We start from the raw sequence: 70,314 nt of genomic DNA, 5'->3' as shown, positions 1-70,314 counted from the left end.
ATAACCCACTCTCCTGTGCTCATTGATCGCTCTATATACGGAGCAGCATTTATAATTATAATGACATCCCCACGTCATTGAGCACTCCTTGGGCGCTTATCATACGAAACGTTTTAAATATGTTATCTCATTTATTTCTCCCCACAGGCAGTACACTGCCAATGACAAGGTTGGGACATGGAGAGTTTAGCGGACGTGTCTGGGGTCACACAGGCTAAGCTGGGACCAGAGCCCAGGTCTGCCCAGGTCTAACTGTGCAACTAACGCAGACTAAAGTCATAAGAATCTCACTCCAGGGCGGGAAGTGAGCTGTGCTCAACAAACCCTTTTGGTGGCATTGTAAGTACTGAGTTAGAATCCCCGCTGGGTGTTTTTAGGCACAGATGCAGGGGCTGCGTCAGCCCCGTGTCCCTGTGGGGGCTGACACTTGGGGCCAGAGTCAGCCAGGTCAGGGAGCAGCCCCCTGACTGTGCAGCACACTGAGTGCTGTCTTTCCTTCTTCTTTGTCTTTTTTGCTTCTTTGCTTTTACTATAAAAGTAACACAGGCTTATTATACGAAATGCAGGCATCACGGGAAAATACCATGTGAAGGTGAGTGTAGCGGTCAGGGTCCCGGCCGAAAACAGATGGCATGGTCAACTTAGGGTCACTTCAGAAGAGTTTAATAAGGAGACTCCTTACAAAGGTGTGACAGGACACAGTGTCACCTCCTCCCCTACGCGCCCCCCCCCCCCGCCGCGCTCCAAGAGAAGGGAGGGGGAGCAGTCACTAGATGCACTAGATGTATCCCTGGACAGAACTCCAACTGCAGAAATGGGGGTGACCTGGTGGGAAGGTTCCAGGGAATAAATATCCTGACCTCGCCTCTCCCACCGTCCTCATCTCCTGCTGGTGATGCAGGTGGCCGTGCTGGTCATGTGGGACCCCAGGGCAGAGATCAGGTGCAAGAGAGTGGGATTGGGTCTGGGGGGGCGGTGGTGACAGAAGATATTCCACACAATCCCCCTGAACCCCCTCCCATAAAGTAACCTCCTTTGGTGGCAATGTCTCTAGACATAAACTTAGGGATTGAGTCTCCGGGACACTCACTAAAGCCAGATTGTTCCTTTGGACCGAAGCCCCTGCAGCTGGCTGCCCTCGGTTCTGTGGGGAACTGAGTAGAATGCAATGTTCTGGATACACTTGGGGGGTCCCATTAATGGAAGGAGAGCAATGGAGACATTAATGAGGGGTAAGAGGAGGCAGGAACACGGAGGCTGGGTCCACAGCCTGGAAGTGGAATGGACAGGAGGCTGGTTCCATCAAGGCTCCAGCACTGGTTCCAGAACTCCACCTTTGGATGCCCCTCCTGCCCCTCCCAGGTTGCTCCTTGCTCTCTTTGCCCATGCACTGAGAACTCTCTGGGCAGCCAGGTGAGGCAACAGGCAAAGGCAGGTGTGATCAGGTGTGGAGGCCGAGAGCTATGGGAAACGCTTCAAGAATTTGAGTTTGAGTTGGCTTTTATTTATTTATTTTTTTTTTTAATTTTTTTTTTTCAACGTTTATTTATTTTTGGGACAGAGAGAGACAGAGCATGAACGGGGGAGGGGCAGAGAGAGAGGGAGACACAGAATCGGAAACAGGCTCCAGGCTCTGAGCCATCAGCCCAGAGCCTGACGCGGGGCTCGAACTCACGGACCGCGAGATCGTGACCTGGCTGAAGTCGGACGCTTAACCGACTGCGCCACCCAGGCGCCCGAGTTTGAGTTGGCTTTTAAACCGTCCCTCTGGCTTTGCTGATGCATTGGATGGGAGTGGGAGTGGGTGGGTGGGGTTGCTGCTGAGGAATCGCTGGTGTTTCTGGGTTTGGGGGTGACGCCTCGTGGCTTATTGAGCTAGGAAAACTGGGAGGGGAATTACCTGACCAGGGTAAGGTAGATGTGAGAATCAAGACTTCAGTTTTGTCTCTGCCAGCTTTGAGATGCCTTTGACATGCATGCAAGTAATTGAATGAGTTTGCAGCTTAGCTGAGAAATCAGGATAGAGGGTGTGCGTGCATATGGGATTCTCAGCATCTTGTTTTTTTCTTTTCTTTTCTTTTCTTTTCTTATTGAGGAAGAGAGAGTGTGAGTGGGCGAAAGGGGCAGAGAGAGAGAGAGAGAGAGAGAATCTCAAGCAGGCTCCCGCTCATTGTGCAGCCTGGCTTGGGGCTCAAGTCCATGACCCTGGGATCATGACCTGAGCCCAAAACAAGAGTCAGATGCTTAACCGACTGAGCCACCCAGGTGCCCCTCTTAGCATCTTGATGTCAGCATTGGGATCTCAGTACTGCCCAACCCTGAGGATTTTAGTGCCTGGGGCTTGGGTAGATTCACCTTCTGCCTCATCAAGTGGAATCATTCCTTATATATGTATCTATCATCTATCTATCTATCTTATTCTCAAAGTCCCAAGGCAGGTGGAATGGGAAGCCTGGGAGGGGAAAACACACCAGATGGGTCCAGGATGCCTTGCTTGTGGGCATTTGGAGTCAGTGCTCACTGCCTGGCCCCAGGAAGGGCAGTCTGACCAGGGCCCCTCACCAGGGCCTCTCAGGCCAGCCTCGAGAAAAGCACAGGGTCAACCCCACCCAGCCCCACAAAGCCTTTTATTATACATGGTGAAGAAAAAAAAAAATGAAAAATAACAACAACAAAAAATGCTTCAAGGAGCCAGTGAGTCCAAAATCGAGAGAGGTTTCCTTTGGTGGTACAGCCCCTACCTCAAATTCGGCCACAAAGGCTTTTGCTAGTCACTGGAGTTCAGGGGCACGGAGGGGCTTTTTTTAGGGCCTCACAGCTAGTGACAGAAATGGGGCCAAATTTTACATGTCCTCTGGTGCCCAAATTCATGACCCTCCCTCCCCTTCTTGCCCATCCTGTTTGGTTTTGTGGAGGGCTAGTTAGAAGTGAAGGTGTCCCAGGGACTTCCCTCCTTGGGGACAAAAACAGAGTTCAAGGAGAAGAGGCACTGGAGGGGAGCCGGGCTCTGGAAGCCTTAAAGCGTGCACGGCATGGCTTGGCATGGGCCGTGAACCAGGAGGGGCACTGCACCCCATCCAAAAAGATACTGGGCAGACACTTGAATGAGAAATCAAGACGATAACTCCCCCGGGCTTCCCATCACCTGGATGATGTTGCCTTCACTCTCAGACGTGCTGAGACCAATGAATAAAAGACACGGCACACAAAACTCAGTTCCACCTAAGGGAGAATTTCACAACAACCCAATCTGGAAGAAATCTCCTGGACTCCCCTGGGAGACAGGGAGCTCCCTGCCCTGGAGGCGAAGGGTGCGTGTGGAGGGGGAGAACGAGAGGCAGGGTTAACACTCCAGAGGAGGAGTGTCTTTCAATCTTGAAATCTCACGGTTCTCTTGCCCAACCACCCCCAGGACAGTACGTGGTCACTGCCTGCATATCATCTGGTACTTTTAACGTTTAAGGCTGAATGCCCCAAGCTCCAGAGCACTGGCTGTCCTTCACCTTGTGGTCCTGGACCCACAGCATCATGTCCCCTGGGACCTGTTAGAGACGCACCTGCTGAATCTGAAGCTCTGGGGGTACAGTCAAGAAATCTGTGTCCTAAGAAGCTTTGGGGGCAATTCTCTTAATCTCTTCAATTTGAGAACCACTGGTCCAGAGCAGTGATCTCCCAGCATGAGATTACCTACAGAATGAAAAATGGCTGCTGCGTCCGTCTCATCTCCAAGGCTGGTTTCTCTGGTCACAGCCTGGGATGTGCAGCTAGGGCTGAGGGCCCCTGGCCCAGGATGTCCCCCAGGAGTCCTCTGCTGCCTCTACGCTTGCTTTTCATGTCTGCTTCTCTGTTTCTTTTGCTAAATCCCCTTCTCGGATTTGCCTTCTCTTTTCTTTCATATAATCGCTGAAAACGTGCTAAGGCAATGATTTCCTTTCCAAACATTTATGGGGAAGGAAGTGCTAAACAAGACAGATACTTGTGAGCAAGTCCCGTGGGGGTTTTGCACAAGCGTGCTAAAAACGCTGTATTCCATTTCTCCTCACGCTTCAGTCTGTAGTCCTGGGGAGTTACAGTGTTCTCTATTAAACTTGCTAAACTAAACGGTTTCATTTTTTAATACAATGAGTACTATGCCTTATGTCATATATTAACATATACTGCCAATGTAACCCACATGAAAGTGTTTAGAGAAATATGAGCTTGCCACCCTATTCATGCTAATTGGACCAATGAAAACTCCTCAGGGCGTGTGGGTAACAGTCACCGAAACGGGGCACTAACATAAACAGCTAACATGTGACACTTTTGCTGTCTTCCCTCTTGGTATAGTGAGTTAGGTTTTGGCCGAAGAGAAGGTAAGCAAACTTAAAACGGGCTGCACGATGGGCAAAGGCTTTCAGAGGCTGTCGAATGGCCAGCTGCTCTCAGGGGGTGTCCTAGCAGGGACGGCTGAGAGGGAGCGGGAGCCTCACGGGGGGTGCAGAAGTCTGTGGGTTGTGAAGTAACTGGGTGGAAAAAAGTAGTTATGAGAGAAGCATCCCCGCGGGGTGGGGGTGGGGGGGGTGGGGAGGTTCCAGCTGAAGGCTAGGTGGCATCGTGGGGTGGAAAGAAGGTCTGGGAAGAGGCCTTGGACAAAGGAAAGAGGCCCCAGGCCCCTGGGGGAGGCAGGAAGGAGCCCATGTGATGGAGGGTGGGGAGGGGACTCAGGGGGGGAGAGGGGTGCCCTGGGAAGTTCTTGGAGGGTTTCAAATAAAAAAGGGGTGCGATGCGTGCAGAACATTTTTATTTAGTGCCTACAGAAACCTCACTGTTTACCGGGCACAGGAGCGGAACCCCCAAAGCAAGGTGAGACTGATGTTTTGCTCCAGAATCTAACACGTTGCTCTCTTTGAGGTACTTTCCAATCTTCTGTGAGGACAACAGGGGGTTGACTCTAAAATCCTAAATAATTGAAGGCCATTATCAAGGCCCTTCGCACACGGTTGACATTTACTTGTGTGATATTATTTTACGCATTCTGTTTCCCATTCATTTCTTTTGTTTGCTTGTTTGTTTGTTACTTCCAGACTCTCATGAAAACTGCGTCGCTTTTCTCCCCATGGATGACCTCCACTCGCTGTGTCCAGAGGGTCAGTTAGTCTCTGTGTTTCCATTTCTGGGTTCTGGGAAATGCAAGGGTCCATGAACCTGCCCTCACTGCACTAAGCGTGGGGGGCACACCCAAAGAGTCACAAATCGAGGCTGACGCCGTTCCCAATGGCTGGCAACGGCCTCCTGGCTAATCGAGTGTTTGCTTTGGGCCAAGTCCCTAAGGTGAGATTTCTCATCAATGTCTTTCGTTCCCGCCATAATTCCACGCCCAAACCCGCTGAAGGTGCCTTTTTCGGTCTTGTTTTGCTTTACATTGATGCTGAAGGGCGTGAACATGTGAACAAAACCTATGAGGAAGGTGCCTTGTGGTGCTGGGAACCTCACAAATATTCCACTTTGATCTGATTTCTGTAAAACAGCCCACGGTGTGTGGGGGGAGAAGAGGAAATGGAAATCATTTCCAAGCCATGCGGGACATTTCTGGACATCCTTCTAAACACCCTCTGGCGGGGGGGGGGGGGGGGTGGCAGGTTGAGGGGTGGGTGCGCAGGGACCCTAGCGGATGGGCGCTTGTCCGCCTTATTTTACTTGGAAACCTTATTTATTTATTAATTTATTTTTGGATAGGAGGCCATCTGGCTGCTCTGAGAAGGGGTCCCTCTTCGCCGCACTGGCATTGCCGGTGCCGGGGCCCCCCTGGCAGGACAGCTGGTGGAACGGATTTGCTGAAGCTGGAGGAATTGGGAAGGGAGGACGATTGGGGATCTGAACTCCCAAGGACACATACGTTCAGGGCTGTGGAGGCCTGTGGTTTGTGAGCCATCAGCAAAATCAGGACATGGTGAGATCCAGACGGAAGGTTTTCAGTTCACAGGTAAAGGAGCAACACTGATTTTCGAACCGCGTCCTTGGCCACAGACGTATAATCAGATGTGACCTGCGAGGCAAAACTTCGCAGGGACGGGCAGCTGAAAGGAGCCCCTCGGTCCAGCCCAGAGACACGGCTGTCTCAGCCCTCCTGAAGCTGCGGGTCTAGAGGCTGGAGCACGTGCCAATTTTGCATCCCCAGGCACTTGTTTCAATATTGTGTTCAACAGGTAGTTAAAATTCCTTGCATTGAGTTACTGGTGGCCCCAGGATGGAGACTTAGAAGTTTAGATTTCCATGAAATTGGGCAGAGCTGGGGGCCCTTGCTGATAGAGCCATGGTCAAGGGGAATAGGGCCCCAAACCCCTGGATGAGTGGGGCGTTTTGTGGGAGGACTGAGCTCGGACCTAGGAGGACGCTGAAGGTGGCAAGGGAATGGAGGCAGCAGGCTGAGCCCAGGGTGGGTGGACTATGGGTCTGTGTGTCCGAAGGCCAAGACCAGACCCCTAAGCACCTGAACTCGGAATGACTCCTGAGCTCTGACTTCATGACAATGTCCTACGTTTGGGTGCTTCAAGCAGTTCCGGCCACCCGGGGCAGGAGCGCCATGGGAGATGGGCCTGGGGGAAAGCTGAAGCCAGGAATGGAGAGGAGATCCTTGATCCCAGCCTGGCCTCCAGCAAAGAAGCATCCTCCGCACAGACAGCTGAAGGGACGGACATCCCCGGGAGCAACAGCCACCTCACCAAGACGCGGGTCTGATTGCAAATGGAGAGCTTGGGCGGCAGCCCTGAGAAAGGAGGGGAAGTCCTGCGCGCTTGCGCGCTTTGACCGCAAAGCCCAAGTCAGTGCTGTCCTCCCTGGCCACCCAGCTGACCTAGCCGCAAAGTCCCGGTTGCTAGCCTTCAAACCCAAGAAGCCAGGCAGATGGAGAGGATGGGATCTGTGCCCCTGTGATATTGGTCCTGGGGGGCCCTAAGAAGTCACTCGCTTTCTCCCGAGTAGGTCGGGTTGAATGATGTCATGGATCTGGAGCGGCCAGCCCTGAGTCTGGCACTTGGGGAGCATTACCTGGCACCATCTTCGTGGTTGTTATTCCCGTCACTTTCTATCAGCCTCTGGCACTCTCCTTGAGGCCGGCTGGTCAGGGCCAAGTCTAACTCTCTTTCCGCAACTCAGGAATGCTCTTTTTACACCCGCCCCTGGCTGCTCCTGACGGAGGCCTGTCAGCCAGCACTGTCACAGCCAAGGGTCACTTCTGCATGCCTTGTGTGCCGGACCCCAGGCTGGGTCACGTCACCTGGCTACCCCGGGGCAGCCCCCGGCCCCTCCCCTGGGGAGGTGACTCCCTCCCCTGACACCTCCTGTCTACCCCTCTGTAGTAAGTCTGAGACCCACAGGAAGGAAGGAGAAGCAGTAGGAGGGAGGGTTCAGTAAAAAATGTAGAGACTCAAGTGTTGTCTGCTTTTATATATGTACCTCACCCCATTCAGTGTGTTCATGCCTGGCACACGGAGGGATGCAAAGGATGCCAGGCTGGTGAGGCCACCCTTCCCTGCCCTCAGGCAGCAGCCCCGCCCACCTCCGGGACAGTCCAGAGCTGTCCCTTCTCCCTGCGCAGTGACGTCCCCCCATCTCCTGTGTGGTCTGCGATGGGGGCGGGGGCACGGACTGTTGGCCCAGTGATCCTTCTTCTCCTGGGCTGGCCTCCCTGTCTCATGCTTGGCCTCCAGAGAGGATGAGGCCCCCCCGGGCCAGGCTGGGGATTCGCATGCCCCAGAAAGCAGCTTCAGGTTCAGGCGAAGAGGGGACGGCTGGGCGGGAGGTGGGGACATGGACCCAAGGCTGGTGCAGGCTTTCCTGGAGGGACAGGAGGAGACAGAGAAGGAAGAGGGCTGGGAGGAGCAGGACACATTCCCATTCTGGCACGAGCCTAGCAAGCGGACTCCACACGCTTATTCCTTATTAGATACGGGTGGCTATAGAATTTATCCTTCAAACTAGTTCATTCGGAGAGGGAAAGGACACTTTGGTCATTTTGCTGGGACGACAAGCACCCTCTGGGGCTGTCCAGGCACATCCGGCTGCATGGTCACTCCACTCCTTAAGGACTTTGAAAGGGCATCTGAAGAGTATCACAGATACGCCTGATTGTCCAAGGAATGACCCGCTCAGGCTCCTCTCTTTGAGAATTTTGGGGTTCAAGTCCTTCATTCCTAGGACTCCAGGCTCCAGGCCCTTGCTCCTTGTGGCCCGGGTGCAGACCCAGCATACAGGTCCACAGGGGCCAGGCCTGAGGAGGTCAGCAGGGGCCTCGTGAGCCCCGCCACATTGGAACCGGGCTCTCTCACGAGGCCACTTGAGAACATGGGCCTTGGCAGCTACAGGGAAAGTGCCTTGTGGGTGAAATCTTGCTTTGTTGTTCTAGAAAAGCACAGAGCGAGGATGCCTTTCCTGGGATGGGTCATACCCAGCCATTTCCAGAGGGCACACAGAATGAGCTTTGGGGTCAGGCACACCTGTGCCTGGACGCCAGGGCTGCAGCCCAGCACGTACAGGTAGACGGCAGGTGCTCCCCTGCCCCGTGGGGGCCTCCCTGCCCTTGTCCGCGTCTGGGGACGGCGACATCTTTGTAACGCGTATCAGTCAGGTGCTTTACTTGGGAAGGACTACCTTCCGTATCCACTTAGAAGCACAGAGCGGGAGGCTCAGTACAGGGTGGCGATTATGGTCATGGGGCTTTGGTTCTGAAATACCATCATTTACCTGGAAAGCCTAAAGCTAAGGAAGAAAAAAATGCCGTTAGGTGTATACACGGTGGTTGTAAAATATACGCTGATTTTAGAAACATTCACACTTTCAAAAAACGTTTATTGAATCAAAGAAATCTGGTGTCCTCTTCCAAATTCTTTCCTACCACTCAGGGAGGCAAGGCCACATTCTTTATTGAGTTTTATGTACACAAGGGCAGTGCGCTTCTTTGAGCATAACCCACAGAAAAATTAGATTTGACGTTATAAAACACACACATGTACACGCATACATGTGTGCAAATTTTTCTAGTAGGTACGACCTATGCTGATGTTTTCCATACTATTCTCTTTTTTTTTTTTTTTTTTTTTTTTTGCTATTTGATGCTATTCCACTCTTTAAAAAATCGCTGCTTCTGACAGTCTATGCCGATTTCGCAGCCTGAGATGACCAAGCTTTTCCTGTCATTTAAACCCCAGACGTACCCTTGGGCCTTACAGAGCAGACCCCAACCTGAGCCCAGCAACCCCTGCCCACCACCTCTCCCCGGGGGGGCTCTGCAAACTGTAAGAAGGGGTTGTCAGGGACCCTGGAGCCAAACAGCCGAGGATCGGATCCAGCCTCTCGTGTCCCAGCTTTGAGATGTGGTGATTCCATGGCTGCTTTGGACTTCTGTCTCTGTGTCCATCACACGGGAGAGGGCTGTTGTCTTTTGATCGTGGGGAGCACTGAAGAAGAAGGTATCTGAAAAGCACCTCTGTGGGCTCCAGAAATGTCAGCTGGATGGAAAGCACCTGACCAAGGTGTTTGTTTGTCTTCACTGGGAACTCTGTCCTACCTACTTGAGGAGGAGCGCAGTGAATGCATTAGCCTCCAGTTCCCCTTGGCCGCCTGGGCACGGGGGCAGGCCCACAGGGAGGAAGAACTGGAAAGAGCTGGTCCCTGGCAGGCCTCATTCCCAAGAGCCAACGTTTGGACATGGCGTGCGAGGGTTCCCAGAGCGGCCGGAAGGAGAGCCGCCACCCCCGGAGCTCAGGAATGCCCCAAATGATTGTTTCCTCACGGCCTACAAGCCCATGTGACCTGGGCTGATGCTCAAGGAAATGCCTGGGAAGAGGCCAGGACAAGGTGAGTCTGTGGCTGCCTCTGGGGCCTTCCAGACTGACCAAGACCGGTCATTTCTCCTCCGGAGCAACTTCCCCAGCTGCGTGGCAGAGCCTGGATGGTGCTTGGGAAAGGGGAACACTGCCTCTGCTGCCCCAGCCTTTCCTGAGTTCTCCCCTGACCTCCTCCCCAGAGGACCGGCCATCCTTCTGTGAGCATCTGCCTTTAGGCCAAACCAGCCGTGCCCAGGTTGGACTGAAGCCTCCCCTTGGGCAGACCAGTGGGAAAGGCATGGAGAAGCCTAGAAGAGAAGCATGGAACCCCAATGGCTAAGGGCTCACTCCTGGAACCGAACAGACCTAGGTCAGAATCCCCATTCTGTCATTTCCAAGCTGGGTCCTTTTGTGGAAAGACACAGCCTCGGCTTCCGGTAGTTGAGGCCTATTGATTGTTCTTTCCCACTTGGTGGTGTCTCTGGATTCATGCTTCTCTAGGGCCCTGGCTGTGTCCCGAGGTCTGGCCATCCATCCGTTGCCCCAAGCCAGGCCTGGGATAAAGCACTAACAGCAGAGATCCTGTTCCCGGGAACCACACCAGCTGTAGCTGTCCTCCTCCTGGGTCCCTGGCTGCAAAGTCCAGGCTCAGTGAACCCCAGGCAGCACTGACACCCCTACAGTCTGCACAGGAAGTGTGTGCAGGTTGCCACAGGAGGGAGGAGCACCCAGAAGGAGGTGCCCCTGGGGACAGGGATGATTCTTTAATCTGGGTCACAGGAAATGAACCATTATAGTTTTTCACGACTCCAGGTGGAAGGGACAGGCACAGGTAACGTGTGTGTGTGTCATCACTGATATATGCACATTGGAGTGAGGCGAATTTGGGTCTAAAGAATGACTTCACCGTGTGCCCTTGAGTGTGCGAACGAACGCACAACCTTGTAAGGTGAGTACGGCTATCTTCATTTCAGAGACACACAAAGAAAGACTCCAATGTGTTAACATCCTGTTGATTTATCAGGCAGTCATCCCCAAACTATGTCTTTAGCATCTTCCGTGTGCCAGCCACAAAGCAAAACAGACCAAGCGCCTCTCTTCCCGCATGGTATTAACCTTCTCGTGTGGAGAAGCAGGCAGTGTCCAGGTAACCATGGCGGAAGGTACCAGGCTGCGGGGAGGCCGAGCAGGATACAGGGCCCTCGCTCAGGGAGGGGCCGCTGTGCAGGCTGGGGTAGTCTGCGAAGGCTTTTTGACAAGGGGATGGTGAGCAGAGACTGAATGAAGGGAAGGGTAAGCCATGGGGTACCTGGGCAGGGGCCACCTAGCACAAAAGTCTCCTGCCGGGGGGGCAGTCCTGGCCTGTTCAAGGGAGAGGGACCCAGTGTGGCTGGAGCAGAGAGGGGGTGTGGTCAGAGAGGTGACAGGGGCCAGTGGGTATAAACCCCTGTTGGTTAAAAACTGGAGGTTTGGGGGGCACCTGAGTGGCTCAGTCGGTTAAGCGTCTGACTCTTGATTTCGGCTCAGGTCACGATCTCACTGTTCGTGGGCCCTGCCTTAGGCTCTGTGCTGATAGTGTGGAGCCTGCTTGGGATTCTCTTTCTGTCTCTTTCTCTGCCCCTCCCCATGCTCATGCTCTCTCTCTCTTTCAAAATAAAAAACTTGAAAGAAAACACAAAAATACTGGAGGGTTGGTCTAGGGGCACCATGGACAGGCAACATGGCAGGCCCTTCTTGCTGCTTCGAGGGGACACTGCAGGCCACAAGGGTGGGGCAGCGGGGCCCTGGACCAAGATGGTAGCAGTGAGAAGTGACCAGATGCTGGATGTGTTTTGAATGGTCACTAACCGGGTTTGTTGATGATTTAGTTCGGGGTTGTAAGAGAATAGAATGAATCAAAGATGGCTCTAGGGTTTTGGCCTGAGCAACTGGAAGGAATAGAATGGTCCTTTGTAGAAATGGAGGTGAGCCGGTTGGGGTAAACGTGGATATCAGGAGTTTCACTTCTCATATGATTATTTTCAGAGGAGGAGCAGGTGTACAAGCCTGGAGCCCAGGAGAGAGATCTGTCTGAATTCCTTAGCTGTTGCATGGAGTTCAAGGCCAGGAGAGTGAATGAGGTCATCTGGTGTGAAAACAGAGCATCTGAGGACTGAGCCGAGGGGTGTTCTTGCGTTTAGATGGCCAAAGGATGGGGAAGAAACAGGAAAAAAAAAAAAAAAAGAGAGAGAAGGTATGAAGCTGAAGAAATAGTCAGGAATGGTCTCCTGAGAGCCAACCAGAAAGTGTGTTTCAGGGAGGGTGATCAGTGCCGTCGAGGTTGCCGAGACCGTGGAAGTTGAGAACCGATAACTGACCTGTGGGTTTCCCAAAAGCCCAGTGACAACCTTGACAAAGAGCAGTTGTAGTGGAATGAATGGTGGCGTCCGAATTCTAGTTGGGAGTGAGTCCAAGAAAGGTAAGAAAGAGAGGAGAGAAAGCGGACCCAGGAAATATAGACGACTTTTCTGAGAACTTCCGTGGGAGGAGAAGCAGAGAACTATAACAGAAGCCGTAGGAGACTAAGGGGTCGAAAAATACCACGTAAGGGTTGGTTTTATTTTTATTTTGTTTTGCCTCGATGGGAGATCTTACAGCATGTTGGTGTGCCGATGTAGAATGAAAGATTCATGGTGTAGGAGCGTGTGTGTTGGGGGGGGTTGGGATTGGTGTCCTTGGGCAGGTGAGAAGCGCTGGGCTCCACGGCCAGGTGCGTGGTGGCCGGGGAGCAGGGGTCTTCCTGCGAGGCGAGAGCGGTGGCTGTGGAAACAGATTGGGCAGGCGGTGGACGAGAGGCGGAGCTCATGGATTCCCTCATTGTTGTCTTTCCTTCTGATCTAGAAGCCAGACCATCAGCCGAGTGCGGAGGGTGGGCGAGGATGAATAGTTAAAGGGAGAGAAGAAAGTGTGGAATGAGCACCCAAGAAGAGGGGGGGGGCTGATGGGACCGGGAAGTGAGGTAGGGTCCCGGCAGCACAGAGGACCCACTCCTGGTTAGTTGGATTGGCGCTGGTGGGTGCCTTCTGGGCAGAAGAGTATAGGCTGTAAACAGAATCTGTGCACCTTTTGGATGGGGGTGGGGCTTAGGGGATGCCTCTGGGTCATTTACCAATCCCAATATGGCAGCACGCACAAGCTTAAATGGTCCTTCCTTGGAGTGCCAGCTGAGGCCAGGGAGAGGGTTCAGAGAAGACACCTGGCGAGGCGATCTCCAACGTAGCTCCTGTGCAAGTACCCGCCCATGTCCCGATCCTCCTTGTTCCCAGCCTGCCTTGCCCACTATGCCAGCCTAACTGCCCCCAGTGATGGGCGTAATTAGCAGAAATCCTTTCTAGGTCTCCAGGGGGATTTAGGTGATGGAACCCAAGGGGGGCAGGGTGTGTGGCTGGACCTCACAAGGGTGCTTCACAGCCACTTCCGCCCCTCTGTGGATGGCCGCATCTCGCCTCCATGTACGACTACCTGGCTCTCATCCCCACTTCTCTCTCTGAGTCTGTTTCACCCATCGTGGCTTCCCTCTGCTTCACTAACTCCTGGCTAGCCACACTCTCCCTCCCAAGTGCAAGGCTCTCAGTCCCAGGCACAGAGAAACCCCGAGAACCCGATGAGCTCTGAGTCACAGCTCTGCACCCCTGGGACAGAACATTGGATCGGTCATCCATCAGTGGTGCCGAGGTCCCCACTCAGGAGGCTTCCCAGCTGCCGGGACCCAACCTCCGTGGGGGGCCCAGCTCTTCTCAGCTGCACTGAGTGGCTTGTGCTCCACGCAAGGATGCAGCGAGGGGAGTGAGGAGGCTGAAATCCAGCTCCCCCTGCGTGCATGCCGGGCCCCCTAGGGGAGCTGCACCTGCGGGAGAATAAGCTCCCATTCCACCCCATGGGCTCTCAGCGGCAGTCCTCGGGGGTCAGTAGATCACCCCAAAAGAATCTTCGAGGTCTTGGCTTCACCAGCACTTCTGTTCAGAGACTTTGATGGTGCTCTGAGCTTCCTTGAAGCACAGACGCACCTTGTCCCATGTTACCTGCCCTTGGTATATGTGTCCCGTAATACACATTTACCGTGTATTCCGAAGATGCTCATGTAATTGCGAGTCAGTCCCTCAGACTGCAGCTCCATGAAGTCAGGGAGCACGGCATCCACACCACCTAATACGGGGCTTAGGGCAGCTGTTGTCGGGGGGCCGTCAGTCCTGTGAAACACGGTAGGCCGTGGACTTTTTCCTTTTTTTTACACTCCATCATTCCGAATACTTAATACTTAACCCCAGAGGGTGTTAGTTCCCAGTGGAGAAGAGTCGTGGAGTGTGCTGGAACCAGCACTCACAGGCATTCAGGGAACCCACAAGACCCAACCAAGAGGCTTCTCCCCATCTGTCAGCTAAGAGGAAGAAGCTCACCTTTCAAGATGGCCTCCAGTATCTGAGCTTTGGGGAGGTCTAAGTAGAGGCAGGTGGCCCCCAGGAAACAGCACATGGAGAGAGGGAAGGAAACATACACTACCCCTGTCTAAGGTCTAGTCTGCACAGCTCCTGGGGATACTAAGCTTCTGGGGTTACAGCTGCGGGGCTGGGACTCAGGGACACGTGATGTGTCTCAAGTCACAGAGTGAGCAGAGAGCCCAGGGTTCCAGCGCTGCTCTGCAAATCTGCAAACCCACGCTCGGCCCAGGACGCCATGCTGCCTCTTGCCGTGGGCTCCTCGAATCCTTCTTTCTTCCTCCAGTCCATCTGCAACTGAGCAACTGTATCACGTTCACCCTATAAATAACCGGGCGGTTCCGAGCACAGAGATAACGTGGTCACATCTGGGCCGATGGGCAAGAGGACCTAGAGGACATTTGGGGCTTTTGCGCTGGCTCTTCTCTGCCAGTGTGGTTGGCCGTAGACGAGAAGGAACGTAAGAGAAAGTGTGCAAGGCTGACCTCTGTGGGGACAGAACCCTATCCGGCTCACCGTCTAGTCACAGTATCATGGACAGTGCTGGCAGGCAGCCATGGAGAGATTCAGTAAGCTTCCAGGAAGGGCCCCAGGGCAGGACAGAAAATAACGCAGGTTATATTCTGGGTCCTTGGCAGCGCCTTTAGGGATGGGCTGCTCTTGTCTTCCACTAGACGCGGGAAGTACAAAGTGGAGGCTTCCTTCCCCCAGCTGACAGGCAAATATGAGGGCCCTTGCAGGAAACCATCTCTTCTGGAGTAGAGGACTGGCTTGCCTGTGGGAAGGGATTCCAGCAAAACCAAGGGCATTCAGAGAAAACGGAGTGTCTTTCCCCACCCCCCACTAAGGATCAGTTGACCAGCGGAGGCCAGCATGCCCGCAGAATTCTTACTTATGATTAGCGTGATTACGATGGCCTGTTTTCCACTAACCAGCGCAGCTAGGATTACACAACCCTTGTGTGTTGGGTTTGAGGAAGAAAAACCAAGTCTGGAAAACTCCAAATGGCAACACTAATTCCAAACTGTTGGCCGCTACGTTTGAATACATGTCTTTATTAGAAAAATTGTAAGTGCATATACATCTTTTCATTGATATGACTTCAAAGTAGAAATTGTTGTTTCTCAGAAGGAGTTGTTATTTGTTATAAAAAAAAAAAAAAAAAAGCACACTGCATACAGGAAGCTGCCTTCTCCTGGACCATTTTCACATTATCTGGGAGATGTAATTTAAACAACACAAAATACAGTATTTATCACATTTAACACTGAACCCATCACTGCTCAGAGACTGAGAATCCAGCGAGGTTGCAGACTAACAAGTTTCCCGGGTGGCATTTTTTTCAACTTGGCAATCAATGTCAATGGTCTGCTGAGGGGATTTGAAGGTTTCCAGGGAGCATTTCCCAGGGACAGGGCTCCCTGGGAATGGGTCAGGGAAGATAGGTACAGGGAAGATGTGTACAGGGACCCCACAATTCCCATCCAGTTGCAAAAGGGTACACTGCCTGCCCGGGGTCAGGGGGGTGGTGATGAGCTCCCAGTGGGGAGCCCATGCCATAACATCAGGCAGCAGTCAGAAAACGAAAGTCAAATCGGATCCAGTGAAAAAGCTTAGACGTTCTCTGGTCTTCACACAGGGGCAACTGCAACCTTTGGCTATTCAGGCCCTCTGCTCAAAGCTGAACCTCCTTTCTCTGGAGGACAGGCCCACCGGCAGAGGGCCCCCCCCCACCACCTGCTCCCCTACTCCTGAGCCACCTCGCTGGGGTCTCAGCACCTGGCGGGGCTGGACAAAGAACAGTGCAAACAACACAGGGCGCAGATTCAGATACAAACACACAGCACTTCTGGGGGTCCCGGTCCCCACCCTGGCCCCACAGCTCCCCAGGTCCTGATGCAAAGGCTGGCAAGGGAGCACGGCCTTAGAGGTTACACGGAGCCCAAGGGAAGGTCAGGTAGAGCAGCACTGGAGGAGGAGGAACAGCTGGGTGACCCCTAATCAACTGATGCACTAGACTTGTTTTTAAAGCAAAAGGGGATGGGCGAGCCTTTTCCTTTGCAAATAGACTATTTAAATGCACATTTGCTTTAGTTGGGCAGCCTCCACTTAGAAGCAGATTGCAAGTAGAGTAATTGTTAGGCAGATAATTTTCCTAGAAGTTTCTACCCTTACCTCTTTTCCCCCCTGTTGGGGAGAAACAAACAATTCTTTAACTGTAGTCAAGATTCAGGGCCGCGTTTATTTTCGTGGAGCAAGAGATTTAATGGCTCTGGTTCAGGGATTCCAGGAGAAGATGGCTCCACATTTTCCATGAGAGTTTTAAATATCTTGGATGACTTAGAAAAAGCCTATCCCACTGAAAAGCAATCATTTCACACGTAATTCAGGAGCCCTGTCAGGTTAATTTCAAAAGACAGTTTTGAAACCAGTTCTGTACTCCTTCTAACTAATAAAGGTCCCTGTGCTCTATTTTATTCAATATAATATTGCTGATTTGAAGATACCAATTTTCGTTTGGCGGAGGGGTTGGCTTTCTACCACGAAGATCCGATATAAAGGAATATTTACGCAAATATTAACATGTTACTGATAACACGAAGATTATTAAATCTAAAAACACCTACAATTCCAGATTATTTTGTTAGAATATACTTTCTGCATGTTGTTTACAGTGTCCTCTCAACTGATACATTTCCTTGTTTTGCCCTGCTTTTCTTCCATTTTCTTAATTTAAAATGTTTGCTGGGACACTGAACCAAAAGCAAAGTATTAGTAAGATGAAATGTGAAACGACTCAACAAGCAAAAAGCCCCTCAAGTGCCTACCTGCTGCACTTAAACTGTTTAATGCAACTCTACAAACTGGTCTCGGTAAAGGAAAACACCCTACACGTCAGGGTTTTAACCTACTTTCCCAAATATCCCCTTTTCTAAGAGTGAAAGCCAAGATGCACGTTCTGGAAGCACAAGGTTACAGCAGTGGAGAAGTCCAGACGCCACTGTACAAGGTGGTGGATGATGGGCTTGCCAAGTGGGGAAAAAGGGGAGGTTAGATTTTAGGTGGGAAGGAATCTTCACGTCCAGGACTCATTATTTCACGGATCAGCTTTTCAAAAACCAAAAAAAAGGGTTGAGGATCCTTTTCACGTTCTCGCCAAAACAATCACGCGCTTGATGCAATGGAGCAAAAACTCCCCGTGGCTCTGAGATACCAACTGTAGGGGCATAAAGGCCTGGCCTCCTCATGGGTCAACTCTGCTGCGCACCGAATTCCCTTGGGCTCTGTGGATCCATCTTGGGTTTGTGATCAGTGGAAAAACCCAGGCTGTCCACCCAAGAGGATCACACCCCTAATCAGAAACCTGGTCAAAAGACCTCTCCTTACCCTGAGCCTTTGCATCCAAGGGGTGGACAGTGCGTGCCCCGAGGACGTTGGCTTTGAACAAGAACACAGGATTGGACAACGGACAATATTCCAAACGAGACACAGATGTGCACAGTGTTTGCAGCACCGGGTGACACGAGAGACATTTGATTTGCTTCTTGGTGCCCAGTTTAAATGAAAGCTTTGGTCTTGAGACAGTCTTTTTCCAGGGCGATGGAGACAGTCTTGGAGATACATGATGATGGATGAGAGAGAGAATGACAACAGCATGATGGGATGTAGGGAAGAGCTCAGGATGAGGGGTGCATCTCTCCCTGCCCTGGCCTCATCCCCCTGCCTGCCTCAACTTGGGGAAGCCCTGCGATGCTCACCAATGGGGAAGACCCCAGCTCTCACTCTGAGGAAGGGTGAAGATCCCATCTGACTCTCTAAACTTGACTCTGCAGCCCCCTCCCCCCCCCCATGCACGGGGCAGCCTTCACTAGGGTCTTCCCTGGTTCTGATACGTCCCAGGGGCTCTCCGTCCCAAAACAGGATGATCTGGGGTCTCAGCCTGCACAGCTCAGAGAGATACAAAACTCAGGAACTCCAGCTGGGTGAGGGGCTCCACGGGAAAGATATTATAACAAAGCAAGTAAAATAACGGCCTCAGTCTAAGTTCCTATCTGTCACCAGCGACACTGGATAATCAAACTAAATGAAGAATAAACACCATATATTTTGCTACATAATCAAATGGTGATAGTAAAGGCAAACTGTGCAAAACAAAGCCCTCGGAAATGTACCGGGCCCTGCCTGGGTGCAGCGGAGCTGCCGCGGGCTCTTCCTAACACTGGTTTCAGACCTGGGCTCCTACTGTAAGGTTTCCTCAGGCGTCTGACCCAACCTGCGCCTCTCACATCTTGAACCTCCTGTTAACAAGAACAGAGGGAGACACCGTTAAGGCGGAGGCCAGGCCGCAAGCCTTAAGACGCCGAGCACTGCTGCAGCAGGGCCCCCACTCCTGACTTCCAAATCGCGGCCGTGTGCCTCCTTTCCGAGGCCCTGGGAAGGGGGAGGGTGGCGAGAAAGGCAGCCAGGGCTGAAGCGGAGGGATGGATGGAAGATGGGAAGCGGAGAGGAAAGTCGGGCGCAGCCAGCACGGGGTACGGCGGACGAACAAGGGCACGCAGACAGACGGTGAGGCACGGTGGTCACGCGACAGGGCAGGGCGCACTGCCTTAGCCCCAGCGCGGATGGAGGGCTGGCAACCCCTTACCTCAGTGTGGCCCGGTCCTGCACCAGGCCCGGAGCAGGCTGCCTGGCCGTCCGGGGTACCACCGATCACCTCCACCTAACCCCTCACCCCCACCCCACCCCGACTGGCCCCGGGACAGTGCTGGCACGTTCACTTGCTTCAACCCAAAACAGAACGGAGTCCGGCTCTACTCTTCCACAGCACCCCCCTCCACCCCCGCCCATCTTCAGCGGGGCTGGCGCTACATCAGCTTGTCAGATACAGCGAGGGCCCAGGGCCAGTGAGGTCACAGGAGGACAGAAACGGAGCGTGTTTGCTTTTCGGAATGTGGGGCCAACCGTCTTAGTCCCCACGGTCCCAGCTCCCCCAGCAGGAGTGGAAGGCGCTGTCTCGCTGAGCACTGCAGGGAGCAGTCTGTCGCCTCAGGGCAGCAATAGCTTGACCCACCATTGCTAGATGGCAAACAGCCCCCTGTGGTCTTCAGAAGGGACCCACTGCCCCTCTCGAGGCACAGAGACGTGCCGTTCCCGCTGTACGAGGAACAGAGAGCATGGGGCGCGGGCCTGACCGGCTCCCGAGCGGTTTAGGAAAGGTAGGACTACCCCAGCGCCGGTGCCCCAGCCCAGGCCTGCTGCCCTGGGCAGACCAGAAAACATCCTGATGCCTTAGGAGGCAGGGCAGGTGGGGAGCGGGAGGGCATCCCGTACGCCCCGGAGCAGGCCTGCCATCCCCAGGGCTGGCAAGAGGGGTGCAGTCTGGAGAGTCAGCCACATAAAAGGGAGGGGGATGGGGAATAAAAGGACTTGGGCTGCAGCGCCCTAGCAGGACACTTCCCTGATGGGGAAAAGGAATGGCCACAAGGTTCTGTGCTGCCATCCCAGAGGAGGACGCTAAAGCGTGAGGGGACACAGTGTTCCAGGTGAGTCTAACAGGCAGGCGCCTTGGGTTTTCTTCTCCTGATTCCATCTGTCCAGTGCTCCAACCACTTCATCTTTCTGGATCCACAGACTGAATCATGACCAGGGGCCTGGGGTGCAGGGGGAGTGTTTACGTGGGACAGGAGGATGGGGAGCACAGTCCAGACATTCGAGGTGTCCTTTTTCGAAGTACTACTGAAATCTGGGCCTTGCTCTCCCATGTGATCCCCCTCCTTCCGGTCCAGATTAGAGAGACTTGGCAAAAAATCTTAGACATAAATCTGTGGGTGGTATGAGGAAGGTTCTAGAGCTTTCTAGAGCACCATGTTCACTTTAAGCACATATTTCCCATGAGTGAGGACTGAGGCAGCTGTGTCCCGGAACCTAATGGCACAAGGTCACAGAGACTGTCCCAGCAGGTGGGTGGGGACAAGCCCTTCGCACAGTTCCTCCACATCGGGGACCCGTTTAAAGAATCTATAAAGTGAACTGCCCGGACAAGAGGCTCCCTGAGAAGTATTTTCCACAGCTGCTCCCCGGGAATGCGGAGCTGCTACCCCCTCGGTGTCCGGAAACCAGCCCTGCTCGGAGGTAAAGCCGCTCTCACAGCCCCAGGCCTAGGACAGGGGTGCTGGAGAAGTCCCACCCCAGGTGGCAGAGGGGTGGAAGGCCCCTTGGGAAAGAGTCAGTTACCACCTGTAAAAGGCACGGCCATAGCTAGCTGGGCCCCACGAAGGCTGTGCCGGGCAGCACCCGCCGTGGTCAAGGGGAGGGCAGAAGGCCCTCGCCGGCCGAGGCGCCGCTGCTGTGCTAGCAGATGGCCCTGTGCGGGCCGGGCCTGCACTCTGGCCTCAGCAGGAAGGCACGCTGTGAGTGTGTGAGCCGGTGTGCCGGTGAGCCGGCCCTTCTGGGAGAGGGAGTGGAGGGCCGGGTGGGGGTTCAGCGGCCCAGGGCAAGGCCGGAGACTCCGGGCCGCTCGAGACAGTCCTGAGCATAGTGTCCTCATCCCAGACCACAACCCCAGTCTCGGCACAACTACTTTCTTCATAACTTAGCAGACCAGGAAGGGCCTTAAAAAGCGCCTAAACACGAGAGCCAGTGTGGCCAGAGGAGCGCCGCTCCTCCGAGGAAGGTCTGAGCACCTGCAGCGAAGGCAAGGCGTGTGCCCTGGAGGAGGGTTAGAGCAAATTTACAAAGCGCCGGAGAGACAAGAGCAGCGCGCACTGCGGTCCATCTCGAAGTGGCAGAGAACTAGTTTTTCCTTTTCTGGGCAGCCTTTCTCTTCTTCTGTCGCTTCTTTTTTCCTATCTTTTCTCTTTTCCCCATTTTTTCTTCTCTGCGCCCCCTTAGATAAAATCAGTAGAACCATTAATGACGTTGAAAGGGACCGGGGTCTGTCTCAGTCTGCACACTATTTCACGCTGGCCTGGGGATCAGTCTCAACCCTGTCTTCTGTCTTAGGCCTGGAGGCCCCCGGGCAAAGCACGGCCCACCAGTACTTCCTTAAAATAAAGCAGACATTTCCCCCCTGACTCCAAGAGAAATATTGGCCAGCCTTCCAGAACATGTGTGACCTGGCTATCGCCATGGCCAACCTGCCAACCTGGCCCTGGTTCCAGCTATGGCCTGAGGTTTCCAACCCAGAAAGGCACTCACATCTGACAGGCTGTGAAGGGTGTGAAGTCCAGGGCCAGGCTGGACTTGGCCTTCTAACTCACCTCAATCCCATCTACTCAGCCTTCCTTCCTTCTCAGTGCAGAGCTGAACTCTCTGCTCGAGCTAAAAAAACCCTGCGCTTCAAACTGAATCATGCTTTGGAGGTTAGAGACCCAACATTCAGATGGCCATCCAGGAGAGGAGAAAGGAGGCAGCCTGGTGCCACTTTCTCCTTTCTGGATGCTTGGGAGACTCCCCCCAGGGAATGACTGGGATTGTTCTGGAGAGCAAGGGAGAGAGCTGGTTAGCAGAATTTGATTAGAACAACTGGCTCATGACTGTCACATTAAAATGATTCAAGCTGAATGGTATTTAATGATTTATGGGGTAAGGCCACCTGCTCCTGGGCAGGCTTTCTATTAACCATGGCCTGGAATTATGGGATTTTTACATGGGAGACTGTGAAAGCTGGATATTATGAGAGTTGAGTCTCTGGAGATTATGTGGGGGTGTTAGGAGAACCGAGGAAGAGGAGGAAGGGGAAGAGGAATTAGTGAGTCAAATATTATTCTTCAGAAAACTAGCACTGTTGTTTCCATTGGGTTTAAAAAAAAAAAAAAAAGAAAGAAAGAAAGAAAAAAACCAAAAGGCTCAAAAACTTAAGTTGCAGCTCTCATTTGCTCCTGAGCCAGGCCCGTGCTCACATGTGAACTCGGCAAGAGGGATTCAAGGCACCTGACCAGCAGGCCACCTTATCTTCATAAACTCCAGAAAGGTATCAGAGCCCCGTGTCTAACCACTAATGGATTTTATTTCAGGTAAAGAAATTCCCACATCCAGTAGGAGGCTGATGCCATGAAACAATTAGCGTTTTTATTGCTAGTGCATATAATGTCACATTGGATACAATTTTAGTACAAGTGAAAAAATACACTGTGGCTAAACATTAAAAAGCTGCAATCACATTTATAGATCATATATATTTCTTTACAAATTGCCAGTAGTTTAAGATAATAGAGAAAGGTAACCTACTGACGTTCATATGGCTCCACTTTCAAATATATGAATTGTTCGACTATAAATATATTCTGAAATACAATTGTTTTCTAAAGAAACATAAAAAAATGTGCACAAAAAATATATAAAAAATGCCTTGCAGAAAGTTACAAATACCACTAGGCCCATCTGTGGATCACATTTACCATGGAAATGTCACCTTGCCAACATTTCTGATTGGAGCCTGAAACCATGCTGTGGTTTCAGGAGGAGGGGTTAGTGGCAAGAGGCTCATTTATTCATTTGTTTTTCCACTTCGGATTTCAGACACCTCAGGGTGTACAGAGCCTCCGTGGCATATATAAGCTTCGGAGGCAGTCACAGAACCAAATTCCTCGAAACAAGTTCCGATTGAAAATTGCATCGGACTCTGCAAAGACCTGCCTTTCAGGGAAGGCGGAGACAGGATCTCCCACCCACCCCCCTGGAGAGGGCCAGCCCCGTTCTGGAGGCAGAGGCCAAAGAAGATTCTCACAGAGGGCCTGAGCAGGAGGGGAGGGTGAAGAGAGGAGAGGGCTGCAGGGCGGGGGCCCCAGCAATCCCTCTCCTCCCACTGAGCATGTACAGAAATGGGAAGCAGAGCAAGATAAAAGCATGCTGCTGGAGGCAGGGAGAGGCCTGGGAATGACCGGGACAGGGTTTCTGAGCACAGTCCCCAGCGACAGTAGCCTCTACATGGAGCCTACAGATCCGATCACTGAGCTGGAAGGAGAGGGTGGAGGTGGTGGCCGTGGCCTAGCACCGGTCAGTATCAGAGGGTCACCTTGGGCTGTCATTCTAGGACGGACACCCACTGCGGGAGCCGCCCACGGTCTTCCTCTGAGTCTGGAGGAAGGACGCTTTTCTGAGCTCCGTGCTTGGCCTGTCACCTGACTGTGCCCAGATGCCCCAGGGGCAAGGGGAAGAAAAGCTCCACAACAAACCAAATACAGATCCTGAAGTCATCATTGATTAAAAAAAAGATAATGGGAATGATGTGATTATGAGGATTACGAGAGAACCGACAGCGGGGAAATGCTGCTGGTACAATAGAATTTCTTAGAAAAACCCCAGTTATAGAACAGCCAGTGCGCAAGGGTATGGGGCTCGGGTGGACATAAGCTGCGGTATCGTACCATAGGCTATAAATGCGGGTGTCTACGTGCCGGGCCGACCTCAAGCCTGTTCCCAGGTCAGTGCGCTACCCCCGAGGCACGCCTGGTCCCCCCCATGCAGGCCTTCCTCCCCCAACCTTGCCCTTCCATCTGCCACACGGGTCTTAGCTTTCCTCAAGTGGGTCTACCGGAAAGTCCTTTTTGGCTGTTGTGCTTACTTGTTTAAAGCTTTCTCCAGGTATTCCTGAATCCACTTCAATTTCGGGTCAATGCACACTTGTCTATTGTTGTTCTTCAGCCTCGCCCTGCCAAAACAGAAGAGGCGACAGTGTGTGGCCGAACGGAGAAGGCGCCGCTGGGATCTGGGCACCCGCTCCTCTGACGCCCGCGTCAGGGCCCTCCCCGGTGCCACGTGTCCCACTCGGCGGGCTCGGGTTCGGGAGGAACTCAGGGTGTGCCGGGGACACATGTTCCTAGCATTGTGGCAAGTCCTGCCGCAGAGCTAGGGGAAGGCGAGAAGAGGCTTTCCAGGGGAGTCCAGGGAGAATGCACCACAGGGAACATCTGAGTTGGCCTTTGAAGGAGGAGAGGGAGCTGGGCAAGTGAAATCAAGGGGGAGAGAAAAGCAAGAGCAAAGGCACCAAAGGGGCACCTGCTTAGAGGATGTGGAGGAAGAAGCGGGTGGCCAGGTGTAAAGGGCAAAAGAGTGGGACTTTCTCTGTAAGATCGTGGGGGCTTACGTTGGAAAGCGATAAAGGCAGATTCTTATTTGGATGGATCATCTTGAAAGTACGTGGTGGACAGACTTAAGAGCAAGCCTGGAGGTAGGAGGCCTGCAAAGAGGTACTGCGGTAGTCTGGGGAAGAGAGATGACAGGGCAGTGAGGGAGGGACGGTGCAGGTAGTTTGCCAGAAAATGGTTTCCAGAGAGGGTTTACAAGTTCCCTCAATGTTCCATGGTCACATTTGTTTTTTTACAAATTCAAAGGGCATCTTCCTCCCAGGTCTCTGCCCCACTCACACTTCCCTCTCCAGGTCCCCCTCCCTAAAGCCCTGGGTACCAGGCAATCTCAAGCAGCCTGAGGACTCCCTGCCCAGCCACACACGGCTCTGTGTGGACAACGAAGGCCAGCACAGTGGCTTGGGGACACCGCCGGGCGTCACGCAGCCTGCCTGTCAAGTGACTTGACATACGCGGAGGAAGAGTGCGGTTCAGAGCAAGGAGTTTGAATTTGGCTGCCACTGCTTATGAATTAATCCTGTGTTTGCCCAGACCAGCGAATCATGTCTGGCTTCTTCAACTTCAAGGTGCATTCCTAGCAGGTGGACCTGTGTAATCTGAACCGCAAAGCGGGTCTATGGCGCTAAATTCAATGTCTGATAAAACACTTCTCAAAGGGGAGGCAGTATTGATTTTAAGAAAGTAAGTGAAAAAAACATCCATCTTCTAGTGGGTCTAAAACATCCTGTAAATGACAAACACGTCCGAGGCAGCAAAGGCTAGCAAAAAAAGACAAAACCAAACTTAAAAACAGTTGGTATCAGGGTGGAAAAGGCTTCTGGCAGTTGCAGCCTTCATTCCAACTGCTGTGCCCCCGCCCCGTTCTCAGCACTGGGGCTTTCCGGGAGGTGAGGTCCCCACGAGAGACCCTGAGCCTCAGCACCTCGGTGTCTAGCCACATGACCACAAGGCGCTGTGTGCAAGCATGGGTGCGTCTGAGCACCCGAGGGCCAAGCAATCAACGGCGCGAGCGGCTCTCTTCCCGAACCTCGCCCCGCCTCCTGCAGCCCAGGCGAGCGATTTTTGTGTGTGGTATAGGTGTAACTTCAGTCTGCCTCGTTCCGCACGTGAATGAAATCAAATACCAACGGCTGCCCTCAACGCCAGCAAAGCAAAAACTCGTGGGTTGTGTTGGAGAAAACGCCGTTAAGTGAGCCGAAAATGTTGCGTTTCACCCAATGGTTAGAGGCTTCGCCTGAATTTGGGTCTCGTGAGATTTTGCTGTGTGATAAGGGATGGATTTAGATCGCCAAAGCCTGGAAACTGGCAGGACAGACAACTGTTCCTAGCAAAGGGCTGGCTAATTTCCTGGACTTCAGAGGAAACTCTGGTGAAGCCCGTGTTTCTCTAGTCTGGAGGCACCCAACTGTACTGCCATTTCCTGTGCTAAAGGAGGAAACTTGGAAAAAAAGAAACAAGAACGGCTAGGGGCACAGCGGGGTGCCAAGGATAAGAGTGGCTTTTGAAACTCCTGCCTGGTAGCTTACTCACAGGCCTGGTGGTGATCACAGCTGCCTCTAATTATGCCAAGTTCAAGGCTGGTGGCTCAGCATGTGTCGGCTCTCCAGCGTTTACAAGTTTTGAGCTAGGTGCTACTATGCCCATTAGAGGCAACACTGCTGGAAGATGATGTTGAGACTTACACGATCTGAAGGGCACAGTTCGGAGTGTTGAGGATTTTGAGATGCTTGACGTTGGCTCTGGCAACGTGGCTCTCGAAGAATCGGCAAGGACATCTGTAGCTCAGGCTGACCGGTTTCCCTAGAAGAGGTGATGGAAGCAGCGCAGTTTGTTATGATCCTGCCAGACCTTGGGGACATATGTGTGGATGTGTCTGCGGCCAAGGGTTAAGGTGGTGGAATGATGTCAGGATCCAGAGCTATGGGACGGGTCACGGGTGCATCCTTGCTAAGACCTCTTGGGCAGCACAGTGAGCTCTGGGTGGGCGAAGGCCCGAGCCTCCATAGGGCCAGAGGGCAAATGGACCTTCAGAGAGCTGGATCCTAGGGGGCAGGGGAATTAAAAGAAGCCCCCTGCTCGGTGTCTTAAAATATATTAATCCCAGGAGACAACTGTTTCAGTCCAAGGTACTGGGGTTCCCAGTTATTCTTTGCAAAATAAACTCTTCCAGGGCCAACTAGAAAAGCCTCCGCCCACCCCCACCCCCCTCCCCCTCCTCTCCCTCAGAGAAGGAGGAGGGGGAAGCAGAAGGCTCCCAAAGCAGCGGTTCCCCTGGGAATGCTGCCCTCCCCCACCTGCAATCTTCTCTCCTCACATTCACCTTAAACCCAGGCAACCACAAAAGAATCCTGGCAGGCTTCCTACCTGGGAGTCCCCAGAGGGCAGGCCAAGGGTCCACCTTCTCCTAGGCACTCCCCTGAAGGCAGGGAGATTATCAGGACTGGAGTCAAAAGTGGCTTTCATTGTGCAGGGATGCTCCAGCCTCCTGGGTTGTATTACCTCTTTGTTTGCCAATTCACCAATTTGCAAAATGCCATAATTGACACTCATTAGTTTAAATAAGCAAAGGGCTCCTGCAGAACCCACCACTCACCCTCTAAGTCTAGAATTGCAAGCCCTGGGGGGCTGGGATCTTTGTGGGTTTTTTTTTTTTTTTTTTCTTTTCTGCAGATTTTATCCAAGCCCTACTTAATACCCCAAATTATTTGAATTTGTGGATCCTTTCATCAGGGATTAAATGTATGTCTGAGAATATTTAGTCCAGAGATTAAAAAAAAAAAAAAAAAAGTTTCCCTGTTTACAGAGCTCCTAGAGGCCTCCCGGTGGTTCTGAAGTTCTGCATTTTGGGGCAAGAGACCTGGGGAAGCTGTAGGACACCTTGTAAGGGACTTAATTTTTCCAGAAGCTGTGTTCAGTTGAGAGATGGCATGGCCTGCAAACAGCAGACTATTTAGCCCATTCAGGGGAAAAGCAGACCACTGGGCCCCCTAGGATCAAAGTCAAATCCTTAAACTCCAGTAAGGAGAAAGCCTGACTTCAGGGTGCTCAGTGACTCAGGGCCCTGGAAGGGTCCCCGGAGCAGCCTTCAAATGTATACCCGAACTGACTCCAGAAAGTCACTGCTGGGGCCTGGCTTTCAGCAACTACACCCAATCCCTGTGGTAGATGCTGGGTGTAGCACATGTTACCATACTGCGCATGCTGCCCTGGAACCAGATCGCCTGGGAAAGCCATCCCGGGGCTGGGGGCTAGGTGGTCTGGGTAAAGGAGAAGCCAAAGTCTCCCCCTCGGAGTGTCCTGTCTCTAGTCTCCCTGGAATGCTCATGTGTCCTCCTGAGCTGGCTAGGGACTGGGGAACTGGGGCTGGGTGGTGACACAGGAAGGGTCCCAACCCCAGCGCAGCAGGCTGAAAGGGACACAGTGTGAGTGCTTTAGCCAGTGGGGGGCTGCTGGTGGGGGCTGCCGCTCTCCCATGTCTGGGAAGCTTTTCTGGCTCCACTAACCAAGTAGTGGAGATCAGGCCAGAAATCAGAGCTGAATCAGAGCTCAAAACACAGGCTTTCTCTTCTCTCCTTTCCCCCCTTTTGCCCCCTGGGATTATCCATTTCCTTCAAAGGCAATTCTTATTCCTGCTCCCAGGACCCAGTTGCTTGTCTATCAAGTGGGGAATTTCAATAGGTTTTTTAAAGGGACAGAGCGCCCAGGGCTCTTACTAGAGAACTCACCTGGGGTCCTCTCCTCCAGCTTTTTGTCAACATTACTAACTTTTCCAACTGGTTTGGATGTGACTCTGCGTATAGGCCTGACACCGGATTGGCCTAGATGTTATGGCTTGGGACCCGGTGAACTTGGCTCTGTTCAGGAGCAGTTCCAAGAGAATCTTCCACTCCAATGCAGAGACAGGAGCCCTGGCCAGCCTCTCCAACCGGGCCTCAGAATGGAGCCTGGCCTGGATGCATATAACCCCTGGAAGTCCAGGGCATCTAGGGGCCCAGCTGCATGGCTGAAGTCAGGTGGAGGGAGGGCAGGAGAGTGAGCCTGACCCTGAACAAGGGTATCTCCAAGTGCAGTTCTGAAGTCGGTATAGGTCCACAGGCTCCAGGAGGTCAAGAGGTACATTCAAGCCTATACATGCAAGGAGAACCAGACAGACCTAGAGCCCGACACCCTGATCTGGCCACTTGGCTGCTAAGAGGGCAACTCAGAGGGACAAACAACCAACCCTTCCCAGGGCCAAGATGAGTCTGTCAGTGGGGGCTCCAGCTCCCTCTGTGCTCCTTCCAGGCCAGCTACACCTGGGTCCCTGCATTCCTGTCCTTTCTGCAGCTCCCCAGGGGAGTGGGACAGCTTGGGGAAGCACCATTTCCCTGAGAGGCACAGAATGACACCTCCACTCTCACCAGACACTCAAATTGTTAATGCTCAAGCCAGAGTGTCCCCCACGACCCAGGGCTTCGGCAAGGAGACTCAGCCTCACATACTTTTTCTTTCGGCTTAGGAAGTAAAATCTAAATTGCCTTCCATCCAGTCCCTCTGCAGCTCTGTCCAGCAACTTGCTGCACGTTTAAAGAACACTTTCCAGGCAGTCAGCTATGAACTCCTGTTAGCCCTGGCCCTCTTGCCTGGAGGCTGCAGTCATGCCCACCTTACCCACACCGGCTCCCAGGCCACTGCCTGGGACGATGCAAAGGGTCAGCGAGCGGCTGGAGCCCAGCCTAGGGCTGCAGGCGCTCAGGCCCCGCAGCTGCCCCACGGAACACACCAAGTGTCCTTCAAGACTGTGCAGGCTTTGTTGGCAACTTCGCAGCCAAGAAAGGACAGCGTGGCCTGACTAACACGGCTTGTTTCGTGTGTTTCAAGCCAACAGTTTATTTTGTTTTGCAGCAGTGGTGTCCTGTGACAGGACAGCGAGGTTTCTCTTAAGCTTCAGAAGAAAAAAAAAAAAAAAAAAAAGCTCTCTCCCTCTCCCAGTGAAACAGGACACCACCTTTCCCAGTGGCCTAAGGCCTTGGCGATTGAACTTTGTTGCAGCGCTCATTCTGAGGGAAGAGCGATGGCTTGGCCGGTGACAAAGGCGCCTGTCTGCAGGTGTGTTTGGGGGACAGGGGAGGGGCACGAGCGACCCCGGCGGCCCCTGGGCCTCTCTTCGGTGACCCCGGGAAGAGGCCAAGGAAGCAGCGGCTGGACGCGCGCCCGGGTTAGCCGCGTCGTTGCGGACCGCGGAGCTGTGCAGAAGCGCGACCGCGCGGGTGGCGCAAACCCGACAGCTGCTCTGTTTGGCTCGCCCGCGAAACCGAGCTAGGGTGGGTGCAGAGAGAGGGCCAGCCTCGCCTAAAGGGGACGCCGCGCAGCAGCACCCGACCGCACCGCCACCACGAGCGCGTCGCGATGCGAGACCCGCTTCGCGACGCGCTCTCTCGCACACGCCTCTCCAGCACCCGGCGCAGCGGGGCCTCGGAGTCCCTCTGCTTGGAGACACCGAGTCGCGCGCTGGACGACACTGGCTGGGTGGGGGTGAGGGGTGGGATGAGGGGGGACAGAGCCCGGCGCGGAAGGCTCCCGACCCCGCTCCACTCCCCAACCCCCCGGCGCGCTCCCAGCCAGTTATCCTGTCCGGTCCGACCCCGGGCAGCCGCTCCGGTCTGGCGGCCGCCCACCGTTCGGGACCGCGAGCCCAGATGCAGAGTGCGAAGCTTCAGGGCGGGTGGTGGCTGCTACGCTCGGGGCTTCCAGCGGCGCGCCCGGCGAAGGGGGCCTGCCTCGACCTCCCCGGTGCCAGGCGGCGCGAGCTGGGTTAGCGCGGGGCGGGGCGGGCGTGGGCAGAGGAGCCGAGCGCACTCACCGTCACTGAGGCAGAGCGCAGCCAGCACGAGGGCCAGCACGGCGACGACCTTGGCATCCATGGCACCGGCGGACGGCGGGCGGACGCAGGCGGGACTCGGAGCGAACGCGGCGGCGGAGAGTGAAAGTGCGGCGGCGGGAGGCGCGCGCCGGGCACTTTAGAGGCGAGAGCGGGGCGGGGCGGGGCGGGGCGGGGCGCGCGGCGAGGGGCGGGCCTGGAGCTGCCGCCGGGAGGCCGCGGGGGGCTCCGGCGCGCGTCCCCCTCCCACACCGCCGCCCGTCCCGTCCCCTCCCGCCCTCTCCGCGCCCGGGATGCTCCAGGGGCTGCGGTGTGCCTGGACCTCTGACCTTCTCCTCTCCGCTGGGCCCTGCTCCGTAGGGCTCGACCTGCAGCGAGGAACGCAGCCGCGCAGGGAGGCTCGGCTAAACGTTGGTTTTTGTGCCCACTGAGCAGGTGGAGAGATGGAGTCCCAGAGGCGGGAACTGAAGGGGGACCAAAGAGAACCAAAGGAGTCGATGTGTGCCGAGGCCCGAGGTAGCCAAGAGCGTCCCGTTTTCGGAGTCTAGAAGCTCGAGGTGACCACCGGGCCAGGCTCGCGTTGCGCCGGGTCCCCCGCAAACTAGGCCTAAGGGAAGGAGACCAGTCCGGGCAGTCCGCGTGACTGCCATCTCAAGCCAACGCCATCATTGGTAGCCAAGCCTCAGTTTCCTCACTTGTAAAATTGCGACTCTAAAATAGAATGATGCGCCGCGGCAGCAAAATAGTCTGCTCTGCCGGCTGCGTGAATGCAACGTGAATTCTAAGCAAACGTGAACTGACTTAGCTCTCTGTCCTCTATTCTCTCAACTGTGAAATGGGCTGATCACAGTGTAACTGGGGGAAACGATTGGCACTCCTCACTCAGGTGTGAAGTGCTCACCCTTGAGTCTGGCACATTGTACTCAATAAATGGAAGCTAGAATAATTGTTTAAGCTTCTGCATTTTCTCCCTCTCCCAATGAATGCCCTGCGCGACCCAAAGTGTTGACCCAAAGTGTTGTGAGAACTCCCCCTTTCCCCCTCTCCCTTCTACCCCAGGGCAGTCCTCCTGGCGTGGGCCTTTCTGGTCCAGAAAACGACACCCACAGAGTCGTCCCTGGTTGGTGTCTGAACTCCTGGCAGGCCGCGCCCCAACCTTGAAACCGCCCTAGCCTAGCAGGGAGGGGTGCAGGCAGGCGGCGCAGGGGTGAGAGGAGCACGATTTGGGACTTCGTTAGTGACCACAGGACGCTCCAGCCACCTCCCGCTTACTGGCATGGCTAGACCTTGGAGTGGATTCTATCCTCGCACGCATCCAAGGAGCTGTGGCGGGGACAGGTCTGTCTCCCTGGGCAGTCAGGTAGTCAGGGCCACGGGGGCATGGGCAGGGGCCGGCGGGGCCTAGGCTCAGCAGCTCCAGCCAAGGGCCGCAGTCAGCAGGAAGTTGCAAGAACTCCTGGACTCCGGTGGTGAGGATGAGGGTCTTTCCGAAACGACTTTCACGCCCGATTAGATGCACCGTGAACTTAACATTTATTCATTCATTCACTCCAAGCCGAGCCCACTGCTGGGCACTGGGCGTAGAGCCGGGAAACGCAGTGGCTTGGTCCCTGCCCTTAAGGAACTAACATTCCAGTGGGCAAGCCAGTCCTCAGGCATTCCTGGGACCCCACTTCTTTTCAGGAGAGCCGGGCGGGTAATCGCGGAACTGGTGAGCCTTGGCTGGCTGCGGGAGGAGAAAGAGCGCGCCGGCTGAGCTCCGGCGCCCTCTGGTGGAGAAGTCTCCAACATCCTCTCCATCCCACCCCCGCTTCACCCTGGCACCTCCCACCCCCACCCCTACCCCGCCCCCAGGTCCGGGTTGACCAAAGCTCAGGCTCTCCCCTGATCCCTGCGCAGCGAGGTGAAACTAACGTGTTGCGTGGAAAATCGAGAAGGCGGGAGTTGGCATGACTTGGAGCCTGGAACTCAGAGCCTGCCGGGAGCCGCGTGGAGCCTACCTGCTAAAGCAAATTCCAGTTTCTCGTTTGCTTCTTTTTTTGCCTCAAATCTGGTTTTGTCCCCGCAGCCAAGCTAGTCAGTCACCGGAGGGGCTCCCGTGGGCTGGGACAAAGGAAAACCGAGGCCTCCTGCCTGGCCCTGCCCCCGTCCCCCGACCTCAGGATAGACATTAGTGTGGGACACATTAGAACCGGCCACTTTCTTTATCAATTTATTAAAATACTTCTTGAATACTTATTTATTGATAAATTTATCAATTTATTAAAATACCTACTATGTGCCAGACACTGGATAAGTGTTTGAAGTACTTTAGTAAAGGAAGCAAAACAAAATAAAAACAAAAACCCCAGCCTCCAGTTCGGGTACATCCCCAGGGGGAGAGGGGATGGAGGGGAGAAGAAAACTGCACAAAACATAAGTAATTAAGCACATATTCTATAGAAGGTTCTTACTTAGATGCCATGGCAAAATGGAGCAGAGGGAAGGGGAGCGAGTTAGGATTTTAAATAGAGACACCAAGAATCTGCATTTTAGGTAAAATCTCCAGGTTTTCAGTTCGCAAGCTATTTGAATTTTAAAATGTTCCCTGCCGATGCTGTTGGAGGCCAGGGGCTACTAGACTGTGCCTTTTCCCCTGAGTCCCGTGTTCAGCCATGGTGGGGGGGGGGGGTCTTCCCAAATTCAAGACAGCAGGGCCCATCACTTTTTCTCTTGTGTCCTCTGCTTATGCCACTGCCTCCAGTTATAAGGCTCCACTTTTCTTTCTCTGCCAGGGAACTCCATTTTCCAGCAGGGCCCAAAGCCAGCTCCCCCTCCCTGTGAGATCTTCCGGATCTCTCCCCACTCAACACTCAGAGTCGCTGCTCTTCAGAAACACCACAGTCATGTGGAGTTCAAGGTGGGAGGCAGGCAGGGGTCTGGTTGTTGAGGTGCAACTCCCTGGCCTAATTATGCCGTGACGATCCCTAGACCCCAGTGACCAGTTCGGGTGCCTGCCCACGGCCCTCCGCCCCTCGGCCTGGATCGTTCATTCCTTCAAAGTTCAACGGTTGGCCTTTCAGGGAAGGACCTTAGTACAAGGTGGAGGGTTTGCACCAAATCATTGGTTTCCAGCGTGTCAACGATCAGATGACTTTAGGTGGTACTCTGAAAACATTATTTGTAAAAACATACGGATTTATGTATTTGCTTTTAAAAGTAGCAAGACAAAAGTTATAGCTAGCACATTAAAGCAGACATTTCAGATATTGTTCAAGACGGATTTCATTTTTTTAAAAGATATGGTTTCGTTTTAAAAAAGCAAGTAAATTTAAACCAACGTAGTATGCAATAGTATAGGGGGTTGGAGACACAGCACAAATCCAGACAGTGATACAAAAGGACCTGAAGTTTGGAAACGCTGCCTAAATACAGAGCATTTTTGGGGTATTATTTAATACTACCCCCCTCTCCCTTAAAACAAACCATTTGGCCCCAAAGTGGTAAAACAAAATCACACAAGGAGGGTATGACATCTCTCTCACCTTTGCCATCCAGGAGAGGCTAGAGAATGCTCAACCAGGAGTGCTTAGGTCCTAGGCAGGGTGTGGGGATGTTTGAGATCCTGCCCCTGCTTGCTCTGGGCACCCATGGCTTTCCCATCCCAACCAATGAGTCTTCTTCTTCCCAGTTTCTAGTGTAGACCTGGAGGGCCACAACCAGAAGACGGCTGCACGTGCTACACCCCGCCCCCACCTCGGCTCTCCCACCTTTGACACCCCACATTGGGCTTCACAAGTAGGTGCCCTACCCTGGGAACCAAGAGGCCCAGGGAGAAGGACAAATTCTCAGAGCCTGGATGCTGGCGTCTGTGGAATAGGTACGCTAACTCTCAAGGTTGGGATTGGAATTTGCCAAGTGTGAGAAGGCCCTCAGGAAGATCGGACTTCAGCTTACTTTCTCTGAATTTGTTACATTTTGTTCTCACAAAGACAGAACTCGCGGAATAAGCCTTACTGATCTCAGCTTCGAAGACAAGAAGCCCAAAGCTCAGCGTGGTTGAAGGCCTTGACCAACATGAAACAGCTGGTCAGGGGCAAAGGCACGACTCTCTGGACCAGCATTTCTGGATTCTGGAACAACAGCAAGGCCACGGGAGTCTGCCCAGGGATGTGAGTCTCTTTCACGGCAGACATCTAAGGATTCTCTTGGAGTCCTGTACCCAGGGCCAGGGCTTAGCATCTGTCAGGCTGGCCATGTTTTCCTCAGCTGGATCCCAAAGGCTCTTCCCAGAGTCTCGTTTCCTCCTAGAGGGAAGGACCCCAGGGAGGCTGAGTCAGGGCTCGTGGATGAAGGGCTCTGTAGCAGGGTCCTGGCTGGTTTGGGGCCACATACGCAGGCAGGGCTTACCATAGTGGATGTGCCCATCCAGCAAGCCAAAGACTCTGTCTCATGGACACTCCTAAAACAGGGGTAATATTTTCTGGGACATCCTCCAGGAGCACTGGGCGAGTGGAGCTAGTGTTCTAGGAAAAGCCAGACCCAAGGGCTCTGAGGGTTCACGTCTGTGCTCTCAGCAGCCACACTGGCTCTCACATACCCGCCCAATTCTGCCTGCACCCATCACCAATATCACTGGATTAATCTAATCACGTCTAGATTAATTCTGCTGTTTCCAGCCCCACCCCTCTCTCCTGTTACCCGTGCCTCTAGGCAGACTGGTCCCAGCATCTGAAGCTCCAGCAGTGGCTAGAATTGGGAGTCTGCACCAGCTTCTGCCACAAACCCCTGGGTGATGGGAGGTGTGAGCCCTTTGGGATAAATGACACTTACACGTGAGTTAGTGCTATACATCTTTCGCTCCCTGTAGGCTCACACCTACCTTTGAGGTGGGTTCAGTGTTAACCCCATTCCCCAGATTTGGGAGCTAAGATCACAGCCAGTCTTTGGCAGAGCTGGGATTTAAATCAACTTAGCCTGGCTCTGGAGTGGGATTGTTCTTGGTGAAGGATAGAACAGTAGGTTTGAAGAAGAGTGGAAGAAAGCCCAGTTAACTTTAAAATTCAGATAAGCAACGAGTCCTTTCCTTTTTTTTTTTTTTTTTCCTTTTTGGTATATATGTTCCAAATATTGCATAGGACATACTTATACCGAAAAAGAATCGTTCATTGTTCATCTGAAGTTCAAGTTTAACTAGGTGTCCAGGATTTTTATTTGCTGAGCCTGGTAACCCTACTCCAGAGTCTACACTGTTCAGGACACAATGGAGCCCCTCTTTGTGAGCTCTCTCCCTGGGCCTTCAAGGACATGTGGGCAGAGGGGGGTGGGTGTTGGGAAGGCAAGTTCTGGCATCACCCACTTTCTCAGTGAGGGGATTTCTTGAGTTTTATTACTACAGAATCTTATTATGGTGTGAAATGGTACATTAAAGCAGTATGGGGACGATCTTTCTTTTCCATATCTCTCTCCTTTCTGCCATGAGAATTTTATTTTATTTTATTTTTTTAAAGTTTGTTTTTATTTATTTTGAGAGAGAGAGTGCGAGCGTACTCTGTGTGCACAATGGCGGGGTGGGGCAGAGAGAGAGGGAGAGAGAGAATCCCGAGCAGGGGCTCGATCTCACAACCATGAGATCATGACCTGAGCGGAAATCAGGAGTCGGACGCTTTAACTGACTGAGCCACCCAGGCGCCCCTGCCATGAGTATTTTAATACCACATTAGCCCCAACCCTGATTTTCCAGAAACAGTCTGGTCATGCCCGAGGCGAAAAGAGACAAGCTTTCTCCCCAGCATCACCAGCCCTCCTCTTCCACTGGCCCAGGCACAGTTGTGTGAAGCCCAGCTCCTTCTGTTTTCGGTGGCATGGGGAGAGGGTGGGGGACTGTGAGGAGCCGTCATCTCAGGAGCCAGCATCACATGAGCGGTATCCTGCTCTGGGGGGACGTGCAGATGGGGAAAGAGGTCGAGCCCCGCTGTGGGTCGTGGAGGAGGCTCTGGGCCTGCTGCCCGCACAGCTGGTCCCCTGGTCGGAGAAGCCAGGATTCCAGTCTCGCTGGCCCTCCTTGTCCATTGGAGGGACTTGTACTTTTTTCTCCACCTTACCTCCCCGTGGCTGGGAGTCTGTAGTCTCGCAGCACAGATGAACCGGACAAGACCGCACACGGAGGCTGCTGAGAGTGGCTTTCAAGGCCAAGTGCGAAGGCAGGCCCCGCTGGCAGCCAGGCCCAGGGGTTGCAAGTGGGGGCTGGACTCAGCTGGGGAGAATGGCCCGGCACCTTAGAGGTGCCCGTCCTTCAGACCCACTGCTCAGAAGCCCACTGGGGAGGTTAAAAGGTAGTTTTGTTGGGGACAGTTTATCCAACAAAGAATTTGTAAATTTGTTTCTTTTTTTCTTTGGCAGTGCAAATCCAGGATGTCCGCTGGGAGCTCTGGCTTCATCCATGAAGTCTCACTGGCTTCCCGCTTCTAGAAATCTCTTTCTTCTTAGGGTCCCAGACTGAAGTTTCTATGTTTGCAGCCAGGTTGTCTGATCACTTATGCTCCCTTTTTCTCTGGAGAGTACCCAAGTTTTGCCTCAGGGCCCTAGGCTGTGCCACCAAGGGGCACTACACTTCCTTCATAAATCTGTAATCCAACTTTCCTTCCTTCCATCCATCCATCCATCCATCCATCCATCCATCCATCATCTACCCTTTCACCACCTACTCATCTATCCCTTCCTCTGTCCAACATCCACCCACCCATCCATTCACCCATCCACCCACCAATCCATCCATCCATCTCTCCAGCCAGCCAGCCAGCCAAATGTCCACCCCCCCATCCACCTGGCTCTCCCCTTCAACCACTCCCCACCGATCCTTTCCAGGTGCTCTAGCCCTGAGATGCCTTTTCTGCCAGAAGCAGATGCGCCTCCTGCTTCCTGGGCCACAGGGGAAGAATAATCAAGCATCAAGGGCCCCAAATCCAGAGATCACCCAGCAAGCCCTCACCTTGAAACAGATTGAAACCTTTGCTTTCCCCTCGCTGAAGGCATGACCTCTCGGAAAGGCAGGGCGGGCTTCCTGGGGAATGCCCACCCAGGAAGGAGCCGAGAGCAACATGTGAACACTCTTTACCTCCTATCGTTCATTTCATGATTTTCTTCCATAAGGTTGCAAAAAAAAAAAAAAAAAAGAAAGAAAGAAAGAAAAGGAAAAGAAAGACAAAATAGCAAAGAAATGAACCTTTATTTCTCTGTTTACTCCTCTGCATTTAATGAGCGGTTGTTAACATGACTAAAACCATCTGAAGATTTTTGCCAAATGGAAAAATCTCCCTACAGGGGCAATAAAACAAATATTCAGGCTAGAGAGAGGCAGTCATAAAAGGCATTACCCGGTTGTAAACAGAGGCGGGCGGTGGTGATGTATTACCCCTGCCTCCTCAGCTTTCACCAAACTTCTGAGATTCCAGGAGCGGCTCTGACCCGAGGCAATATTTACTTCTGCGGCTTCTTCAGCAGGTCAGTGTGGGTATAATTCTGTCTACCAGTTGACTGGAGTTGAGCTTTTGAGCAGGAAGTCCAAACCCTGAGCGCTCATAACTCAGGAGGAGTCAGGCACCCCTGCCCCGTGCGCGCCAAGAAAAGCACATTGTACCGTCTTGGCCGGATGGGGTGAGGGTCTGCACACACCCAGGCCACTGTCCGCAGAGACTGATGGCCTCCGTTTGTACCTGGTCCAACAACGCCACCGGTTCGTGCAGTTGTCAGCTGTATTTTGTCCCAGAGCTCTCGGGACACCCATCCTGTTTGATATACCTCTATGCGGTGATGGTAGGCTTGGCTGGATGACTGTCTCATGCAACTTCGGTAGATGGAGTCCGTGAGCCCTGGCAAAGATCTCAAAGTCTGAAGGGAAATCAGAGCTCTAATTTAGGAGAACAGGCATCCTTTCCCAGGGACGAAGCACCAATCTGGAGAGTGAAGGGACTTGCCAGAGCTCAAGACATGGCCTGCATGTTCCCCTTCTTCCCCCCGCCCCCCCCCGCCCCCGATTTAGATGTGGAAGTGCTTGGCCTTTGCTTGCTTTGGATGCAGAAGGGCCTGCTCCCTCCTGACCCCCTGGCCCTCTGCGGGGTGCATCTGCTGGTGTGCAATAGTGGTCTGTAAAGTCTCTCTTTGGCTCTCTGGAGAGCCAAGAGGAGGCAGTTTAATCAATTATAGAACAGCGGACTATAAAGACCAGAATGAGGACTGGGTCCCTTGGAACTATGTCCACGGTCTGCTCTGGGGTCTGCAGAGCATCAGAGGTTCAGACTGGCTGGGAGCTACAGTGGGGGTCATAGGCCAGGCATCCTGGAAGGCTCCCACTGTTCCATGCTTACCAGCACCTTCCCAGGTGGCTCCAGGCATGGCTTTCTGGGCTCCTGAAGACGGGCTCCCTTGACCGTGCCTTAGCAGACCTGGAATCCTCATGACTGAGCTCATGAACCCAGATGCCAGGTTGTTAGAACAGAATAATTCAAAAGCACTGCACTAATAATACTTTACTAGTATTATTATTTTATGTCTTTCCCAGTTTATAGCTCTTGTTGGTTTACGAAGCAGCACTCAGGTGCATTTGTCTCTCCCACTGAACTGTGGCCAGGCAGGGGCTCTCCTCCTCATTTTATGGAGGAGTCCAGGACTCGAAGACTCAAGGGACATTGCTCAGGTGTCCTGGGGGCTGTCGTTCTGTCGTCTGCATGACCTCTAAAGGGCTAGGGGTGCTGTCAGGAACAGCAGCTCATTCAAGGGTGAAGGTGCACTTGCTGGGCCCCCCAGTAGATTTGTCCTTAACAAGACACTGGAAAAACAATTCACCCCCAACAGTCACTGCCTACCGCGTCACTCTTAACACAGGCAGCTTTTTTAAAAAAAATATTTTTTTTTTAAATTTTTTTTTTTCTCAACGTTTTTATTTATTTTTGGGACAGAGAGAGACAGAGCATGAACGGGGGAGGGGCAGAGAGAGAGGGAGACACAGAATCGGAAACAGGCTCCAGGCTCTGAGCCATCAGCCCAGAGCCCGATGCGGGGCTCGAACCCACGGACCGCGAGATCGTGACCTGGCTGAGGTCGGACGCTTAACCGACTGCGCCACCCAGGCGCCCCTAAAAAAAATATTTTTAATGTGTATTTATTTTTGAGAGAGAGAGAGAGAGAGAGAGAGAGAGAGAGAGAGAATGAGCCGGGGAGGGGCAGAGAGAGAGGGAGACACAGAATCCAAAGCAGGCTCCAGGCTCCGAGCTGTCAGCACAGACCCCGACGTGGGGCTCGAACACACAACCTGGGAGATCATGACCTGAGCCAAAGTCAGACGCTTAACTGACTGAGCTGCCCAGGCGCCCCTACACAGGTGACTGCATACACCCTGTCCCCGGGTCTGATGTCAAGGAAAACAGATTTTGAGCCCACACTGCTCACTTCCACCCTTTGCTGTTCTCAGCTTGGCCCCTTAACAGACTTTTCTTTTCTTTTTTTTTTTTTTTCTCAACGTTTATTTATTTTTGGGACAGAGAGAGACAGAGCATGAACGGGGGAGGGCCAGAGAGAGGGAGACACAGAATCGGAAACAGGCTCCAGGCTCCGAGCCATCAGCCCAGAGCCTGACACGGTTAACAGACTTTTCAATGGGAGCTTATTTTCCCGTAAGCGTCAACCCCTGGGATTTGGGCAAACTCGGTTTTAGTGAGAACCGGCCTGTCTGCCCACCTAGGATGTGATGGGAGATGGAAACGAAGGTACATTGTCTCTATCCAGGAGCATTAGGGAAGGGGGAGGGGAGGTAGGGGGGACAGAAGGAAGCTTAGGGGCATGGAGCCCCCGCTGAGGTCCAGGGAGGGAGTGCATTTTCTGGGAACCTCATCACAGTAGGAGGAAGAGGGTGCCTGTGTGTGTGCCCATCGGTCGGCCTCCCGGGAACAATCTTCCTTCCAATCCCAGCATCCCAGGGAGAGCAGTGAGGGCAGGGCCAGGCTGGGGGAGGCCGGCCGGCCCCCTGTTCTGCCCTCCATCCCCCAGCAAGTGCAGGGACCTCCCTCCAAGGCCTCACTCACTCAGCCCAGGTGTGTGCCTGCCCTTGCCCCAGAGTACACCTGGGGCCGGGAGGTAGCCCCGGCTGTCAACAGCCGGATTGATTCTGGGAATGACAGGGGACCAACACACAAAAGGAACTTGTTTATTCCGGCTGAAATGCTTCATGTGTGCAACGTTTGACCTCCACCTCCCCAGGTTGACAGATGGTAGATGTGTTTAGTTTGCGGATAAGCAAAAAGAAGGAACTAGAGTCGATGGCGGTCCACCAGTCACACCTCCCGGTGCCTGCTCTCCACCCCGGGGCTCCGCAGAGGAGAGTGCCACCTGTGGGTAGCAACATGGAGCGTGCCCCAGGAAAGAACCTTGACCTCCTGTGCTGGTCCCTTCCACGTCTCCGGCCTGGCCTGGCACTACGAGAACCACTGCAGGACCAAGGGAACTACTTAACAGATGGTAAGTTCAGCTCAGATCACCGCCAAGGGGGGATAAGACGCACTTAGCATTGCAGCGAGCGCTCCTTATGGGAAGAGGCAGAACCCTGGGCAAGGCTGCTTTTCTCCAGCAGAGGGCAGCTTCTGATGGGGTGGCTGACAGGTGGCCATCAGCCAGTGGCACTCCCAGCACTTGAGAGAAACAAGTCCTTCAGGTCCAAAGGGGGACCTGCTGTCCCATCACGGCATTTATTATAGTCCGTCCCTTCGCCTCGCCAAGCCACATCTAGGAAGAGTTTTGTGTTAGAAGAGGAACCTAGCCAGTTAAGTCACTGGATGGGGGCTGGGGGAGGAATCCATCCAGGCCCACAGGTGGCTCCTGGGGGTGGCAGCCACCTAAGACCAGCCAGGGAGATAGGTCCTCGGTGAAACCTCAGGGTACCAGTGGAGTTTTATGGGACACCTTTCAGGCTATTGGTTTGGTGGGGTTTACGATGAAATGTAAGTTGAAATTTTTATAATGAAAACAGCAGGGGGGGGGGGTATTCGGTGGCTCAGTGGGTTAAGCATCTGACTCTTGATCTCAGCTCAGGTCTTGATCTCAGGGTCCTGAGTTCAAGCCCTGCGCTGGGCTCTGCGCTGGGCATGAAGCCTACTTTAAGAAAAAGAAAAGAAAGAAAGAAAGAAAGAAAAGAACACAGCAGGGATGTAAAAATTCCACCAGCTCGTTAGAGCAGAATGGCAAACCTTCTGCAAGGGTTTTTGTATTAGTCATTTTTAGAGTCACAAGTGACTAAAACCCAAATGAATTAACTCAGGCCAAGGTGGGGGAATTTACTGGTTCTTGTAAATAGACCAAGGAAGGGAGGGGTGGACTTGCCCCAGGGAAGACTAGATGCCCCTCTCTCCCTTTCTCTCCCCTTCCCCCTATTTGAAGTGCGAGAGAAGCAGTAACTCAATAGAAGGGGATTTGGGAACCCTCCCATGTTTTGCCCCTGGGTCTGGTCTTGGAGCACAGTCTGGGCAGGGAGAGGTAAGTAGCAGCAAGGAGAACGGGCTGGGAGTGCTCACTGGCCTCTGTTGCCCCTGGAGAGCCGCTGAGGTCCCACCCCAGCTGCTCAAGGGAGGTCCAGGCCCCTGGAGATCCCGGGGATCCCGGTGACAGCGGTTCAGCCAGGGAGCAACAGATCGGGTTGTGTGGCTGCTGTCCTGATCCTGCTGGAGGGTCCTTGCCTCTTAGCTCCCTCCCACTCCCTTCCTGCCCTGGCTGCTGCAATGCAGATGAGACCCAGGCCCTGAGAAGGCACCAGCAAAAGCAGAAGCAGGGAGCTGGCCAGGTTCAGAATCTGACTTAGGCTTTCCCCGCTGGTTTTCCCCCATGCCGTTGCCTCACTGCTGGATTTCTTCAAAACCTAACAGGATACTCAGCACGTCTGGTCAGAGACAATAATGCCCTTCCTCTGGGCCAAATGGCCTGGCAAGACCCAGGGTGAGTAGAGTGGTGTTGGGGAGAAGCTCACCTGCATGCTTTGTGGAGTTTGGAAGCTCCAGTTTCCAAAGGGCCACTTAATTCTGAGCACACAGGAGACAGTGCCAGACAAGGAGGGCACGGATGACACCAGCCACCAGGCACCCCAAGAGCCAGCTCTGAGTGTTGCCGGCACTCATACCGACACGGCCAGCAAGTCTACGAAATAACCATTTTCTTCCGGTCACCACTGTCTTTTCCCATAGGTGGGATACCTTCAGTGCATGAGACAGCAGTGGGAAGAAGTGAGGAGTTGATTGTAGGTTTATTGAGCATCTATTACATGCGGGCGGGCGCCCTCCTGGGAAATAGACATACATTATCTACTTTAATTGACACATGAGCTCCACAAAGCAGGCAATTTTATGGCCGCTTGTTAACCCCTGAAAGAAACGGGCTTAGGAGACGTTAGTAACTTGCCCGACCCTAGAGCTGGTGAGTGGCCGGGATTAAAATCTGGGCTGTTGGACTGAAGCCTGTGAGGGTCCCACTCCCTGCCTCTATGAGGCAGCAGCTCCTCCTGTGTGCGGGGGAAGGTCACTGCACAGTGCTGAGCGGATGTCCTCACTAACAGAGCTGACCGAAGCTGTTCCCTGCAAGGAATAAGTAGGTAGATGTGAAAGTGCCCTGTAAACTGTGAAATGGTGTGCACGCTGCGCCTTGAGCCGTCACGATTCTTACCATCTTGGCTGGCCACCACACAGCTTCATCAAGGTTACAAGGGCGGGTCTCGTTTGCTTGTTTTCTACTTATTTACAAATGCCCTCTGGCTGGAGAGGGTAACAAGTCATGGACCCCTCATCCCACGAATGCAGCACCTATTGTCATTCGCAGGCAGGCGGTTTTGGAGAGGAGGCGTTGCATGTGAAGCTCAGAAGTTACCTTGCAATTACTGGGGTACAGCTCTGCTTTCCCAATCTTGATACCCCAATACCCAGTGGATACACTGCACAGGGGACCCTTCTGTAAGGCCATTGTTGAATTGACTTAGGGATGGATGTAGGGAGAGAGATGGGGTGACAGATTTGCTGGGGGACAGGATCTGACCCAGATCTCCTGATGTCCTTTCTGGGTCAGATTTGACCACGAGAAATACATAAAGTAGAGGCAACTGGTCCCCAAAACCTATGGCCTTTTTTTTTTTTTTTTTTTAACCAACCAGTGGAAGTACCTGAGTTTCTTGCCATAAAGACTTCAGAAATCTCGCCCCCTCTTCTGATCTGCAAACACCAGGAGCTCAGAGACCTTTCAGGTGCCAGACACTTTTCTACCCAATGGGGCCTGGGAAACACAAGTTGATTTACTTCTCTTTCAAGGAAGGCAGAGCCCAGAAGTGCTTCAAGGTAGATATTTCTGTTTGTTTCCTCCCCAAGAAAAGCACAACTAAAGACGCCTACACATTCCACACCCTCTTTTCAAGGCCCATTAATAAGGGGGCCTGGGGCCAAATCATAAACATGGCAAACTCTAACCACCAAGGCTCGCAGAGCGAGGGCTGCATTAAGGGGGAATTTTAGCGAAATGCCGCACGGTTCCTAAATTCATACCAGATGAGTTCCAGAAGATTAAAGTTATTACAATAAAGCCCCAGGGAATCAATCATGCTCTGCCATATAACCTTCTTGGTTTACCTCTTCATTCACACAAATCACTTTCTCCAGGGCCTTGAGGAGGATGCGGAATCCATGGAGTTAAATGTGGCAAAAAGCAGAGGGACAAAGAGGAGAGGCAATACCACAGCTTTGATAGGTTTGGGGGACCCTGGGGTGTTCCTGAGCCGGATGCGCTCAGGCTGGGCTGGACTTTGGGGTGGGAAGCCCCAACAGCAGGGACAGCTTGGCCTGGATGGGAGGCTGGGGTCTGGCATGTGGCTTCTTTTGTGACCCGTCACAGCGTGGGGGGCATAGTGGAGGTTGGGGGGGAGAAGGCCAGGAAGCAGAGACGGGGAGATGTGTACTCCAGTAACTTCCCAGCCTGCCTGAGTCCTGTCCCTGGGGGTGGTCATTGTCCAAACCTTGATAAGAAACAGACTGAAAGCTGCAAAGAGACTTGGTAACCCGTGAAACATGGCACAGTTCTTTTTGTCCTTTGAGGCTACTTTGATGTTTTCACCTTTTATACTTTTTTTTTTTTTCCCTCCCAAGTGCCCTGCAGCTGTCTAAGATAAATCTGCGCGCTCAGGAGCTGTGAGCCAGCCCCCTGGCTCTTCCTGCTTGGAGGAGGGTTCTGTCTACCCCAGGCCACTGTGGTCCCCAACACCCTCCTGTACCTCTGTTCCTCATTCCCCGCTGCACCTGAGACGGGGCCTCAGCCCTTACCTCTGCCTTACTGCAGAGTCCCAAAACCATTCCACAGGGGCATCCAACCTCTCAGACCCACGCTAGCCTAGAGACCCTGCCTAGGCACCTAACTCTTGCTCCCAGCCCACCCTCTGCAAGCATGCCAAGCTTGGCCACACTTTGTCGTTTTGTCCCCGGAAGCCCTCGGTCCTGGGCTTCTCTTGAGTACTCACTCTTGCTTCATGATGGTGAGCGGGACCTCCCAGTCCCTTCAGATGAGATCCTGCCCTCAGGATCAGAAACAGACTTGGACCCAATGACCGAGCAAGATGCTCACAAAATTGGCTGGGCATTAGCGTGTTGTTCCGTTTCTCTTGTACACATTCTTACTTAAATGACTACTTCATTTAGGGCTTATGTGTTAATATTGTGGGGATTTTCTGCAGTGTTCTTTCTCGGGGCTGTCTCCTTTAGGTTTTGATGTCAGAATGATGTTAGCTTTCCAGAAAATAATTGAGAGACTTTTTCCCCCCTCTATCTACACTCTGGATCAGTTTAAATTCAGTGCATCCAGAAAAATGTTCGGACCAGGTACTCTACAGGGTGCGGTTCTTTGACAACTGTTCTGGTTTGCTCTTTAGGCTTTTCTTATCTCTTCTGGAGTCCATGTTGATCATTTGTATTTTTCTAGGAAAGAGGACATTTTATCCAGGTTTTCAAGTCATGAATATGTTTGTATAATTCTGTGTTGCCTGCACTCATACAGACATGGCAGCAAGTCTACGAAATAACCATTTTTTTTCGTTTACCATCATCTTTTCCCATAGGTGGGATACCTTCAGTGCATGAAACAGCAGCGCATTTTTACTCCCAAAGTTGGTCATTTGTGCTTTGTCTTACTGTTTCTTGCCCTTTTTCCTCCCTTGCCTCCTTCTTCCCTTTTCTTTAATTAGTTTTTGGTTTTTTTAACAGGGTTAGTCAATATTCTATTCTATTCTATTCTATTCTATTCTATTCTATTCTATTCTATCCTATTCTATTTCTATTCTCCTTTCTCCCAAAGATCTACCTTTTGTACCAGGATCAATTGTATGCTGCTTTTATGTTTTAACTTCTTAATTTGCTTATGATGCTACGTTTAATGTTCTTTTTAGCGACTTTAATTTTTTTGGAATTTTTTAAATAGAATTCTTCATTCACTTGTTTCTATTGTCATATTTATTACTACCCATGTTAATGGCTACAGGTTTTTCTACGACACGGTTTTAACTGTATCCCAAATATTTTAACAAGGAGTGCTAGTTTTAGGAAGTTTCTTGATCTACCTTAAGTTCTGTTTTGAGCACAGTATTATTTTAGGGAAGGGCTTTTAAAATGACAAAATTGTTCTGTTACAATAAAGCCCCAGGGAATCAATCATGCTCTGCCATATAACCTTCTTGGTTTACCTCTTCATTCACACAAATCACTTTCTCCAGGGCCTTGAGGAGGATGCGGAATCCACGGTAGGTATATGGTATAGGTGAAATGATTGTAGGTAATGACTAAATGTTATAGGTAATGACTAAATGTTCGTTCTAGGTGTTTTAATTCAACTCTATTGACGTTATGGCAGGTGGCTTTTGCTAGTTTTCATTTTTTATTTGAGATTTTCTTTGTGAAATAATATAAGAAAAATGGGCCATAGAAAAGGCGGTAAACTTTCTGTTTACAAGGTACGGAGACACGGTCATATATAAATTAAGTACGTGTGTTTGTGTAAATATATGTGTGTTACACATAATCAATTAAATAAATTACATTATTTGGATTCTCTATATTTTACTCATCCTTAGTTTCTTGACCTACAGAATTAAGTAAGAGCAATGGTAAAGTCTTCTAATGATTTTGTGTTTTGCCAAATTTATTCTTTTGTTTATTCTGGCTTTTTCTTTTAATTTCTTTTAATTTTTTTCTTTTAATTTAATTTTAAAATGTAATTTAAATTTCTATTAATATTAAATATTTAATAAATGTAAGTTTTTGACAGCTCTGTTTTTACTGTAAATCAAATGGACAACCAAGCATTATAAAATATTTTATATTTTTATGTTGAATACTTATGTTGAGTACAGCATTTTTTTATTGAATACAATTCAATATTTCTATGACATAATCCTCTGAGTGTAACTATGTATGATGCTAGCACTCAGATTTCTATTTATGGACATTGAACTGGAATATTTTTGCTCTTCTTTTTACTTTCGATATTTCTAAGTTCTTTTATTTTAATTATATATTTTTGTAGAATGCATGTGATTTTGAATTACTTTGTTTTGGCCCTGACTTATAGCTTTGCTTTGCTTTGCTTTGCTTTTCTTTTCTTTTCTTTTCTTTTCTTTTCTTTCCTTTCCTTTCCTTTCCTTTTCCTTTTCCTTTTCCTTTTCTTTTTCTTTTTCTTTTTTGAAGTTTTTATTTATTTGTTTTGAGAGAGGGAGATTGAGAACAAGTAGGGGAGGGGCAGAGAGAGGAAGACAGGATTTGAAGTGGGCTCTGTGCTGATAGCTTTTATTTTATGAGTTAGGTCTCTACATTTTATTTATTGCTGTAAGACAAAACTTTGGTGGTCAGTTTACATGTTTCCTGGGTGTTTTTAATTTTTCCTCTCTTTTGAACAATGGTCTGTGTTCTTCCACCTCAAAACCAATGACAGGAATTAGGAAGGGATATAGTTAGTTTTTAGTCTTATGGTATAATTTAAAATAATAAAGTAGGTATATTATCACAATATAAGATTCAAAACAATGTGAAGTCAAATTAGAAAAATGCCTTGTGGCTCAAGAACTTTCTATGATTTGACTTCAGCATTTTTTTTTTTTTCCTCCAGCAAGTCAACTGTGATCTATTGTTACAAAATTAGGTGTCTCCTGACCTCACCCCTCCTGTGAAATCTGATGACAGAAAATAAAAACCCTCCTTGGTAACAAGTTTGTCTTTAGCCCCTCTCTGCCCACGCAGATTGGCATTAGATAAGAGTAGCCAAAATGGGGTTGACCCTCCAGTCTCAAAGGAGCACCAGCTGTCAGTCCTTGTGGCCTCCAGCACTAGGGACATTGACAGTGCTTTTCCCTTGTGCAGACAAGCGCTATCCTGGGGTGGCTTGTTTTGTGATGCCCTCTGTCCCTGAGCTCAGTCCCAACCGTGCTGTATCTGAGGGCTAGTCTGCAGAGACTGTGGAATGAAATGAGACTTGCCTAGTCCTGGGTGGACGATTATTTCCCCTTTTTTTCGAGATCGGGTTCTTTGGTTCATTTGAAAAATATGGTGCCAGAGGCTTGGCAAAATTTCCTTAAAATGCCATCTTTAATTACCTCTGAATCTGTCTTCTTCTCCAAGATGGGACTCTGCGAAGCAAGAGGAGTGTCTTTTTCATGTCTGGGGCTCTAGCACCTGCCCTAGTGCCCGTCAAGGCAGGAAGGGCGCCAGGAGTGTTTGTGGGGTACAAACCTCACCGGGGTGCAGGATGGACTCGTAAATGGGAGCCTCTGATCCATAGCACAGACAACTGACGGTCAGGTTCTGAATCCCCGTCACACTTGTTACCTGCCAGTCTGCATGCACTTTCTTTGTTATAAATGCCCCATTTGGACCCTCTGATCCTTTGTTTAACGTTCATCTTTATTGTAGCCAATAGTACTGTTTGGGAAAAAGAACCTGGAGGACATTATGTTAAATGAAAAAAGCCAGACACAGAGAGACACAGGCATGATCTCACTTGTGTGTGGAATCTTTTTAAATAGTTGAATTCGTAGAAGTCAAGAGTAGAATGGTGGTTGCCAGGAACAGGGGAGGTGGGGGCAATGGGAAACTAGGTCAAAGGGTACAGCGTTCAAGTTATGTAGGATGAATGAGTTTTAGAGATGCAATGTACAACATGGTGACAATATCGCAGTCTTGTATACCTGAAATTTACTGAGCGTGGGTCTCAGATGTTCCTAGCACACATATCCAATAAGTGGTAACTGCGAAGAGGTTGGATGTGTTTAATTATTGTGACTATATCATTTCATTATGTATATGTATATTAAAACATCATGTTGTACACCTTAAATATATATCATGCTTATTTAAAACTAATAAAAGATTTAAAAATACCTCACTATAAAAAGAAAGCTTTTTTTTTTCCAAAAAAAGGAAAGTTTTTCTTCTTTAAAACAAACATTTAAAAACATTTAGGGTGTGTTTTCTTGTGATCTTGATTTTATTATGAAAAAGTCCAGGAATTCCTTGGGAGAAGTAATTAATGGCCGATGTTCAGAATGGAAAGTTTAACTTTCACTGAAGAAGAACCATTTTCAAGTTCATATAGACAGTAAATTAGCCTCTGGAGCCATAATGCTGTCCTCAAGAGCCTCAACCATCTGGAGAAGTGGTTTCCATGTGAAAATTTACAGTTGCACGATTGTATTTTAGTGCTTCCAGTTTGGTTTCTCATGAGAACTTTCCTTCTTTTGGTGAAGTTATTTAAATTTCAGTATGGCTTGCATGGTGACCAGAGTTCCAGATTCTCATTGTGATAGAGTCAATGTCTTGGCTGCATGTAAATGGTCCATCCTTTTGATGGTATTTAATCTCCTGAAAATGGATACCCATTTTTTTCTAAAATAAATTGATGGTCTCCATTTGAGAGACGACTTTTAAATTCTATTTCAATAATCCTGAAAAACGCTGCCAAAGAAAGAACTTTCTTTTTCTTCTCTCTCTTTCTGTGGTCATGAACCATCAATGAGTTCATGAATTTACAGGATTTAATGTTGCATCAGTAAGAAGATGATTTTGTCCACGTCTGTTTCCCTGTTTTATCATTTTTCATTTATGAGAAGCAAAAGATGGATTAAAAATATAAATGCCACCAACTAACGTATAATATTAAGAATGATTTAATTTATTGTTAATAAACCTCCTACAGCATGTAGGCTTTGTTTTGGTCAACAGAGTTTTACCCAGTACGTCAGGCATTTTATAAGCACTTGGCCATGATAGACTTGAAGGACCAGCTACAGAACAGAAAGATCACGGAAATTGTTCAGAAAAAGTATTCTATCAGTAGATGACTTCTGTAGTACTGATTTTTATATAAGCTAAGGGAAAAAAGGTGGTTGTGGACACTGATCTTTAAGGGACACACTTGCATTTAACCAGTGGTTCCCTCCTACTTCTGGTTCCTCCCATGCCTTTTGAGACTGAGTTGAAAGAAACCTTCACCTCATCTATTTTTCTATTTTATCTCTCCTATTAAAATGTGTGTGTGTGCACTCAGATATCACCTCATGCCAGTCAGAGTGGCCGAAATGAACAAATCAGGAGACTATAGATGCTGGCGAGGATGTGGAGAAACGGGGACCCTCTTGCACTGTTGGTGGGAATGCAAATTGGTGCAGCCACTCTGGAAAACAGTGTGGAGGTTCCTCAAAAAATTAAAAATAGACCTACCCTATGACCCAGCAATAGCACTGCTAGGAATTTACCCAAGGGATAAAGGAGTACTGATGCATAGGGGCACTTGCACCCCAATGTTTATAGCAGCACTCTCAACAATGGCCAAATTACGGAAAGAGCCTAAATGTCCATCAACTGATGAATGGATAAAGAAATTGTGGTTTATATACACAATGGAGTACTACGTGGCAATGAGAAAGAATGAAATATGGCCCTTTGTAGCAACGTGGATGGAACTGAAGAGTGTGATGCTAAGTGAAATAAGCCATACAGAGAAAGACAAATACCATATGTTTTCAGTCTTATGTGGATCCTGAGAAACTTAACAGAAACCCATGGGGGAGGGGAAGGAAAAAAAAAAAAGAGGTTAGAGTGGAAGAGAGCCAAAGCCTAAGAGACTCTTAAAAACTGAGAACAAACTGAGGGTTGAGGGGGGGGTGGGAGGGAGGGGAGGGTGGGTGATGGGTATTGAGGAGGGCACCTTTTGGGATGAGCACTGGGTGATGTATGGAAACCAATTTGACAATAAATTTCATATATTGAAGAATAAATAAATAAATAAATAAATAAATAAATAAATAAATAAAATGTGTGTATGTGTGTGTCTGTGTGTGTGTCTCTGTGTATCTGTGTGTGTGTGTGCTTTAAAAATATTTTAGTGGTTGCATTAGGGTTTACAATACACATTTAAAAATTTTCCAACTTCACTTTCAAATAATATTGTGCCACTTCACATGTTGGATAAAAATCTTTATTTCCAATTTTTTCTTTCATCTTTTATGCTACTATTGTCACATATTTTACATAAACTGTAAATGCACAGTACATTGTTACTATTACTGTTTTAAATAGTCCATTATCTTCAGAGTACTTAAACATAAGAAAAACTAAATTTTATTTTACCTGAATTAATTTCATTCTCAACGCCTTAATTTCTTTGTGTAGATCCATTTTTCTAACTGATATCATATTCCTTCCCCCTAAAGAAATTCCTTTAACATTGCTTATGGAGGAGGTCTGCTATGGTGAATTACCTCAGTTTATCTCAGTTTCTATCTAAGAAAGTCTTTATTTTTTTTCTTCATTTGTGAAGGGTTATTTTCACTGGCTAAAGAATTTTGTGCTGACAGTTTTTGTTTTTCTTTCTTTCAGTATTTAGAAAATATCCCTCCTTTGTTAATAGTTTCTGATGTGAAGTCTATTGTAATTCTTATCCATGTTCTTCTGTAGGTAATGTGCCTTTTTTCTCTGATTGCCTTAAAGATTTTCTCTTTGGGCTTTCAATGATTTAAATATATGTTGTATATTTTTTGTTTGGTGTGTGTGCGTGCGCGCGCGCGCGCGTGTGTGTGTGTGTTTTCTACTTATCCTGCTTGGTGTTCTGTGAGATTCTTGGATCTGTAGTTTAGTATCTGTCATGAATTTGGAAAAATTTTGTTCTTGGATGCTATTTCCTCCAATATTTCTTCTACTCGATTGTTTCTCTTTTCTGGAATCCCGACCATGTGCCAGACCCAGCGTGACAGCTGAAGGAGGTAAAGGAACACTTACTAATGCCAGGCCCCCAGTAGCACTTTCACTCCGCCTGCCTGAGACTGAGCCTTTCTTTCCCCTTTCCCTAACACCGGGCTGACAAACACCAAGTGAAAGTAACATTGGACCCTCGCTGGGACAGTTACAGCAGACGGATTCTCTCTGGAGAACAACACAAAGACCTTGCAACAACCAGCTAGATCCCAAGTCAAGAAGAGTGCAGTCGGTGGGAAAAACCCTGGGAAAATTATCCATGTGAGTCTTACAATATCTGATATTGTCCCACAGCTGTTGGATGTACATTTTTTTTTTTAGCTGGAATTTTCTTTTTATAAGTTTTTAGTTATTTTTTAGCTCTAGCTTTTAAAAATTGAAGTATAATTGACCTACAATGTTATATGAGTACAACATAGTGATTCAACAATTCTATACATTACACTATGCTCACCCTTGTTTCACTTTGCATTTCGGTTTAGCTAACTTCTACCAACCCATCTTCAAATTCATTAATTCTTTCTTCATCTGTGTCATACCTATTGATTGCATACCTATTCTGCAGGCATTTTTCACCTATGTTACTGTGTTTTTCATTTCTATCATTTCTACTGGATTCTTTCTTAGAATTTCTTTTTTTTTTTTTTTTTAAGTTTGTTTTATTTTCTTTGAGAGAGAGAGAGCATGAGCTGGGGAAGGCCAGAAGATCCGAAGTGGGCTCTGTGATGACAGCTGTGAGCCCAATGTGGGGCTCGAACTCACGAACCATGAAATCATGACCTGAGCTGAAGTCGGACCTTCAACCTACTGAGTCACCCAGGTGCCCCGCCCCATCTTTCTTAGAATTTCTCTTTGCTGAAATTACCCATCTGTTGTTACATGTTGTGTTTTTCCCAGTAGAACCTTTAAAATATTGATCATAGTTACTGTAAATTTCTTGTCTGATGCTTCCAGCTTCCCTGTCGTATCTGACTCTGGTTCTAATGCTTGCTTTGTCTCCTGCAGTGTGTTTTTCTTACATTTTCATATGCCTCCTATTTTTGTTATTGCTTTTGAGGTTGGACGTGTTATGCAGGGTAGTAGATATTGAAGATATATATTTTGTGCTTGGCTATGAGCATGCCTTTCCTTCTGCTAAGCCTGTAGTGTGTGTGTGGGGGGGTGCGGTTTGTATTAATGTAGTCAAGAGTTGGGTTTCATTGAAGTTTGTTGTTGCTCTGGTTACCTCAGTATACCAGAGACTTCAGATTCCCCTGGTAATGCCTTGTGTTTAGGGTGTGGGCTAATTTCCCCAGGGTTTTTCCCACTGTCCGCACTCTGCTTGACTTGGGATCTAGCTGGTTGTTGCAAGATCTTTGTGTTGTTCTCCAGAGAGAATCCGTCTGCTGTAACTTTCCCAGCGACGGTCCAATGTTACTTTCACTTGGTGTTTGTCAGCCCGGTGTTAGGGAAAGGGGAAAGAAAGGCTCAGTCTCAGGCAGGCGGAGTGAAAGTGCTACTGGGGGCCTGGCATTAGTAAGTGTTCCTTTACCTCCTTCAGCTGTCACGCTGGGTCTGGCACATTTTCCTGCCCTTCTCCGGGGAGACAGATGCACTCTTGCTGTTCGCTTCTCCTGGCTGCAGTGGGTTTCCACTAATGCTCCCGGGCAACACTGTTGGTTGCTCTTGTTCTGAAGATTAAGTCTGTTGTCCCCTTTCCCTCTCGGGTACAATGAGTGTGACTACCCCAATTCTCTTCATCTTCCCTTTGAGTCGCTCATGGGGCTGGTGGAGAGAAAGTCCACAAGAGGCTGCCAACGCCCCTGTATCACCACTCACTTCCCCCGTCCCAGGGTTTCAGCTTGTCATGCTAGACCACGTGTGGCATTTACCAATTCACTAAAAAGTTTTAGTTGAATCTGCTGACCAGCTGACATGACACCTGATAGTGTCTGCCCCAGACAAGCCAGCACTCAAATCCCGGGTCTCCTTGCAGGCATCTGTCTCTCCCCAGATGTTGGGCTAGTTGGTTGATCTGTAATCGCCACTCTTTAATGGTCTCAGTTCAAGAAATGTCATTAATCTGCAACTTATCCGTTCAAAAGATGCCATTAATTTGCCATTTGTCCAGCTTTTTTTCTTGTTGTGAGGATATTTTTTCAGCTCTCCCTGTCTCTTGAGCTGGAACTGGAGGACCTTTTCTCAGATCTAAACATGTAGAAAGCAGCACTCCCTCAGATACGTGTGCCAGAACTACTGATTCCCTCTTTTTCCTGGAGAGGAGACCCATGTGAACTGGCGTGTGAGGCCCTTCTCTTGTTTTGAAAAACACATCTGTGCATATTTGTGTTCGCCAGAAACCTCAAGTTGTTCAGCCAGTCTCCTGAGTACTATAGTTTTCCCATTTTTGGAAAAAGCTTTGGAAAGTAAGAATGAAGATTGAGTTGTGCTCTAACCAGGGCTTATGGGTCCTGATGTGAGAGGTGCCTGCTGGAAGAATCGTTATGGATGGAATGCGGTCAAGGCCAAAACCGAGCTTTACCTTTGGGACTGTCACAGTAAGCCCTGGAGGGACTTGTAAGTGCCCTGGGGCAAGGGCTCAAAGCTCCCTGAAGAAGGTCTTGTCAGAGCGGCTTGAGGGAGGAAGTAGAAGCTTCCTCTTTTAAGACCTGCTGTAAACTCCCTCAGCCAAGTTGTTGGTAGGGAATGGTAGAACAAATATTATTTAAGGAACAGTGTGGGGATATTAGGATGCTGTCCAGCCAAGGAATTTAATCTCACCTGAGGGAAGTGAAAATGTCCAGTTGCTAAAGAGTTAAACAAGGCGGCTCAGGAAGGGATCTGAGACTGTTTGCCATGTACCCTACCCAAGGGTGTGATAGAAAGTACCCTTCCCATTAGATCTAGGGGAATGGGATGGGGGGGGGGGGGGTGTGGTCCTAGGAGACCAATTTGGGTATCATCTTATACATCCTTGTATCAATTTGCTAAGGCTGCAGTGACAAAGTACAGTCTAGGTGGTTTAGACAACAGGAACTTATTGCCTCATAGTTCTGGAGGATATAAGTTTGAAATTGAGATGTCATCCTTCACGGGGCTGTGAGGGAAGGTTCCGTTCTAGGTCTCTCTCTGGCTTCAAGATGGCTGTCTTCTCCCTGTGTCCTCATATCACCTTGAATTTGTGTCCAAATTCCCCTTTTTTTAAAACATTTTTTAATGTTTTTTTTTTTTTTTATTTATTTATTTTTGAGACAGAGAGAGACAGAGCGTGAGTAGGGGAGGGGCAGAGAGAGAGAGGGAGACACAGAATCCAAAGCAGGCTCCAGGCTCCGAGCTGTCAGCACAGAGCCTGACGAGGGGCTCGAACTCACAGACTGTGAGACCATGAGCTGAGCTGAAGTCAGACACTCAACCAACTGAACCACCCAGGTGCCCCCAAATTCCCCTTTTTATAAGAACACTAGACACCCCGGATTAGGACCTATCTTACTCTTCATGTTCCCTTAACTAATTACATCCACGAAGACCTTATTTCCAAATAAGGCAAGCGTCAGCTCCTTGGTCCCAGGGGAAGGGGCCACATAGCACAGGATGAGCAAAGCATGCTTGTCCTCTTCTTGTCTAAGTGCCAACTTCCCTTTCCTGTGCGCCCCCCCCCTTTGGGCCAGGAGATGTTCTCTGGCCCCCTTCCTTGCCCTTCGATGCTGGCGCAGCCTTGCTCTCCAGGGGTGACCCCATGAGCTGTGGGCCGTGAGCACGGGCTGTGACACAGGCCCTTGTGTCCTGTCTCACTGTGTGCTTCTGGGAGCAACACCAGGCCTCTGGGACCCGTCTGTAGGTCACTGGCCAGTTAAGCCAGTGGCCTCATGGATAGATGTGCATCACCGTGTTCAGACTGGGCTGCATACTGTTGGTTTGGTGTGGAAGGAATTTTCCATGCGTTTGGAGAAGGCTGGTTTTGCTTAGGCTGCCTTATGGGGCAGGTACATCTGGCTAATTTGCTTTGGGGATATGGGGCTCTAGGCACTGGTGCTTGTATCATGGCCGTGTAGGCCAGGGAAACACCTCCTCTGTAGATGAAGAGAGACAGTCTGGGCAGGTGCACATGGGACAGGAGAGGTGACCGAGGCCCCTGTCTCTCTGTTCTAGAAAAGCAGAGCTGAGGTGGTTGAGAGAGAGGCCACCAGCTAAGGTGGGGAGGGTCCCTGCCACTCCCTGCCTCCTTGGCTTGTGTTGAAGGGCAACGATAGTGGGGCTTGGTTGGAAGCTTCTGGAAGGCTGGCAAAGAGGAAGCCACAGCCCATGCATCTGAAGAACCAGAAAGATTAGGCTTCACCAAGACAGTGGAGTGGGAGCTCCTGTCTGCGTCTCAGTGCAACAGAGTGGAGTAGGCCGGGGGGGCGGGGGGCACAGTGGGGGTTGTGGGGACAGCCAGGGGTGTCACAGAGAAGCTCATGCTTCTGTTGAGGAAAAGGACAAATGATTTCAGGTGAAGTGAGCAGCCCGAGGTTGAGTTACTCTGAAGCCTAAATATTTAATGTTTCCTATCTGTATTATGTAGCACCTTCTACCTGGCGGTCAATCGTTCTAACTGCGCAGGAGGCGTCTCTATTCTGTCGGTCGGACGTTCTCAAGGAGATGGAGCGTTGGTGTTCGTGACCACGGTCCATCTTGCGACAGTACATAAAATAGCTATCACAGGGTGGGGGTTAATGAAAACTGCATCCACTGCTGTGTTCCCCGGAGCGTGCCTGTATCTGGGAGGTGGGTCCGAGGTACACAGTACTCCATTTCAGTGCGATCAGTTCCCATGCCTCTCGCTCACTGGTGCTTTTCTGGAAGCCTCTGTTTTCTCCAGAATGTCTTTTCAGACTTGTTAAACCAACTGTTCCCTGTCAACATGTGTCGTGTGGTCAGCATGTCAGCGTGACTACCATTTAACGAAAACTACCATTTGGTGGACACTGTGTGACGTTTAGGTGCATCGTCTTAATGCTCGGAGTAACCCTTTACTATAGGCGCTAGCGTTATCCCCATGCTATAGATGAGGAAACGGAGGCTCAGAGAGGCTAAGCAAGTTACCCGGCATCACACAGCTACTAAGTAATTGGCAGAACTAGGGCTTGTGCCCAGGCTGGATCTGCTCTCCCCACCAGCCCTGATAATCATGGAGCTCTCTCTCGGTACCACACAGGGCTGTTGCTGAGGGCTGGTGGGGGTGCACACGGAGAAATGCCCCTGCCATCTCAGCTTTAAGGGAAGAGATTATTTAATCACGGACTTGAGAGTGCAGAGCGCTACTGTGTTTCCGTGTTTCAAAACCAGATGACTGCCGTGCCTGGCCCTCTGCAGAGCTGGGGAGAAGGGATTCGGGGATCCGATTACCTAAGCACACAGTTAAGTGTTCCATTTGTGCCCGTACACGCGGTGAGGACACACATGCTGGGATACAGGAGGCTTTGAAGCCCTGCATTAGAGATGCCGCACGTCTCCTCTGCCCTTCTGGTCTATGGTCTCCGTGGCCGCGAGAAGCTGCCCGCCACCCACCTCCATCCAGAAAAACACCAGCACCTTCTTAGAATCACACAGCTGGTCACCCAAGCCCCCCCATGAGCACCTCCGTCTCTTAGGAGACACAGGTGTGTTTTGTATGCCTCAGTCATTGGTCATCCCCAAGTGGGAGGCATGTGAACTCCACATTGACTTTCCACGGATTAGTTTATCTGATTGGTTGCATTGGTGGGACCACTGTTGTCTGTAATATAGCTACCTTTTGAAAATGTATTAATATGTCGGGGCGCCTGGGTGGCTCAGTCACTTGAGCGTCCCGCTTGGGCTCAGGTCCTGATGTCGCAGTTTGTGGGTTCAAGCCCCACGTCAGGCTCTGTGCTGACAGCTCAGAGCCTGGAGCCTGCTTCAGATTCTGCGTCTCCCTCTCTCTGTGCCCCTCCCCTGCTCATGCTCTGTCTCTCTCTCTCTCTCTCTCTCTCTCAAAAATAAATAAACATTAAAAAATTTTAAAACAAAAAGGTATTAATATGTCTTATGTATATACATCTTGTCTATGTGGTTAGATTTGGCTTGATATGATAAAGAGAAAGAAAAATAGATGTGTGCTGTTTGACAAGAAGCTACCACTGGTTTTCCAGTCTTTGGGACAGCTGATCATGTAAGACAGTCAGAAAAGAGAAATACTTCTGCCTGGGCCAACCTGGGTTTAGTTAAAATATCAGGCATTTTCGGATTTCATAACAGAGCTGGAGTCTAAGCTATCAGTGCCTCACCAGTCACCTGCCCTCGGGCAAGCCCAGTGCATCTAAAGAGTCAGTCCCAGTCGGTAGACTGGCCTCAGAGTCCACACCTCAGGATACCCTGCAGAGCCCAGGCTTGGCTCCCTGACCACAATAACTTCTGTGCTCTAGGCTTGGCTGTGTCTCTTTGCATTTCCTTTGTTTATCTGAGTTTCTCTCAGAACATTCTCCCTTGAGGACACAGGACACAGCTTTTCCCTCTGAAAACATCCCATAACTGCCCACCTTTGACAGGAACCTGGACAGCTCCTTGGGATCTTCTGCTTGAACACTTGCCCTATAGGTCAAGGCACTCATGTTCGAATAAGCCCTTCCCTTCTAGATGCCAATCAGCCCAAACCCCAGGTGCTCTAGGTCCCCTCGGTCATGTGTGTTGAGGATTCCCTGAAGAGCACATCAGCCAAATGTGCTTGTCCTTCTGCCGGCCTTCTTCCGGACCTTTTGGGAATATGATTCTGCCCCTCTCACTGCTCCTGGCTGGGATACACACAAAGGTATGCATATTTATAAGTCACTGTCTCAGTGCCTTACAAAGGAAGAGAAAATCCAGAAAGCCGTAACCCAGTGAATAAAATCATCAGTCTAGCAAACACACACAGGAGAGTGGAAACAGGCAGCTGAGAGGTTTACACATTTGAGAGATAATAATCGGGTGCTTCCCTGGTGTGTGAGGAGTAAAATGCACTTGGCTTTCAGAGTCCAGCCCCTTAGGGGGTTGCCGTGGTTCTGAAAAGGCTGCCATGTGGGTGGGGGGGTGGGGGAGCCCCCAGAGGTGGGGCGACCTTGGGCTCAGGCCAATGCTTTCGTCAAGTCCCTGTGCATGGTTCATGCCCACGGCAAAGCCCATCACGTGTCTCCAAACAGTCTGTTGAAAGTTCACCTTCTCAAGTTCAGTAGCTTTTGTCTGAGTTTTAAAACCTAAGCCATTACCAAGTTTAAATAAAGGGTTTTTTCCCCCTAATGAGTAATCTTCCGAGGACTCCTGTATCCTCCCTTCTTGAGCCGCAGAGGGGCTGCTGCAGGATTTATGTTAGCAGCCAGCGAAGGCAGCGGGGCCGGCTGAGGACGGGCTCATCTTCCACTCGCCAGTGTGCAAGTCCCATCCAAGGGCACGTTCACGTTTCCTGTCGCTTGTCTTCTCTCTCTGCCCTTCCACGTGGGAGACGCTGAGCCTGTTTTCCCCCTGATGCATGTATTAAGCCAGTTCAGGACAGAGTTTATGTGGAACCTGGAAGTCTTTGTTTTCCTTTAATTCCGAGGTTGCGAATCAGACTCTGGGGATGTGGCGGGGGCGTTAACGTATGTCAGAGCCCACAGCTACCCTCCCTCTGAGCTGCTGGGGCCAGCTCTCCAGCCACCGCTCCTTCCTCCTTCATTCATTAGTCCATTCGTTCCACAAGCGTGACTGAGAGCTTACTTACCCTGAACCCAGTACTAGGCAGCTATAAATTAATTACGATATTAATTAATATCTATAACAATAATAATATCTATAGATTAGATAATATCTAATTAGATATTATTAGATAATATCTAATAATAATATCTATAGATATTAATTAATATCTATAAATCTACGAATTAATGCCTGCCCACGAGAGGCGCTCTCAGCAGAATGGACAGAAGTCTGCTGGACAGACAACCACCCGTGTTGGGATAAAGGTACCCAGGCGGGAAGCACAGGTCTCAGGGAGCATGGGGAGGGGGCTGGGAGCTTGTTTGGAGGCCTCCAGTGTGAGACGCCTGGGTTTTGCCTAAGAAAGAGACTGGAGGCAGGGCACTGGGGGGTGGCAGCTGAACAAAGGCCTGGGGAAGAAGCCGACCTGGGGCCCCACGAGGTGGTGGGAGACAGGGACTTGCTCCCTACTTGGTGAGAGACTGGAGGATGGTCCGCACTGCCCTGGCTTCAGGCGTCAGGTGGGACTGAGCAGGCTGCCACAGCGCCCACGGCCCATGCCACCACCCTTCCGGAAGTACATCTGGTGGAAGGTGGTCTTCTGTCTCAGGCTCACCTGACGACCTGCCCCTCGCCACAAGAACACCTTCTTGCTTATCTGCACTTGGCCTGGTCCTCCTGGCTCCTGGATTTTGTCTCATCCTTAGGTGGTTTTTTTTTTTGCTGCTGATTTAGAAATTTCCACCTTTGGTTCTTGCCTCCTGCCATGAGCTGGGGGGGAGAGGTGGGCTTCCCAAATCTCTACATGTCCTTTTCCCACCCTTGACCAGCCCAGCCGCCCCCTGCACGTGCCCCCAAATGACCAGGATATGGGGGACACTCAACATGCATATTGCAAGCGACAGAGACAGAGGAAGAATCTTTGCTTTGGGAACTCATTTAGTCTTCAAAATTCTCTTCTCTTGAAAGCCCGCCGTCGAAGGCATGATTAAATAAAGTGCGGCTTCTATAGGGCTGGTGAAGAGTTCTCTGTGTTGGTTGTGCTCCCCAGACAATTTTCTTTTCATATTTGGACAATAAAGACCCCTGAGACATCTGACCCTAATGTTTACCCGGGACCCATTATTGTGACCTCACTGCTTATTAAGAAAACAAGGCTGGGCGTCGGCTGCACACAGCGCCTGGGTGTCCGTGTCAGGATTGGAGAATCCGTCAGGCTTTGGTGCTGACGGATCGGCCGAGGAGGAATTCTTCAGCACGCCCACCACTGCCTTGGTGGCCCTCGGCTGCTCCCCTCCATCAGGGTCAGTTAAAAAAAAAAAAAAAAAAAAGATTATTACTTTGGCCAAAAGCCCAGCGACAAATATGGCTTTTGTCCAGGAACAGGCCACAGGCCCAAGTCTGTTATTACTTCTTCACCCTAGATGCTGCAACTTGATAAAAGGGACACTGTAGACACAAAAGAACCTGGTTGCAGACCTGAACTCTCCTTTCACAGGGATCGAAAAGGACACCGCGAGAGAGGTTTATGGGGCCCCCTCCGTCCCCCGAGACAGTGTCCCAGGGGAGGGCCCCCCCCAGACTGAACACGACAGCACACAGAGGGTTTCCCAGGGATGTGAAAAGGGGGATCACTCCACCCAGTAAGGCCACAAAGGGCAGGGCCCCTCATCGGGCATGTGAGGTGGGGGGAGAGGAAGGTGGCCGGAGGCCTTGTGGCTGTGTGCAGGGGTGGGGGCAGGGGGTGGTGAGCCACGGCTTCTTATCAGATGAATGCTCTTGGGCAAGGCATTCAAACTCCTGCAGGAACAGGGCAGGGGCGTTGCCCACCCTGAAGAGGACGCAGGGGTTAAACGTGCCGCCCAGCACAGTTCTGGCACATAACAAGTGCAGATAAATGCCAGCCTCCCTTCCTGGCATTCACCTCTAGCCAGCCCCTTCTTCCTGTGCTCACATCGTCCATCCTCTTGGGTGTCTGATTTGTGTGTCTTTTCTAGACCATGTGGACCTCCTCTGAGAGCCCCCACCCCCAGGCTGGCCCTGCCCCCTGTCCCAGGGACACCCAGCTGCCTCCCAGACTGGGGTGGTGGGAATAGTAGGGGAAGACAGTCAGAGTGGCCCTGGGGGGCACCCCAATGTCAGAGTTGTCTTGTGGGTGTGGCTGGTCTTGGCAGGAGTGTGATGAGTGGGTGGTTGGGACTCTCCGGAGCCCATGGGGGAGGCCCTCCTGCCTTGGCCTTGAGTGGGCAAAGCACTTGGGCCTACACCTCCTTTCATTTCTACCTTTCTGAGTCAAGACAAGGGGATCCCAGGGAGAGTGATGGTCTTTCTTTAATTTCTGATATTTATAATTTGCACCTTCTCTATTTATTTCTTGGTTAGCTTGGCTAGAGGCTTATCAATCTTCTTGATACTTTCAACGGACCAGCCTTTTTTCTTTTTTAGAGAGAGAGAGAGTGCGTGTGCGAGTTGGGGAGGGCAAGAGAGAGAGGGACAGAAAGAATCTCAGGCAGGCTCTTTTTAGGTGCATGCACATTCAGGACTTTTATGTCTTCTTGGATAACTGGCCCCTGTATAATTATTTAAATTCCCTCTTTATTCCTATAAACTTCCTTGTTTTGAATGTAGTTTCTTCGGAAATCGACTCAGCGACTCCATCTGCCTTCTGGTTAGTATTATCAAGGTGTCTCCTTGCTCCGTTGTTTTTAATTGTGCATTTCCTGTGAGTCCACTTAAAATCTTTTCTTACCATATCATCAATGCTACTTTTTGAAATTTCTTCTTATGACTGCCCCGGAGGTTACGATACACGTCTTTAAATAACCCGAGTCCACATTCCTATAACACCCTACTGGTTTGTGTGCAGTGCGGGGGGCTCATAACAGGATATTCTCAACTCTTCTGTCCTGTCCCTGGAGGCCCAGCCCGTGCCAGGCACTGTGCAAAGTGCGCTGCACGTGCAATATTTTTTGAATTCTCGCAGCAGCTCTGACACAGCCCATCATGACACCTCTTTCACAGAAGACGAAACTGAGGCTTAGAGAAGTTGAATTCGCTCCCTGGGTCATATAATTGATAGGGACCAAGATTGCCAGAACCCCAGGACATTGAAGGAGTACAGTACTCAGCACAGTGCCCGGCACATAGCAAATGCTCAGTAAATAGGACAACCCACGGGGCGCCTGGGTGGCGCAGTCGGTTAAGCGTCCGACTTCAGCCAGGTCACGATCTCGCGGTCCGTGAGTTCGAGCCCCGCGTCAGGCTATGGGCTGATGGCTCAGAGCCTGGAGCCTGTTTCCGATTCTGTGTCTCCCTCTCTCTCTGCCCCTCCCCCGTTCATGCTCTGTCTCTCTCTGTCCCAAAAATAAATAAACGTTGAAAAAAAAAAATTAAAAAAAAAAAAATAAGACAACCCACCCCTCTGGGGCAGTAAATGTCTCAGTCAGGGGCCTATGACACATGGTTTACAACAGGAAAAATACGGTCTGGTTGGCAAAACAGGGGCTATTTGTTGTCGCTGTCTGTGCGTTTTTAGTTTGCTAAACTCAAATTCACGAATGTGTCTGTCCTGTTTTCTATGCCTCTGATTCCACAGTAACCCCTCATATGAGCTCTGATTTACCGAGGATTCAGTTTTGTCTGGCGTGGTGCTCAGTGAGTCCTCGGGCCTTTCCGTTGACTTAGGCTCTGTCCTCACGTGATCAAGGAGACTGAGGCTCGGAGAGGTCTTGCCAAGGCCACAGACTTTTGGAAAAGACGAGAGCTGCAGCCAGCCTGCCTACCTCCACAATCTGCCGCCGTGCCTCTCCTCGTGCAGCAGGCTTGAAATAATTGCTATCATTATCCCTTCCAATCAGGGGAGGAGCAGAGAGTCCCAGCTCCAGCCTCCTGCCAGGCCTGGAGCTTTCCAAGCTCCCTGCATCTGGGCCACCTGGGTGGGGGTCCCAGGGCCTCAGCAACCATCTCATGGATCCAAGTAATAACCCGTATTTGGGCCTAGCGCTTCCCGTTCTGAGAGCTAATGACGTCCAGAGGTCTCAAGAATTCCTCTGCCAGAAACATCAGATGGAAGTAGGTGCAGTTGGCTCAAACAGCAGCCTGGGGACAACTTATCACAATTTATTAGACCACCCATGAGGCAGGAATCCCAGCCCTGCATGGAAGGTCCATCCAAGGGCTGTACCTAGCACCTTGAACCAGCCTGGGGGGCTGTCCAGCGATGCCTGGGAGACAGCAGGCAGTTTGCACCTCTTGGATGCTGGAGGTGTGGGGTGGAGGGGGCCCTCGAGGACCCACAGACAGGACATAGGACAGTCTCAGATGCCAGGCAGGTCTCAGCCCGGTTGCTCACAAGCCCCAGCACACTACCAAGTACCCCTGCCTGCCCTTACGTGGGGGCCCGTGCAGCAGCTGAGGGGCTGTGTGGAACCTTGCCGCCTTCTCCCCATTCCTCCCGCCCCCTCTCATCACTGTCTGCTTTTCTCCCAAGACCACAATCTCAATACCTCAGTGCCTCCTTGACTGAGGACTAAATAACCTTGTAAAATAACTAACTAAATGAATAAGGTATCAGAATGTTCCAGGGCAGGGGCGCCTGGGTGGCGCAGTCGGTTAAGCGTCCGACTTCAGCCAGGTCACGATCTCGCGGTCCCTCGCGGTCCGTGAGTTCGAGCCCCGCGTCGGGCTCTGGGCTGATGGCTCAGAGCCTGGAGCCTGTTTCCGATTCTGTGTCTCCCTCTCTCTCTGCCCCTCCCCCGTTCATGCTCTCTCTCTCTCTCTCTCTCTGTCCCAAAAATAAATAAACGTTGAAAAAAAAATTAAAAAAAAAAATAATAAAAAAGAATATTCCAGGGCATCGCAAGCCACACAGCCAATAAGCAACAGCTTCCCTGGTATCACTACTATTTTAGTCCATTAGGGGAAATATTAGTCACTTCCCAGTACATATTTTAGGGGCATCCGTCCACTGTTTTATGATGATACGAAAACATTACATTTTTTTCTCCCCCCAATCCACAAATGCCTTGAGTGCCAAAGCTTTTCAAGTGGCAGCCACAGTGTGAGCCACTTAGTAGATGCAAGGCTGGTCTGATATTCATCAATGAATGAATCCATCCATGGAGTTAATGATATTAACAGACTGAATAAGAGAAACGTGTAAGCATATCGACTGATGCAGAAATCCATGTGACATGGGTGCCTGGGTGGCTCAATTGGTTAAGTGTCCGACTCCTGATTTTGGCTCACGTTATGATCTCACAGTTGTGAGACTGAACCCCATGGTGGGCTCCGTGCTGGGCACAGAGCCTGCTTCAGATTCTCTCTCTCCTTCTCCCCCTGCCCCTCCCCCACTCTCTCTCTCTTTCTCTCTCTAGAAAAACAAAGCAAAAAAAATCATATGACAAAATTCAATAGCCATTCATGATAAAAAAAAAATACTCTCAGAAAACTAGGAATAGAAGAAACTTAGAGGGTATATATGAAAAATATACATCTAGGGGCACCTGGGTGGCTCAGTCAGTTAAGCGTTCAACTTTGGGTCAGGTCACGAGCTCACAGTCTGTGAGTTCAAGCCCGGCCTTGGGCTCTGTGCTGACAGCACGGAGCCCGCTTCAGATTCTCTGTCTCCCTCTCTCTCTGTCCCTCCCCCCTCTCATGTGCTTATGCATGCTCTCTCTCTCTCTCTCTCTCAAAAATAAATAAATGAATAAATAAATAAATAAACAAATACACATTAAAAAAGAAAGAAAAACCTATATCTAATACCATACTTATTGTGGAGAGCCTGATGTTTTCCCCCAAGATTGGAAACAAGATTGGAAGACAAGTAAATAAGCACATTGTACACAGGCTTGAAAAGTAGAAATAAAACAAGCTCTCTTCATACATGGTGAGTTTGTCTAGGTAGACATCACCAAAGAATCTCCAAAAACAAAATGAAAAAGGCCTTGGAATGAAAAAGTAGGCGTAAGAGGGAAGCAGAATATGGGGCCAATATACAAAAGTCAATTTCTTTCCTATATACCAGCAATGAACAACTGGAACTTGAAATAAAAGTACTCTTTACAATAACATAAAATGTGAAGTATTCTAGCAAATATGCGCAGAATCTGTATGTGGAAAACCATAAAACTTTTACGAAAGAAATCAAAGAAGATGTACGTAAGTGAGGAATAGTCCAAGTTCATGATTTGGGAGACTTGATATGGTGAAGATTGTCAATTCTTCCTGACTGGGTGTTTAGATTCAGCATAATCTGCACGCAAATTCCAGCCATCTATTTTGCAGATGTCAACAAACTAATTCTAAAACGTAGAAAGACAGAAGATTCAAGAGAGCCCATACAGTATTACAGAAGAGCAAACTTGGGGCTCGTGCTACCTTATTTCAAGCCTTACTCTAAAGCTACAGCAATCAAGACAATTCAATATTGGCAAAACAAGGCACACATAGAGGAACATGGTAAAGAGCCCAGAAACAGATCCGACAAATATAGTCAACAGATCTTCGATGAAGGCAGTTCAGTAGAAAAGGGTAGTCTTTTTAACAACCGATCCTGACATTTGATACAATCAAATGTCTGTATGTGAAGAATGAACCTAGACGCACACCTTATGCCTTGAATAAGAACGAACTCAAACGGATCGTAGATCTTGTATTACTTTTTATCGCTACTGCAGCAAATTACCACAAACTTAACGCACGCAAATTTATGACCTTACAGTTCTGGATGTTAGAAACCCAAAAGGAGACTTCTTGGGATAAAATCAAGGTGCTGGCAGAGCTTCATTCCTTTCTAGAGGCTCTGGGGGAGAATTTTATTTTTTCCGTTTCCAGCTTTCTGGATTGCCCTAATTCTTTGGCTCATGGCCCTCTTCTGTCTTCAAGGCCAGCAATAGTTATCCTTGTATCGCATCACTTTGATCTGATTTTCCTGCTTCCTTCTTTCACTTATAAGAACCATTGAGATTACAGTAGGCCCGCCCTGAGAGCCTGATAGTCCGTAACAATCTCCCCATCGCAAGGTCCTTCACCCAACCACACCCACAAAGTCCCCAATTCCATGCCAGGTAACATATTTACAGATTCCAGGGTCTTCAGGAGATACTATTTTTGCCTATCAGTCTACCCTCTGGCTCCAAATCATCTCCATCCCACATGCAAAATACAGGCGCCCTATGCCAAGTCCCCACAGTCTCAATCCATTACAGCCCTCAAGTACAAAACTTCACTCAAGTCTCATCAAATCAACATTCTCCAACCTTCTCATCTAAATCAGGCATGGGTAAGGCTCTGGGTATAACGCATGTTTGGCCACAGTTTCTATTGTTGTCTGCAATGTTTCATTTCCATTTTTATGACATTCTGGGACAGGAAAGATGATAAGAGTGGAGACAAAGATCAGTTAAGTGCCAGAGTTTGGGGAGGCAGGAGGATTGAATAGACGGAACATAGGGGAATTTGTAGGGTAGTGAAACTACTCTTTATGATACCATAATGATTGAGGGGTATACAACACGATGCATTTATCAAAACCCATAGAACTTTATAGAATTAAAAGTGGACTTTAATGTATGTAAATTGTAAGAAATCAACTAGGAGGTCAGTGGATGTCAGGATGGACTGTACATTATGGCAAATAAAAAGGTAACTAACATAACTGTATTAAAAATGTATTAGTTAAATTCACTGAACAGGATAGGGGAAAGTGATGCTGACCTCAGCAACGTCAGAAATGAACATGGACTGTAAGAGTGAAGGCAAAAAGAATTGTATGCTACTTAATGCCACTGCTTTTTAAAATGTAAATCGTATTCAACCGCCTTTTCTTTCAATGGAAAATTTCTCAACTAAAGAAGCACAAGCCAGCCTATGTTTTCAACTGGCAACATCTGCCTGTTGTCCTGGTGCTGTTGGGGAAGGACCCTATCCTGGCGGAGGATGGGGTGGGTGAGCCTGTAAGTCCCCAGAAGTAAAAGAGGCCAACCAAACCTGCCAAGGGGCCACTGCTGCCTCCTGTGCAATCTGAGCCAAATGTCAGGACCCCTGTAGCAGCCCCAGTAGATGAAAGGACCTGTACTTCCTGCCTCCACTTCTTCAAAGGGGGCCACCAGGGTCTGAGCTTCTGCCCTCTGTCTAGCCTGTGGCCTCCCGGGAACCAGTCACAGTAGAGCTTCTTCTTGGGCAGCCATGGTTGAAGGTCAGATCTACGGTGAGCACGTTGGTGTTGCCGTAACCATGGCCACAGAGGACACCCAGATCCCACGACCACACGCCTTCCCACGAGGGCTATGAAATGGTGGTAGCTGCACAAATTCTTTCCTGTTCTTCTAAAGCAACTCAACATACGTGCCCTGTGTGTTGAGCCCAAACCAAAGGCCGTGTGGCCTATAGCGTGGACGGCCACATCAGGTACACAATGAGAGGAGAATTTGTCCAAGTCCAGAGGCCATTTTGACAAGCTGCACCCTTGGGGCCCAGACACACTGCTCAGCCTCAGTGGTTCACAGACATCTTCAGGCCCCACTGGTGAAGGCTGGTATTTGTCTCTCAAGTTTTGTGTTTTTTTTTTTTTTTTTTTTAATTTCTTCATGTTTCTTTATTTATTTTTGAGAGACAGAGAGAGAGAGAGAGAGAGAGAGAGCACGAGCAAGGGAGGGGCAGACAGAGAGGAAGAGAGAGAGAATCCCAAGCATTCTCCACACTGTCAGCCTAGAGCCCGAGGCGGGGCTCAAACCCATGAATCTGGAGATCATGGCCTGAACCGAAACCAAGAGTTGGATGCTGAACCGACTGAGCCACCCAGGTCCTGTCTCTCAAGTTTTGACTTCACTTTGCTAGCACAGACCTTGGCATTTAGCACAGCTTAATGATACACCTTTTGGGGACTGAATCACGTTCAATTTTCAGCAGCTGCCTTATGAGGTTATATTTTCAGACGGGATAGGCTAATGTTGTGTGATCATAGAAAATCACCTATGGAACTCGTTAAATTGACAGATGTTCCTGGGTCCCCTCCCACTGGAGGATGTTTTTAATCGGCTTCCTGGGCAATTTTGTGATGCAGAGCCTGGTATCTAGGAAATGATATAGAAAGTGAAAGCAAGAATATTCTTTTCTAAGTTGTAGTTTCCAACTAAAAAAAAAAAAAAATCGGAACGGGAGATCGGGAATCTGAAATTAAACGTTACAAAATGTCACAAGGAAGCCAAGAGACCCAATTCTCCAACCTACCCCTCACAGAGAAGGGGCTGGAACCCCTAAGGTGGAGGGGCTGGTCGAGATCAGTCAGCTACAGAATCCCAGGGCAGGACTAGAGGCACGTCCTTCAGCATCTGGTTCATGACATCAGGCTTAAAGACCTCCCGAGGCCAATAAAAATTCCCACTGGAATTAAAATAAGGACCTCCCAGTTCTCAAAGACACTGGGCAGTTTATTGTGCTTTGTGGGCCTCCCGCAGACATTTCCAAAGATATCCAAATAAAAGCTTCAGAGTCAGCGCACAGTTGCTTGGGTGCCTTGCTTTCTCTTCCTTCCCCAAACCCTCTTTACTTCAAAGCTTCATGCTCCCCCATCCCACTCACTGGATCCTTTTGTGAGCTTGCTTCCAGCCACCTCTCTCTCTTTCACTTCTTTCGAGATGCCTACCCCATGGAGCTACCAGCGTGGGCTTGACTGTTACCTAGATGGAGCCTGGGCACCTGCCTGACAAACCAGGCAGGACAAAGGAGTGGGGTTCTGTTGGGGTTCAGGACAGTCACCTCTGGTCTCTCCGGGTATACTGCCAAGCAGTCCACACACATTCTCTTGGACTCCAGAGCTCCCCTCTGGCACCAGGGAGAGAGTGCTAAGTGTCCCCTGGGGTTGAATTACCATGAGGACTCCCTACAGAGGGTCTCTGATTTCTCTCTCCACCCTCACCATCATCTTAATGACAGAAAACGGGGGCACCTTTTATTGAGTAGTTACTGTTGTTCATTGGGTTGGTCAGTTTGTACACATTATTTCCAGGTGTCACAACAGCCCCATGAAAAGGCCGAGACAATGCAGGTCTGAGAGCCCATGAGAGACGGAGCCAGGACTGGACGGGGAGACGCCAGCTCAGGCTCTTGTCCCTGCGTCGAGCTCCCATCCTATCTGCAAACTGTAAAGAACATTGTTTAACTCCTATACATACTCTTGGCACATTTCTGGTTTTATGTTCCTCCTGGAACTTTCCTCCCCAAACAGCTGTTCTTGATGACATCCCAATGTCTCATGACTGCTCAATACCCAAACCGTAAAGACTGAGGGAAGAATCATGCATGTATTTCTCAATTACATCATAATGTTATGGGTACCTTGGGGCAAGAGAGTGGTAGGAGGGGCTAGAGCTTCGGGGACTCACAAATCCCATCAGTCTATTGGGCGGGGCAGGATATCTCAAGGGCCAGAAGGCCTCAGAACAGTAACCATGGTAACCAGCGTGTTCTGAGCTGGTAGTGATCTGTCAGGTAGTGGGTCGGATGCTTTACACCTGTGATCTCACTGACTTGTCTTGGAGCCCCACTGTCGGGATCCCCATTCTCAAGCAAGGAAATGAAGCTTGGGAAGTTTTCAAAATGCCCCTAATGAACAGGGCTGCTGAGTGTCAGAACCAGGATTCAAATGCAGGTGTGTCTGACCTCAAAGTCCATGCCCTTGAACTGTAGTAGACTCCAGCAACATTCCTCGAAGAGCCAATCCAGTTCACTCTTCTCAGAAAATATTTCTTGAGCTTCTACTCTGGGATGGGCCCTGTGAGGCCTTGGGGGTACAAAGATGAGTAAAATATTGATCTCTCCATCTGTACTTACTCTGGGGGGTGGGTCAGACAGACACAATGACCCCGGATGAGCACAACACCTGTAGGTACAGATTAGACTCAGCATACCGTGGAAGGTGAGGGACAGGCAGGATTAATCCTTTCCCCAAGGGTGATAGATGGGCAGGGGCAAGACTATGCTCTCCCTCACGGCACACCAGGCAGACACAGCCAGGCACAAGATACCACCTATCTGTATGTGCTTTAGGAGCAAGGTGAACAAAAGGAGAGAATGACTGCCTGGTGTGTGTGTGTGTGTGTGTGTGTGTGCACG

At 50.4% G+C, this 70,314-nt stretch overlaps 1 protein-coding gene and 1 long non-coding RNA gene across 3 annotated transcripts in view; one reads left to right on the top strand and one right to left on the bottom strand.

Moving 5' to 3' along the window:
• Nucleotides 1–15,316: 15,316 nt before the first annotated feature.
• On the bottom strand, nucleotides 15,317–30,363 carry CXCL12 (C-X-C motif chemokine ligand 12). Of its 2 annotated transcripts, none has more exons than XM_045438087.1 (4): nucleotides 30,212–30,363; nucleotides 26,052–26,169; nucleotides 23,847–23,933; nucleotides 15,317–18,579 (listed from the first exon to the last, which is right to left on the bottom strand). In XM_045438087.1, exons 1-4 carry the CDS (start codon nucleotides 30,270–30,272, stop codon nucleotides 18,564–18,566), a joined length of 282 nt encoding a protein of 93 aa, XP_045294043.1. In that variant the 5' UTR covers nucleotides 30,273–30,363; the 3' UTR covers nucleotides 15,317–18,563. The 2 variants fall into 2 exon arrangements, with proteins under 2 accessions (XP_045294043.1, XP_045294042.1); XM_045438086.1 differs by having other exon boundaries at nucleotides 15,317–21,167; nucleotides 30,212–30,357.
• Nucleotides 30,364–69,689: 39,326 nt separating this feature from the next.
• LOC123577512 overlaps nucleotides 69,690–70,314 on the top strand; it is a 1,474-nt gene continuing 849 nt past the window's right edge. Inside the window, exon 1 of the long non-coding RNA XR_006701888.1 lies at nucleotides 69,690–69,850. This is a non-coding gene — a long non-coding RNA (uncharacterized LOC123577512). The remainder of the gene's footprint in view (nucleotides 69,851–70,314) is intronic.

This window comes from Leopardus geoffroyi, chromosome D2 (assembly GCF_018350155.1).
Source record: "Leopardus geoffroyi isolate Oge1 chromosome D2, O.geoffroyi_Oge1_pat1.0, whole genome shotgun sequence".
In the NCBI taxonomy this organism is placed as follows: Eukaryota; Metazoa; Chordata; class Mammalia; order Carnivora; family Felidae; genus Leopardus; species Leopardus geoffroyi.
The sequence above is the reverse complement of the archived record's forward strand: the minus strand, read 5'-3'. Positions and strand labels throughout refer to the sequence as shown.

What these genes read in the sequence shown, in the direction of transcription:
- CXCL12 (XM_045438086.1), bottom strand. Translation starts at nt 30,272, where the DNA reads ATGGATGCCAAGGTCGTCGCCGTGCTGGCCCTCGTGCTGGCTGCGCTC. An exon ending in TGCGCTCTGCCTCAGTGACG is followed by an intron (nt 26,170 to 30,211) that starts GTGAGTGCGCTC and finishes CACCTCTTCTAG; the next exon opens with GGAAACCGGTCAGCCTGAGC. An exon ending in CTGGAGAAAGCTTTAAACAA is followed by an intron (nt 21,168 to 23,846) that starts GTAAGCACAACA and finishes ATTTTATCTAAG; the next exon opens with GGGGCGCAGAGAAGAAAAAA.